Raw genomic sequence first — 72,089 nt, 5'->3', positions numbered from 1 at the left:
AACACTAACCGTACCGATTTCTGGTTAAATGACCGGTTTTAAATACGGTACAAATAGGTATATAAAATTCTCGGTACAGTTAGTGTTAAATATCTACGCTATTCAAATGTAAATGTATGGTTTTGACAATTTCAGCGGTTAATTACCCGGTAAAAAATGCCTTAACGTTTCGTTCTATTACAGAAATGTATTTCGACGTTATTGTAACGAGCCTAACGTGTGACGCACGATGACGATTCCGCCGCAACAATCGTCGCGGTATCGGCCGTGAAAACAATTACAGTCGAAAGCCCGACGGAGGGCCCCCGATAAGAGTTACGATTACGTCGAATCCTTCGTGACAAGTCGCCGGCCATTTTTCAGCGGTTGACTCCGCTTTGACACCACGCCACTCGTCGACCCTTCCCCCCGTGTGACGCGCGTTACAAGAGGGAGCCAGAGGGGTTTACGTAACGACCACCCCATCGATACACGGTACACCGTGTTTGTGTGTATCCAAGGGCCTCCGGTTGGTGGGACGAGGATCGACAGACTGTAGGGGGTTAGGCAGGTCTCTGTTGAAGTCGCAGGAGACAGAAAGAGAAGACGCGTCGACGATAGACCCCTTCCCGTATATACATACATATATATGTATATGTATATGAATACGTGTAGCAAGTCGACGGAGGGGTTGGAGAGATTGGGGGGTTACAATTTCCCATGGATAATGGCACTTTGATTACCCCGTGACGCCGTGCGTCCTGTCAAGTGGCACGCTACCCATAAATGGCCCGCGTGGAAGAAAAAAAGAGGCGAGAAACAAACGACAGAGATGGGGTACAAGAGAGAAAGAGCTTTCTACACAGGGTGTTAAAAAAAAAAAAAAAAAAAAAAAAAAGCAATAATTTTAAGCGTCGACGATATTAGCATAGCGTATCGCGGGGGTGCTCATTAGACGCATGCGACCACGAGGTCACTATTGCGTACGATCTGGATTTCTTTCTACACGCGTCTTATTCGCTCTCTTCATGCGATTTCACGGAACTCCCCCGTAGCCGTAAACCTGCGATTTTTCCGCGGACCGGTAAAAATTCTAACGGTTCGATAAACAATACTTTCCGCGTCTTCGGTGCACAACCATTGGCTCGTGAACACTTCGGTGGCCACCCGGTGTGTACACACAAACACACACGGGGATCAAGTCTAAAATACACTATCCAGTAGAAAGATTTTCACCCCGTGGTGGATCTGGAGTGGTTTCTCCTCCGTGGTCGCTCGACGACACTCGAACATGCAACTGGTAGTAACGTTGGCGATTTCGCTACGGAGCTCGAGTACATCGGCCTTTTGTCGGGGGATTTGACTGTTTCGTCGGGCAGCAACGAGTAGCGAAACGACAATGCGAGCTTGTGCTTTGGAAATTCTAACGGGGGGCCCAGCGCATTGTGGCGATGTGAACGCGGGCTACGTCGAATTCGATTAAATTGCCGCCCGGTCACTCGATCTCGAAGCTTCCGAGGGATCGTTGCGACGAGTGCCGAGCGAATCGGAGGGTTAAACCCTTGGACCGACTATCATCGGGTCATTTTGACCCGAGTTCTCGAGAACTTCATCTAACTTAACAGTAGTTATTAATTGTTTACATTGATTCGAATAAAAGGAAAGTTAATTTACCAAGAAATTTAGAAGGTACGATGCACGATGGTCCAGAAGGACCCACAGATTCGAAGGATTAATCGACATTGGACGAGAAAAATATTTGGTAGAAATCTTGCAATACCCAGATTTACATCTGAAATTCGGGTTAGTTTTTTCTGTCAAGGATCACTCGTGTCAATTATGTCGATTCAAGATGATATTATCTGTTCGGTAATAAGCGTTCCCCGCGTCCCGAAACCCGAGAATACGGATGAAATAACAGTTTTCGTAACGGACAGTCGCGGACGTGATTTCTACCAGTCGAAAGAGTCGGTTCGATTCGGCCAACGGACCAAGGAAGAATCGTGTTGCTGAGAGCCGCGAGAAAATCTCTACGGAACGTCCAGGTGACTCTCTTCCGCGTTCCACGGTAAACTCGATCATTTCCTATTCCGCACCGATTCGTACGCTCGCTCGTGGATCGGGTTCGCTCCCGTGGTATTCGCATTAACGCTGCGCCGCCAGCGAGATTACCTATATAGATCTCGGGCAAGAAACGTTTCACGAGGTGTACAGTCCGTACGCAAACGGGCTCTCTTTCAACGATTGGTATCTGTACCGATTAAAGATTTCACCTGTGAACACTTAATGCGCGCATTAGAACGTTCACAAATCGTTACTACTCTCCCTGGACAGATTCCTGTCGTTCGTTTCTTTTCTGAAATTTTGCCGTAGGATTTCTACTTTTACTTCGGATCCAGACTATCGGAAACTTATGGGAGTTGGTGACCCACCTAAACTGTAGTACCGACACCTTAAAAAGCCTATGATTTTAGCAACCTTTACGTTTTGAGAACGGTGAATCTGCGGTGGGTAGTGACACTAAAATGGAAATGGGGTACACGTAACCCTAGAAAAATGGGTCGCAAAAATAGATTGGATGAAATGTCTACTCCGATACCTCGTCTGTGGCGTAACGTATGGAATCGCCAGTGAAAATGCACAACGCAGCGACGGTAGAGAGTCACGTGTCGTCACGTGTCGTTGAGTACGGTCAAACCCCGATTTACTACGGGGCCCCGTCCACGTGTCCAAATGAGCAACACTTTGAATAATACTCACGTTGCCCGCCGCGCCACACCGCTCCGCGTCGTATCCCAACGGGGCCTCGGCGGTTGTGTGTCTCTACATTCTGTAATGCATAAATCAAGGACCAGCGAATGGCATTCCTCGATCGTGTATTACCGTAACACCTCGCACCCGGTCCCTGTCGAATATTGGATACGCGGGGCGGTTTGAATAGGGCCACGCTCGATCGCGGATCACGTTGCCATCGTCGTCGTCGGGCTCGTTAAATTGGAAAGTACAGACCGATACGGTGTTTATTTCGATCCTGTTCGGTATACTGGTGTTAAATATTCGCGAGGAAATCTAGTCGATATCTCCGGAAAGTATTTGTGTAGATATGCAATATAGTATTGAATGACAAACATCATGTAGAAACCTGAACTAGGTTAATCGGAAACAACAAATCTACTGATAGCATTTATCCCTGCATTGTCCGAAGAATATCACCCTCCTGAACCCTTTTCCCGATAGAGAAAGTGTTTTACTTTACTCATGGAAAACCTATCATCGCAGGTGAATCATCCTCGTACAGATTTTACGATCCAGCATGGAGAAGACCGAGGAAAGGGTGTGTTGTACGGGGTAGTCAAGTAGCAGCGGTGCCATTTGAACGTCGAGTGTTAACTGCCGGATGGTTTACGAGGCGATCGGCGAAGCTCTTATCCGTTAAGTGCGAACACGATGTCACGGGGAGAAACTGAATGATGGTTTAGTAGCTGCAGCCACGACGACGACGACGACGACGTCGGAGGTGGCGTTAATTTTTAAAACACTTCGAAATATCCGCCTCGCGACGGACCAGACAGAAAAGGAAAAAGTCGAGTAAAAATATCCCCTTGACGTGGGTAACAAAAAAAAAAAAAAAATGGCGGAAAGGGTGGTGGTACGCGACGCAGGCGGCCGTTTGGACGTCGACGTCTATTTACAGGAGCGACCGCACGATTGATTCCGATTATTCGTCGGGGTCGCGACGCCAGTAAATAACGGTCGGAATTCGCGAGGACGGAGACAACGGGATGAATTACTACCCACAGAGCTGTCCACAGTCCCCGAAAAATGGCCGACTCCCGATTATCGAGACACTCTGTACAGTAAAACCCCGTACAACACGGTATTCCTATAACGCGAACTGAAAATTTCGCTGCTGCCCCCGTGTAATGTGATTAAAAATTTAAAGTTATTCGATACCCACGTATAACGAAAGAACTTTTTATTGGTCAAAATGTTCCGTATAACGCGGAACGTACCTATCCTATTTCGTTTACTATGTTTAGACTCTAGACCGATCGAAAGTATTCGAACGATTCTGCAAAAAAACATGCGATAGTGGAAAGACGTGTGTCGCGACCGAATGTATTTTTCCATTCTCGTTTTCGCCAATCTATCAGTAATTACCATGCGACGGTCGCCTAAACGAGTTAAGCTTGTGACTAATCGTTCTCTCGTGTCGACTACCAGGCGAAAAGAAAGAAAAAAACAGGAACGGAGATAATAACGTCGCGACTATAAGCGATTTCCAACCGGTCGATCACGAAATAACGAGCGTTTTGCATAAGTTTCGTTATCTGGTGTGTCGCGCGATGCTCAAGGGAAAATCAATCATTCCGTCCGTAGACAGAACGATACTACGATGAAAGTCGCTTCACGAACGGACTTGCTTCCGTTCTCTCGTTAATGTGACCGTTTGAAAAATGACGACGGTACGTCGTTAACCGGCGGAGAACGGTGAAAATTATGAATATCCAGTCGATACGCCGTCGTGGAACGGTTAAACGTGGCGGGAGAATGAATTCGACCGACGCGTTCGGTACCGGTTTCCCATTAGCGAAATAAGTAACCGCGACGCTTTGTGTCGACAATCAACGTCAGTCAGACCCGACTCGACGGACAGCCCCAGGTACGCCGGAAGTCGAACACCAGGTGAACACGAGGTGTATTCGATCGCGTCATTCTCGTACCGAAAGACTGACTCTAACCCACCCTCGTGTACCGTTCACATAGGGAGGATATAGAAGTGATTTACCTAGCCGAGTTTTGCGGCCAAGTAAATCGACGGCCAAATTATTTAATTATACGTCCCCGATTCAGGGTAGCCCACGGACGAACAGAGCCCACCTCTTCATGTCCATTCGCGTAATCGGTTTCGGTCGTTCAGAAGCTAGAGGTTACCGGGCATTAACTTCGAAAAACTTTACGCAGAACCACGGAATTCGACAGTTTATTGCCACTTTATTCCCGCGAAATGACGGTGGAGCGCAATAAACGGGCGGCTGAACGCGTTACGGTTCGTTGCTCGATGATTTCTCTGTTTCTATCCTGGTGTGGGGTAGATGTCCCAATTACTGCAACGTTAAGATTGTAGCGTAACTTAATTTAATCGATTTACGTGTTGTTTAATATAAAAATCGTCATAGTTTGGAATATAATGTTATGTGACACCTGTTTTATTAAAAGAAAAATAATAATTAATTAAAGACTGCAGGCAATCCCAATGTCCTGTAATCGTCATCTCAAAAATTAAAGTAATTCTTATATACTTCAATAATTTATTTTATGGAATAGGTATGGGGTGAACAGTAAAATTATGGATATTTCTTTAGTAGGATTTCGCCATCAGCGGTGCAATGGAAATCGCGAACCGTGTTGTTCGCGATCACTACGTGATAAATCGACAGAATCTCGATTCGGTCCTCGTCCCGCTGTTTCGAATGTTAGAGCGGTAGCGCGGGTGCGAAACCCGATAGCCTGATTTCCGGAAACCGACTCCTGTGGGCCACACCTTACGGGAATCGTCAGAACGTGACTGGTATGGGAACCGAGTTTGGTCAGTCATGATATTCATGGCCTGAGACCAGCTCCGGGGGCCAACGCGGCGGCGACCCGACACAGCCCCTTCCACCCGCGGTTATTTGATCTGAGGACGGGAGAATTTGAATATTTCCGAAAAAGAGATTCATGTATATTTTATTCTCGTTTGCCGGAAGACGAGCACGGGCCAGCCTCGCGAGCGTGGCTGGACGACGCGGGGATACCGGCTCAAAAGGATCATCGACAGGGAGCAACTTGTGAAATCCGTCTGTGTCGCGTCGTCGCTTGGGAACTGGTCGAAAGATCCTCGAAATACCACACGAATAAATAATAAGGTCTTGAGAAAATGAGAACGCGACAATTCCAAATTTGATACGATATTCGATCGTTATTTAATCCACGGAGTAATCGAATAAGCTTTTTGTACCCTTCGGAAAAGAATGTTCTGGGGTCCCTTGAACGTCTTTTTTTCTGGACATCTTCCAAACAAAGTCGAAGAAGATGCAATATAGGTACTCACTTCCTTACGTTTGCATTAAAAAAAATAACTCTCCCATCCCTAAAAATCCTTTCGAAATTTCGACAATGGCGCTAATCTCAACGTAAAATCGTGAAACCGCGAGTCGTCCCGCGTGACGCTGCGCAGGAATCGCGCGCGCGGCTCTCCATATGCTGCGAGCGCATTATCCGCAAATATACGCCTGCACGCGCGTGCACTTCTGCTGCCGCCTCAAGACTTCGTGATCTCGGTCGAACGGGGCCAGCTGGTGTGTGCGCCCTGGGCCCCACGATACTACTGACCGCTGCTCCCGGGCGTCATCTACGTGTGTAGGTTCCTGTGATTTCGTCGATGGAGAACAAGACAAAAAAAAAGCAGCAACACCGAACAGAAAAATAAGGGAGAAAATAGAGCGCGGCGGACTTCCGAGACACATGACGGACGCGAACCGCAACGGCGATTCTGGACGCAACTGTTTTCTTCGGACTCACGCGATCGCGAGCTTGGTCCCCCACTCCTTTCCCCCCTTTTCAAAGGGTTCCCCTCTTTTGAAAACACTGTTCGACCGACAGAACCATCGTGAACAGATTGAGATTAGTTCGTTTATGCGGTATTGAGAGTGCGCCTCTATTCTTCCCCCCAAACCCTCCCTCTTGAATCGTTCGATCTTCACGCTGAAACCTCGAAACGAGAATATTAAATCCGTGCAGTTTCTTTTGAAAAGTTTCGAAGACCGTTTAAAAAGCGTGTCCCGCAACACCGACGATCATCGAGGTTCGTGGTCTGTCTTTGTTCGAGCGAAAACGGAGGCGACGACGGACTCCGAAATATAGAAGAGAACTACAAAATCGCGTATTCTTAAACGAGAATCGGCGATTACGAAGATCATCGTCCGGCTCCTTTCCTTGAAGCGTCACGCGATCGCAGACTACTGTAAATTATTTCCATTCTTTCGTTCTTTACGCGGTAGCAAAAATAGTTTCACACTCGGCGTGTTTAGTTGACCGAAATTTCACGGTCACGAAAGGCGACACGTCGACGGCTGGAATCGCATATTGGGTGGCTGATGAAAGGCGGTTATGATAGGTTCTCGGGCGGGGGGAGATGCCTCTTGTTAGTTTTCTGCGGACTGTATCTGTCGTCTGCAGTCTTTCACGGCACGCCAACTGTGTTTCATTGTTATTCTACTACGAGAAATGATCTCCGCCAGAGGTTCAGGTCTCGCAACTGTCGATTCGTTGCTTCGTTCGCCTTAATGAGTCGATTATCGAACCTGGCAACGGGACACGCGATATTTACCTACACTTTGGACACGCAAACTAAGCGCCACTTCGACCAATTTCGATTAACTTTAATTAATGATTAACTCGATCAACAGTCTAGCTAGCAGTAAAACATTTAACTGTATGTCGTTCACCTATATTCTTGTGACATATTAATTATTTAATGAATAATGCTCGTGTTTATCGAATAATAAAAAATTACTAACTTCATTCGTGGTAAAACTATGTCTTCGATATTTCACTGTGTCACTTGATATTACAGTAAGTACAGAGTATATCGCACGTCGAAGAGATTAGGTTAACACGTCGACTGTCACAGTGAAAAAGGCTGTATGTAATCAGACACACTTTATTCGTTTTTAAGTCATAAAATGTATGCATTTTCCAGCCCCTTTGCAATATACGAGATGGCATTCAAAGTGTCGAGAACGACGTATTTAAAAGTTTTGCTGTTGGCTGTACTGCTGATCGAGTTAATCGTCGATTAAAGTTAATCAAAGTTGGTCGAAGTGGCACCATAGAGAATTCTACAGGAATGAAAATGGCCGAAGCTTAAATTCCATGGACAACTCAGATGGATTTTAAGGCGAGAAATGTCACCGATGTCTCGTCGATCGTACCGGGCTTGTTACTTTGCAATAATTTTCAACCTTGAGGCCGGAAGGTTCCGCAACCTCGTCGTGTGTGTGCGCGGATCACCGTGACGAGGGGGCTCACGGACGATGGGGTTTCCGTATGCGGCGAACGTAGTTGAAATTCATCCCGCGACGCGACGAACGCGGCTCAAAGCGGCTCCGATATCCAACCGCCGCCGCTACCGTCTCTTGCCTGCTCCCACGAAGTCACCGAAGCGCGTTGATTGTTCCTAGTCGCGATTTTAATGCCGTCGATGCTTCAGACGCGCGGAATTATGATTCAGTGCGTCGCGTCGAGCGCGCCTTCCACGACAGGGCGGGCAATTCGGCTTTTTCCGGCGCCCTCGATGCTACATACACTGTCTCCGAAAAGTTTCCGAACGCCATCTACTTTCTCAAATATGCTCCTTAACACCTACACAGGGATATTCTAAAGCAGTTGTTGTAAAATTTAGTTTAACAATTGTTACAAAACCTGATTGTTAAAAAATGGTACCCTACGTTCGTTGTTCCCTGGGTTTTATGATTGTTCACGGTTGTTTAAACAAATTGACCCGTGACATCAATTTTAGAAGTAAATACTAATGTTTAGATAGAAGAATGCTTGAATTTTTCGTTCGTGTAAATTCGTAGCAGCGTGTCTACAAGTTAAATCTCAATTAGTGTAGTTATATGAAGGTGACCTCTTTCGTCCTACTTCGAAGTACATACAATATCTAGGTTTATTCAAAGGCCACTATTAAATTCTTGGAACCAGTACAGGTAGGTAGCGTTTCGAACAACAATCTTCACTGTATATAACACGTATTGTTTGAAAACGTAGAATAAAGTGTTTAACAATAATTCACACACTATTTTTACCACTATTATGTTTAATCTTTTTTTTATGCACACAATAAAATTTACCGATATTTTTCTTAACGAAACGTATCAGTATCTCTCTAGAAATCCGTTGCAATTCGATTTTGCCGTCGAAAGTGCGAAGCTACTCGATGATGGCCATTATAAGACGTCGATTCGCGCGTAGAAGCTCCGTTTCGAGGAAACGAATTACACATCCCGTGGAGGACAACGATTACCGAGGAATGATCTCGAGATTTTCACCGGCGATCATCGTTCACCTTGGATATTTTTTTAGATATCTTCTTCAGAAAGAAATTATTGCGAGGAACGCGGAAAGGCCACGATCGATGTCGCGGCAACGTGTTCAGATTACCGGACGTCGTATGTGTCCGTGAGTGGACAGGGGTGTGAAACCACCCCGGTTTTCTCGACCATGCAAATCCACAGTAGAATGAACGACCGCCACGGAATCTCCATTCCCGACGGATTTACCAAAGCGAATTCGTCCAGTTGCTTTATGCATGTCGTCGTGACCAACCTCATTTCGGGAATAAATCAGCCGGTGTACCTCGGTCGCGACTAGAATTGTTACAGGTGCCACGACACACGGGCAATTGTTCGAATCTAAGATCACGAACACGGCCGGCACATAATAAAGATATTATCGGCGAAACCACCACTTTCCACGTCCTCCACAGATATACACTATCAACCAAAAGTATAGGACCAGGTTGGATAATTAAAGAACGAGAAAAATATTATTCTACAAAGTTTTGATACACGTAATGTACTAAAACCGATTGGAAATGATTTGTATACATACTGATTCCGTAATGTTTATTATATCGTAACAGAACAATGAGTTATTGTTCCCATCAATCACGAACTCTGGTCCTATACTTTTGACAGATAGTGTATGTATGTACTTACATCATATATATACCCTCCATGTGGTCAGGCGATCCGCATACTCAGATACTTTGTGACACATGTGTGAAGTAAAGCTCCACTGGTCTCTCGAAGATTGCGTATAATTGGTTTTTCACTGTTTCCACGAGCAATTTCGTATTCCAACGTGGCCGAGAACTATATACGCGCTGGGCATCACGGAATTCCGATATCCGTCGAGCAATCGGCGTCGCCGCGAGCATCGAATCGAATTAGTATTCGGATATCCCAGACAATCTCGGTTCTAGACTATGCATAGAAACCACCGCACCGCAACGCCCAGGCTGTTGTACGCGTCGTATTTGTACGGGTGTCCAGCGCGTTCAATATTGGCCAGTCACGCGAAATCAAACCACCGTAACTACGAGAGCCGGCACACGTTACACACCCCGCGCGCAGCGCACACCACCTGCCCCGGTAATAACGGCGATAACGCACCATGCCCCGAAATGTTATTAATTTTAATGTTACGCCCGAACGGAACGTCCCGAACTGACTCTGCTCGAGCTCGCCTTGGTAATACGTATGGCTCGGTTCCTCCTTCCCCTTCCACTCCTTGAAGCTTCTTATCGATGTTGTCGGACGTGAATGTTTAACTTTAACAGTGATACACAAAGAAGGTAGGATTTTATACCTGGTAGGGCGGCCTCGCTATTCGACCGAAGAAAGACCTTTCGCTTCTGTTTTCTTTTTTTTTTTTTTCCAATCTTGAGTTCCGACTGAGAACCGAACTGGTCTTAAATTATTACTTTATTTACAAAAACGTTATTTCCTCAACTTTGGTTCCATCGTTCTCCGTCGATTTCGCCAGTCGATCGGAGATTCTATTGTCCGTTCTTTGTTGGCTAATGACGGCTGCGCGCGCGCGGCGCAATCGGCGCAATTACGATTTTCCGCTGGCGAGCCCAGGCATCTATAACCGCGATCGCAAATGATAGGCCGATCAGCGGCTGTGGTTAAGGGTTGGGGATCGTTGCGATATCTTCGCCCGGGGATCAACGGAGGGTATTAATTTTTCACGTGTAGATAACGGCGGAAATCGGAGGGGTCCGGCTTACGCGTCGATCGCTTCTTTCGACGGATCGAGCTCGATTCTGCCGAGATCGTCAAGGAGCAATTTAGGAGATAGCACCTCGAGGGTTAATGGAAACGGGGAACTCGCGGTAGATTTAATCTCACTCCTAGGAAATTGACATTTGATTCCTCGGACGAATAGCGTAGATGCATGAAGAATCGTCGATTATTCCTTCGAACTACCTGTATACTATGTTCGAACGTTCCTCTTGAAGTGCTTTGAAAGTTCCGAAAGAAGAAGCAGGAAGAAGCGTTCCGTCGACGTTGAGAAACGGAGGTCGGGATGATTGTCAAGGATACTGGCCATAGGGGGAGGGGGGGGGGATAGACGAGTGGTATGAGTAATTGGCCGGTTCGTAACGATCGCGAAGTATCGACAGTGACGTTAATGATCGAAGTACATTATCCGGTGGACAGCGCGGCGGCGGCGGCGACGGCGGCGGGAGCGTAGCAATTTCAGGTTGAATTGATAGTCAAGAAGAGCAGGATTTTTATTACGAACGGTAACTGCGAAACGATCGTAATCAGTCGTTGAATGGGGTCCAGGGGTGGCGGTATGTATGTAGCCTATGTATAGATTCTGGTGGAATCCGATCGGCTGGTTAGGGGGGGGGGGGTGCAATCAGGGCCGTGAGCCAACGAGGGTGAAACAGCCATCGGAAACCCGTGGCCCCCCGACGTTGTCGTTAATTTTATAGAGGCGATCGCCCGATGAAAATTTACAAAATTTCATTGCCTCCGCGTTTTAGATACGACGACCCGACGAATCGGTTGTCCCGTCAAATCCGATTCCTACGATCGACCCTGTAAACGGGCGCGCTCGCAGGGCGTGAAACAGAACCGGGTTCACGATACCACTTTGGAATTTCCGAAAACGACTGGACATCACGAATAAGGCCCGTTTCCAGAAACGCGTTCGATAACCGTTCAAGGACATCACGACACTCGTTTCTCGCGTGAATTTCGGGGAAACGAGCTACGATCGTTGTCGCGTGAACAGGTTCGTCGCGGGATCGAGGAAGTAAGTATCGGTTTCGTGGGGTTTCGGACACAGGAAGACGTTTTCGCCCGGGTCGGTAACAAATATTCGAACGATTAAAGGATCGTAAAGCGAGCAGCGGCCAGCCGGTTAAACACGGATATCCTCTTAAAGGAGCGCCCGGTTCGTTCGTCGTGTGGATCTAAATAGAGCCATGATTAGGCCGTGAGATTAAAAGCGATGGTGGGACCGAGAGGCGCGAGCGAATACCCGTTCCCTGTTAAGATAAGAGCACCGGGGGCCGACTCAATACTAATCGCGGGTCCCTTCCATCCCGAAGATAGAGCGTTTTAGGCCCAGACGTTCGTGGGGGACCCCGTCGTTGAACAAACGAAACAAAAAAGCGGGAAATAAGAGAAGGTCCATCGGTCGTCTCGAGTGCGAAAGGATCGATTTACACGGCACACTTTCGACCGTTGTTTCACGGCAATTATCCCCCGTGATTCGATAAAGATTGTTGTATATACGAGCGAGAACGAAGCTTTTCGGGGAACCTCCAGAATGGAGAATTTCACGGGTTCGGATTCGTGGACGGTCTATTATATGGATGTACTTCTATCGTCCTCGGGAAACCGCTCGGAACTCGTAACTCCGTTTCATCTACTGATCTACGGGGACTTTTATCTGCCTTATTCGACGAGTTACGGGACGTCGCGGCACGAATCACCCCGGTGGTTTTCTATTGAAAAACGAGAACAACCCGGCCGGTCGTCGTTCACGCGATTTTCCGATTCCGTAAGGCCACCACTCGACCGCTCTGCCGTGCAACAGAATTTCCCGTATAATAGACGCAACACTCTCGTATGAAAGCGTACATACACAGAGAGAAAGAGAGATAATACCGTGGTGATAAGCCACGCGTAAATATTTGATTCGGCGAGTTGTTCGTTGGATCAGGAGACTCTTTCGTAAGCTCGCGAAATTGTCGCCCCTAGTCCTCGCGAACGACCCTGAAAAGCTCTCTTTAATTTCCGCTATACCTTCTGCTTTCCATCGAAATTTCGCTCTCAACGTGTACCTCGAGGAAACAGGATAGATTTACTATCAAGGGTCGTTCACGAAAACTCGAAGGAAATAATTTTTCGGGGCGAGATCACGAAGAGCCGTTCCTACGGTGGTTTCTTCGTGGACGAAAGAGACAATCGTAGGAGGCAGAGAAATAATATTATGGGGGGGGGGGGGGGGGGGGGGGGGGGGGGGGGACAGGGACAGATAAAAGGACGTGGAACGAACAAAGCGCGATTACCATTTGTCATGCCGGTAAACGATGCGATGGACGAGACCCGTTATAATGTATAAACGCCGCGCCGCGGAGATTACGAAAGTCTGTCGCGGCGATAATGCGTTTCGTGCGACAACGCACGGGAAAGAGAGAGAAATGTTGAGAAGTGTCCGTGTGCAGATAGCTCGAAACCGCAGAAACTTATTATCAGATTCCTACGGTCCGAGAGTTTTCTGTATTCTCTTCTCAGCCGCTTCGTTGAGTTACGACAACCATTTTGCCTTTGAAGTTCCTCCACCTTGTTACTTTTCCTTCCTTCCAATCAATCGATTTTATTCGTCTCGCTATGTTTATGTTTCGACGGGACGAGGATGGAATGGGAAAGAAGAAGGGCGAAACAGGAAAAATTCGTTTATCGAAATCTGTTCTTTCCACAGAGTTCTCGGTGGATATACCGGTGGATGGAGACGTTTAATTTGTGAACAGGTCCCGCTATCGGCCCGTTAACTCGCCTTATAAATTAGCTACAAGACCACGCGGCGAGATAAACCAGTATACGCGTGCTTTCCACCACGGATCGCCCTTTCTTCGAGCCAGGTAAACCGTACACGAAATTAAGATATCCGGCCGAGGGCCGCTAGACTAAATCGTTCCCATTTATATAAGAGCTTGCTCTCGGAGACCTCAGCAACGATTTATGTCCATCTCCTACGTATGGGGTGTCTTACAAATTTTCTTCGCTTCCTGCGCCGTGGATTTCATCATTACTGGATGGGAAACCTGTGTGAATCCTTCGGGGCTACAATCGATTCAAGTCCCGTTAAATTCGAATTTGGCGAAGCCTCAATTACACTTCTATCAAGGTTCATGTATTCCTAGTTGGACATAGATAGGTGATTAAATGTTTTCAGAATCGACCAATTCACGACACAAGGTAACGATAGAGTCCATGTTGCACCAGACTCATACGCTATTCTATATCGAAGTCAGTAATGGTAGATCTTGTTTGCCCGAAGTCGCTACGCCATGCTGGATCGAAATTATGTCGAGCCTGTGCTATGCTAGATCGAAGCTATGCAGGGTGTAATGTTACACCCGGTCGTCGACGGTGCAAAAAATTCCAGGCAAATAGATTGCATCGAGATCTTAATTGCACCAGGTAGTAGCCAGGTATTCGGTAGCGAGGAGGCATGCGCGTGACGCGAAACGTTTGAAACACAAACGCGCGAAAAAACACCAAAGACGGGGGATCTTGGCGATTGCAGTGGGTTCAAGCTGGTGTCCGTCGATTCATCGATGCGTCGTCGTCGATCTGAGATTACGTAAGCGAGTGAGCCGCGAGAAAACACGGCTTCTCGCCTCGAACGACCAAAGGTAATCGAATCTAACTGTCCCGTCTCTTTCTCTCATTACCGTCATTACGTGTCACCGAGCGCGTATCGACGACAACGTAATCACCGGCGATTACCTTCGTCCGCTTTACTGATTTTCATCGAAACCATCTCCGATTCCCTCCCGTCGACCAGCCTCGAGGACGGGAGAGGAAATTCCATCTGATCCGAGGATACGCGACGAGATATATCTACTTAATAAAACAATTACCGTGACACGCTCGAGAGAGCATCTCGCGCGGCAACTTCTCTCCCCGTTCAGCTTGTCGTCCCTCTGTCGCAGGTGAAAAAAAAAAAAAACAGAGGTTTTGATCCTTCCTCACTCTTGGCCTCAAATTTTGTTGTTTTCGGAGTTCGAACTTGCTACATATATTAAATTTTGTTCTAACTTCGATTGTTCGGGGGAAACGTGTACAGAATCGTATAGAAATTATTTTCATTAAATACATGACGTTTCGAGGAACCGATCCAATAAAATTTCCCGAAATCCCTAAGCTTCCTTCGTTATCCGGATCTAACGGAACGCCCAATCGTACCTATTTAGTCACCACGGTGTCGCTAATAAAATTAAATTCCACACCTATACCTAACCACCGCTACCGATCGCGCTGGTTCGCGTCAGCATCCGTAGAATCCAGTCGAGGACGACGATCGGTCATTCGACCGTATTCGGTTCGTCGTGGCCCTTCTTTCCGGCCCCGAAAAGGGACAAGCGGGACAACTCCGGGTCGGGACACCGTAAAGTTTCGTCTTTATTACCGGTACGACGGCGAGGGCGGACGAAAAGGGACGAACCTCAGAGGGGGGACAGGGGGTTAGACGGGGGAATAGAAGGATCGAGGTGCAACAGTCGAGACGGGAGAGAGAGAGAGTGGGGAATGATTGATGCAGCCTGGTTATCGGGGACACGGACCGAAGAAGATAGTCGATCCACGGGTCTCATTACCGCGACACGAGATGCTCATATTATCGTTATTTTTATTAAACACCGCTCGTACATTTTCGCCGGGCAACGACGATAAAATCCCCACCTTTCACGCAGGGAGGAGGGGGGTACGGGGTTGCTGAAACGTTCGATGAAATATTAGTAGTTTTCGATCCCCGGTAACGCTTACTTCTCTCTCAAAGATCGCTGGTCGTTGCGAAATCGATGGGACACATTTAGTATAGATCATCATCCCTCAGCATGACGTGTCGTTTGAGATTCGTTGGAGGGGGAGGAACGATATGCACTTTTACGAGTTATTCTTGGAACCCGAGGAGAAGCAACGGTGAATTTTTGTAGCTGTTTTTATCTTGATTCCCCTGACTTTGTAGCGTACCTTTTCTTGGGAGGGCTTTTTATGTAAGGAATACGTATATTAATATCTCGCCACGATTCGCAAAATTGTTTCGCGTGCGGACAGGGCACGGGTCTGAGCCGAGGAACGATTGTGGAACGGTGATCCCTTAATGGACATATTTAAGCTGGGCGCTCTCGAATCAAAAAAGCAGCCCGGGCACGGCCACGCTCGCTTGCCCCGTAATAATTGACTCGGCAATGCGTATAAACCGCAACATGGCGGCCTCGGACGGATAATTAACTAACAATCAGGCCTCAGGTGGACGTAGGGGGAAGGGGGGGGGGTGGCAGGAAAGAAGATAAAACCCGTGAAGCCGAGCGGCATATGGTACCTTTATGCTTCCTATTTCGCGGTGGTGGTGGCTGGCGATGGGCTCGTGTTCGAAAAAGGCTCGCTCGAAACTGACGATTCATTCGGGATGCTTGACTTCTGTCATGCTTGATCCTCTCGACCGTCCTCCTTCCATCCGGCCCCCTGTCTATCTATCTCTCTCTCTTTCTCTCACTCTCTGTCAACGCTGTCAGTCTATCCGTGTATAGTCTCCCCCGTATCCATACATGTATATATTTTTCATTATTCGTTGCTCGCGTGGCCGTTCGGCCGCGAAAACACGGCACCACAGCCCGTAACCGCAACTTCCTCGATACTTGCCTTTCCATCGGTCTAATGCCTCTCATTGGTGTTCCAGCGATGCGTGATCGCCGGTAGAGCAAGCTAACGACGGTAAAAGTTAAAAGGATTCCCGATGGCCTCTTGGAACCGGTAATGATCGATATCACGGAAACGTCGGAGATTGGATCGAAGGGGAGAAGGGGGATGAACAGCGGAGCGCAGGCTTGGTTTCGACATCGAAAATATAATATTCGATCCAAGTCGACGAAGGGATAATCCCGCTTTTGTTTTCGCACATGTGTCGCGACCCCGAGAAAGGATTCACATGGGAACAAAGATCGGCTAAATCGAACACGTTTATCAAATTTTCATAGGTCGTAGTACCCAGCGATGGCCAAGGGCGGCGGAGACAGGAATATGAAATTTTGCAGATTCACTTTCGGGTATATACACAGTTTTCACCGATAATTCAATATAATAGGAACCACGCGTTCGTTCGTTCGGTTGCTCGCTCGCTCGCACGGTAATTGGTGTTAACGAACACGCTCTGTCATTCACGACAGCGAAAATGACTGCGGCCCGAGAGCGGTGTGTTTCCGGCTCACCGGCGAACTTCCGCGGCAGAACAATGGGAGCGCTTAACGCACCGGCGAAAGTCGTTAGTCAGTGTTATATTCCGCGTCGGTATGCGCGCCATGCTGGCCGAATGCGTTAATCTAATTTTCCGGGGGTCGATTAACGCCCGCCCGTTGAACATGGCCGATCCGCGCCATGTCGTCGCGGTAAAGGGGGGGGGGGAAGTAAAATCGTTCCCAAACATCGTACCAAAACTTCTTTGTTTACAGGAGACCATTAAACGCACAAATTTATCTAGTCTTTTTTTTGTCTCCCATCGATCGTCGATTTGTACGTTCGACATGTATTCGTCAAGCTAGGAAAGTCTGGGTGTGGCTTTGGAGTGGAAGTAAAATCGTTCCCAAACATCGTACCAAAACTTCTTTGTTTACAGGAGACCATTAAACGCACAAATTTATCTAGTTTTTTTTGTCTCCCATCGAGCGTCGATTTGTACGTTCGACATGTATTCGTCAAGCTAGGAAAGTCTGGGTGTGGCTTTGGAATGCGTTTAATCAAAATTTTCTAGGAATCGACCTACCTGTCCACGGTAACGAGAAAACTTTCCTCGGTTTGTATGCGATGCGTCAAGCTACACCATCTGTCCGCTGCGCGTTGTCCGTTCGTATTTCCGAAATTATTCTCGCGGCGTGGTATTTATAAGGTGGGATCGGCCGATTCATCGGTGTTCGTTTACACACTCGTCGTGCTCCACGGGGGTGCCAGGCTTCTTTTACCTTTTATTTTTTTTTTCAACACCGCGTCCGAAAGCGGATCGTGAACAAATTAGCGCTACCGAAAAACGATTTTTCGTCGTCTGCGATGTGGTACACGGTTTCGTTTACACACTCGTCGTGCTCCACGGGGGTGCCAGGCTTCTTTTACCTTTTATTTTTTTTTTTCAACACCGCGTCCGAAAGCGGATCGTGAACAAATTAGCGCTACCGAAAAACGAATTTTCGTCGTCTGCGATGTGGTACACGGACGAAGAAGTTCAAAGAATGTGTGTGTACGTGGACGACGAATCTTTATGCTCTTGGAATCCGGAGGTCAAGCGACGGGTGAAAGAAGCCACGGGCGGTTGGCCAAGAGGCGGAGTAAAAAAAACAATGTCCCCGAAAATTGGACGAAATTAGTGAAAATCCTCGTGGTTATATAGAAGCTGTCCGGGTCGAGGATCCAATTACACGTGGCTCCATTCACGTGGATCTTTCGGGTGGCTCTCTTGCCCCGTGGGCAACCAGTCTCACGAAATCTCTTTTTAATGGCCGAGCACCGCGTACGACTTGCGCGCTCTCCTGAATCCCATCTTTCCTTCTCCCTCTCGAAGCGGTCGCGTCACATCCGGCACGATTCACGAGAAAATCAACATGTCTCCTGCGATTTTTATGAAGATATTTCGCTGCCGTTCGTAATATGTATCTCTAAATGTTCCATGTGTGTACAGTGGTGTGAGAAAGTTTCCGAACAGACGGATTTTTCACATTGTTTGCCAATTAAAAGATAAAAAGAATGCCTGCTGCTGCCTGTTAATATTACAAAAAAATTTTGCATGCAACCCTGTATGTATATCTATACACCGATTGGTTGAGTATCCTTCGACCAGAATGTAACGGAAAAATGATCAAGAAAAGCGAGACCGTTGCATTAACGAAACGATTATCAGGCGAAACGCACGTGTTTAATGGAAAACTCTCTCGAGTGGCGAAACGACGCGTTTAAAAAACGATTTGCGGTCCGGCGAGCCTGTGATTTTAGTCGATAAATTAACGGGGCCGCTGTCAGGAGCTGAGCTGGTGATTACCGTTGGTGTTCGGTGCTCGCGCGCGCGCACGCTTTGCACTTTACCAATTTCCTCGATTACCGGCATGAAAAGCCGGTTAAGTGGCCGCCCATTGGCCTCTAACCGGAAGATTCTGGCCTGCGGTCTCGGGACCCCTGCTGAATTACCCGTCCCGATCGTCCTCAATTTTCCTCGCCTCGCCACGAAATGTCTTGGGGAACAACAGTAATTTCGGTGACGAAACACCTTCTATGGAACCACCTTTAAGGTTAAAGTATCCCACCCGGGCCATCGATCGTTCCTAACAGGTGCAACACTCACGACCGAGATTTCTAAAATGGAATCTAAATAGAATGGTTTTTTCAAGCTTTTCTGGTAGGTATCGCGGTGTTTCAATAAAAACAGTTGTAAATATATTATCTAACACGATGTCTGCCGCGTCACTTGAATTCAGGTGGCACGTAAAATTCCCAATGGGTCGCATCACCTGTACATTGGTGACAGTCATATTCATTAGACACAAATGTCAGATTATTATTTTATCCTAAGCTCGTATACAACTGGTAAAGACAAATAAATATTTCAACTAGTGGCGCCAAAAATATAAACCATGTGACGAATATACTCGTAACGTTTACGATCGTCAGTGGTTTAATATCATCTGTATTAACATAGTTTATAGTTCTCCCCTCGAAGCTGGAAACGATCTGAAACGATTCCATCGTTCTACTTCCACTATCTTCTCTCTATACATATACACATACAATTCAACATCGAAGGAAAATTGATATCGAGAGGGAAAACACTCAACCCGCACGCAATTACAAATAACAAATCCGTGGCGGGCGTTAATGAGCGTCACCGGAAACTCGCGCGTAGTACACACACAGAAAGAGGGTACTGGAGTAGTAGGAAGGGGAAATAGAGAAAGACAGAGAGGTCTTCTCCTGTCGGTGGTACCCAGCTTCCGGTCTGCTTGGGGGCCACGCCGCGAAGGGGACAGAATGTGCACCGGTGGTGCGGGCCGCGATAAAATCGTCTAATTGTTTCGCTAAGCGTATGTGAATGTCCCAACACGCGCGCCGCGGTGCGCAACACGCACATAAAGCGAACAGCGAGGTGGGCTCGATTGTGTTTCGTGCGGCACGTACATACAACACGAAACGTATTTTTCTCTCTCAGCTCTTTTTCATTTTTTCCGCCTGCCTCCCCCTCCAGCCCCTTCTCCCTTCCCCTCCGCCATCCTTCGCGACAACAAAGAAATCGTAGCGCGGTGTCACGCGGTGAGCAATCGCGCGACCGACCCGGCAAAAATGTAAATTTTCTCGGGGCCCCGAGCGAGCGAACCAACGAGTGAGCTCGACCGCGAGAAATCGTCGGTTTCCGCGACGGTGGCGATGGCAAACTGCTCTCCACGTTGCGTTTCACTACTGACGGAGAATTAGTTCGCTCCGTGGACCGTAATACGTGTGTACGTATCGCAATTAAGTAGGCAACTATGTAATACGCCGCGACGGTATATACATAGATAAGAGGCGAGAGAGGCTCACGCGTTTCACGGCCATGCGATGTTGTGCCACCGGTTACAAAACGCGAGGCACCCTCTCTTAATGAAGATAATGTCGGTGGCCCCGCGGGTAATTGCCTATTTTATATTGGATCGCGTGCGATATCTGATCCGGGGCGGAGTGTCTATGTATGTATACAAGGCGAAGTCAGAAGTAAAATGTTACCTTTTTCTGTTCTGAAAGAGTGCCCCCGGATAGAGACACAGAAACACGGGCAAGATCGCGCGCGGGTTAATTACTGTAAATCGGACGTTATTAATCAAGCCTGTGTGTACGTGGCCCGCAGCCCTCTTTCGATGAGAATAATCGCCGATATAATGAGCAGGGTGCAGCAAAGTGTGAAGTTCGGGTGGAACTGCTCGCAAGGCATAGTAACGCCGGGGATATTATGTTATATGTATGTACGTTGTTTAGTTATGATTGCCGGTGTTACGAGAAACGTCGAGGAATAGGATAGATACGGTCGCTTTTGGAAATCGAAACGGAGAGTTTCTGAAGGATAAATCAGATAGAGGCGAATGGTAAGAGGGTGGCGACTCAACGGAGAAAGGGCCACGAACATAATTAGAAGTTGTACCTCCTTCGTGGCTGCGATAAGACACGGTCATTATTTCCGTGTTTAGATAGCCGGAGCCGGATGGGACGGTGCCCGTGGGATCGGTGTGCTCAGTCCAGAGGACACACAGAAATGCATACGTATACGTATATACGCCTCGGCCACGGCTGGCGTCCATACGAAAAATGATTCTTGAAACACACACCGATTTCGATGGACGAATTACACATAGGTAATGCATACATACGATGACGTAAGAGAGTTGAACGAAGCTTTTAGGGACGACGGATCATTTCTATGTGTCGAAGATCGAGGGACTGGTAACAGAAGAAGCAGCGTGTTCCTCGATCATTAACCGAGGAAATAAAACAGAAAACGATTTCTGCAACTTAGACGCATCATTATCCAGGGTCGATTCGTCTGGTCGTTCAAGGAACATATTGCACGTTCGTAGAATCGGAGGGAATCGATCGCGTCACGAGTCGGATACCGATCATTTCGAGGACTCTCGTTTCCCTTTTTTCTTTTCTTTTTGTTTTTTTTGCCATCGTGTCCTGAACAGACTCAGTCCGATTTGATTGCATTTGAGACCGTTGGCGGACCCAAGGGGAAGCACGGTTCCCATGCGAGATATAGAGGCGGCGTGGGTTATTATAAAAATTAAACGACGTTCATTCGATTGATTATCGAAATTACACGTATCATCGGGCAGGACTCGCGAGAGTTCCTGGCTGGCTCCTCTCGACGACAGGCGTTTCAAGGGGGTGGGGATACACGAAGAGAAAAGGAGAAGAAGGGAGATACGCGAGAACGGAGAATCGTAATTGTACGCGACTGCGCACGGACGAGCGCCGAGATACGACTGGGTCCCCTTAATAAGTCGTTTTCAAGAGATAATCCGCGGCGGGTGTGTCATTTCATTTCATCGTAATTTCGACGTCGATCGGACCCGCGGAATGCCGCGTAGATGAACGCCCCTCTACGTCATTGTGTATCTAATAGACCCTTGGTCGCGAATATGTATCCATGTATATGTATATATTCGCGTTCGTCTCTATTTCTATCATTTCTTTCCCGTTTCTTCTTCTCCTCGAGCAGCGTTTCTCAAAGTCTCGTTCCCCGAACGAACATTCTCGAGGCGTAACAGTGTCCATGGTAATAATTAAACATTGATCAATCGGGGATACGGAGATTCTAGACCACGATAGATCATCGACGCCCGTTCGGAACACCGTTTCGCCACGGTTAGATCGCTATCAGCGGGATATTCGAAATCCGCAGTGGAGAGGACAGACACGGGGGGAATTTGAGAAACGCTGCTGGTCCTCTAGGATGGTTCGTTTTTCCACTCGTTCCCCTCGCCCCCCCGGGGGGCGACGAGATTACACTCATTCAGAGATTTTGGGGGCCCCCGGTCCTTTCAGTCCTCCTACGGTCTGTTTTTTCTCTCCTTGTTCGGTGAATGGGGGGGCCGTGTGGTTTCTCCGGTTGGATTTCCGTTCCTCCTCCCGTCGTCGTGGCCGATCGAAGGCATCGCTCGTGCCCCCGGGGAGTCTTTCATTCACTTCGTCCGACGGAGAGAACGTCGTGCCTGGTCACGAGCATCGTGCGAAGGAGGGGGGTGAAGGGCGACGAAACAGAGAAAAGAACCTGGTGGCCACCGTTGCACCACCGAAATTAGCTCGTCGTGTATATCTACCTGTTCTTCTCGAGCGTCGAAGAGAGATCCCCCGATGTCCCTGCTTCGCGTGGGACGACGATTCCGGGATTTTACCTGGCGCCAGGCGATTTCACCCCCGGATACGTCCCGGCGGAGGGAAACACAACCCGTGGACCCTTAATTGACGCGACACACACAGTCGAAAACAGAACAGGGGGGAGAATATCGAATTCCAGAGAGTGTCGGGGCACAGTGTGGACGTGTGTCTGTGGCGTTTTATCGATCGTAAAACCACGGTCGTGTAAAACGACGGTGAATCGTCGGATGAGCGACAACGGAATCGATTAAGTTGTCCTCGCCGAACACTTCGAGTGGAGGGAGGAATATAAAGTCGATTCTGGTGATCGTAGACGGATTCTTGTGGCACATATGTACGTTTTCTAATTACTCGGTCCATAAACCGGACAAATTATTATCCACGCACGCGCGTTGGGTACATCGAACGAACATCCATTACCGAGGTCGCCCTCCCCCCTCCCTATCCCCCCCTCGTAATAACATGTCGTCCAGGAGGATGGATTGTGTGGCCAGTCTCGGATAAAAGGGAACGGCTTTCGGGTATACCTACGGCTTCTCGCGGGCCAGAGGAATAAGAGGAGAGGATGGAACGATACGGACCGGAGAGAAGGCTGCACACACGCTCGCTTGGGAGAGATAAAGTAACCGAGCTTTTCTGCGGGGCACCGCGGTGGGCAGAGATAGAGAGGAAGAGGAGAAGATAGAACGTGGGGTGAAGAAGAGGAGGGGGGGGGGGAGAACGATTCAAATTAAATGCCGTTGAAACAAAAAATGATCGTGTAATGACAGCACCGGGGCCCCCTCACCGGTGGCTCTCCCCGGCTATCTTTGAGCGTACGGACGGAGAGGGAAGGGAGACCGTGTGATTACCCATCGACCAATAGCCGTGCTCAGAGCGGCCATCATGGTCCATGGAAGACGTGCAATCACGCGCGGTTCACCCAGCATCTTTCCTCGCGAGAACCCAGGATGGTTTCGTCGTCTCCTGGAGGCACGCGTGATACAACCTCCGTCGATTCCTCCTGGCTAACGATGGATCGCTGCTCGAGACCCGGGATCGGTATTGTTTGGATCAATGACCAAACGCAGACCACATATTCGGGAACGCTTTCTTTCGAATGTTTTTAACCCTTTCACTGCGAACCACTCGGAAGCAAAAAGCTTGCTGTGCACGATGTTGGAATGATCGTCGTTGGCAATTTAACCCTTTAACGCCCCGACCCTTAATTCGATGTTCCAAAATTATGAGACTGATATATATGTTGTATGTATCTTGTTTTTGTTTATTTTTTGAGGGAATACTTGCATTTCTCAAGCGAAAACGTTGAGATCTACTTCACATTGGGGAAACTACGGATCCATGTTGAGAAAGTTAACTCTGTGTATCTTCTCGTATTCGTAAATTAAAAGGCGATCGAATTTGACGCACTTTTAAAATGAATGTTTCACCGGTACACGACTGAAATACGATGAATGCAAAGTAATGGCAGATTTGATAACGATCGTCTCCAAATTTCTTGTTACAACAAATAAGAAATTTCTAAAAGCGTTGTTCACAGTGAAAGTATTAATAGTCGCCTTTTCTGTCGCCGGAAATACGTTGGAATTGGCGAGATTCGAACAACTACGACGTTTTCGGTAAGGTGTAACGCGGTTGCGCCAAAGTAAAACTAGATAATGGCCGCTTTCACGTACCGCAGCCTCGCACGGTGCTTCGGCGAACGTATGTAATTTAACAAGTACGCCTTATCCGACGGTGCATCGTTGATGAGCAGTGAGCCCTATAACGTTAATTATTTTCACGGTTCTCAACCCGTCTTTTCGTGGCCCGTAACAGGCGCAACGGTATATATCCATCGGAACCCATACGTTCGCCGGTAATTAGCGTTGCTCGCGCGTTACACGGAGTCGAAAACGGTCTTCTATCGTTCGCGTTAAACGCTGGAACAATCAGCAAACCTGAACTGCGCGCGATTCGAAACGGTATCGAGTAGTACTCGTTTATTTATTCAGCTACAATATAGAGCAACGCATACAGTCTAGATTGAAGAAATTCCATGGAACAAATGTGTCTGAACTCGATTAAATACGTATAATACTTATTACGATCACCGACGAACAGCGAAGAAACGTTCGTGATGAAAAATCAAAACCGCTCGAAAAAACACGGCAACGGTGTCTCAATCAACAGCACCAATTAATGTCTAATTAATTCGCTGAAAGTACAACCATGAAACTCCTCGTATTTACATGATACATCGGCGCAAAACCACGCGATTTTGCCCGCACCACTGAGAAACCCGGCAATTTATGAGCGCGTATTTTTTCTCTCTTAACGATAACACTTACGGCCGTGTGTAATTGCATCCTGTGCGCTTAAGGCCTGTCCACACGCGCGCAGGACACGAACCGCGTACGGGGCTCTGGGCCCGATCTCACGCGGGCTGCGTTGGTATCATTCGGAACGCGTGTTTACGGCCGCAAAATACGCGCCCATTCGCTTCCCCTGTGTCCTATCCCTCTCCCACCTTTCGTATCCACGAATCATCGCCGACGATTTCACCTATGCCGTTCGTGTGAAACGCGGATAATGACGAGCAACGTCGATGCCTGGGGGATAGCCGGCGCTTAATAACTCGTTAATTATCGTTTTAGGAAATCCGCGGCGGCGTCGACGGCGGCAACGCGCACCATCGTCGGAGCCGTCCAATTACTTTACGTAACTCCCTGCCGCGTTCATTTCTCCGCTCTGGTCGCGGTAATTGGTTTAATTGCGTTTCGCAAACGCGCGAATGAGAGAGAGAGAAAAGACAGAAGAAGAAGGAAACCGCGCGCCAGCGGCCCACGGAGATTAGAAAGAGCTGTGGCGGAACACAACCGTGCAAAAACAGAGACTTTTATTGTCGAGGTGTTGTCCGAAGACATACACACGACGGGGGGAGGAGGTGGTACCCTCTTCCATCCTCGGCACACGAGAAGAAAAAGAGGTTCGCTCGAGAGTGCCTAGGAAACCGTTCGGTTCTTAGAGGGGGTGGGGGTTTGAATAAACTGGAGCTCTACCGAACCTGATAATAATTAACGGATTACCGTAGTCTGCTTCCGGTGAACGGGTTCGAGGGGCCCTCCTCCTCAGTTTGAACGTACGTTTGGCCGTGATCAATTAAAAAGTCGAGCGGCGGAAAAACTTTCTCCGTTCCGCCGCCTTTGATTTCACCTGCGGAACCGAGGATCCACCCGAAAATAGTTGATGGTTGCGAAAAACAGAATGAACGTAAGAGGATCGCGGAGGGGAGAGAAAAACTGACCTATTTAATATTTTGTACGTAATGTCGAAGGATGAATCGCATTCGCGTGGAGCGTGGAAACGAAACGGGAACCCTTAATGCCAATTAAGAACGCAGCGTTTAATCGCGATTCGTAGACCTTCTTCCTCTCCGACGTCAGTATAGACACGCGATTTCTACGCGCGGTAGGTATGGAAACATTGTTGCGTTCCAGTATGTGTATATTTTTTCTTTTTCTCTTTCTCTCTCCTTTCGACGAACCGGTGAAACCGCTTCCTGCAAGATGGTAATCTCGAGTGAGCTTTAGGTTACCATCAAGAAGTCCTTGGAGGAACAGTTTCTGTCCCCGCGAACGCACGTGATCGTTTTTAATTTGAGCATCGCTCGTCGCGTGTGGTATCCGTCAGAAAGTCGCGAATCAATTCGAGGAATGCTGTTGCGAGAAATACATTTCGATTGTCATGCTCGACGGAATGTGAAAGCATAATCGATGCCTCGAAATCGGGATGGGGGAGGAGGAAGAAACTCGATGGAAATTGCTACGTTTTACGAAGTCGATGCAACTTTGGTTTGAAATGCTTCAATCTTTGTGTATAATGCATGATATGTACTTGACTAATACACTCGACCGGTCGAAAGTTTCGACGATCGCGATTACCCACGGCGTGTTCTTTGAAAAAAAGAGAGAGAAAAAAAGAAACTTCCTCGTGAATTCGTCGGTAATTGGCCGCACCGAGTGCACAGAAATCCCTTGGCCTCGTTTTAAGTCGCGCGAAACACGTCAACCGAGCCTCGTAAGTGCCTGCTGCATTGTTTCGTATTTCCTTTTTTTTTTATTCGTCGATCCATATTCATGGTTTTCGCGCCGAAGGGAGGGCGCGGAACAAAAGCAAGTGTACGGACAACAAACAAATTAACAACAGCCTGAACGCGTATGATTACCCGCGGCACCGCCAGATAACGATCGCGCGCGTTTAGCAACGAAAATCGCGGGCTCGATGCGAAATGTTTCGTTTCTTTCGTTTTTTTCACGATCAGCCTAGCGCATAACGAACCACAGGTACCTACGTAGCTTCCTGACATCACGCTAATTCGCTGCCATTACGGTGATTTATATTATATGAAATTGCTCCTTGCGCCGCCACCAACCGCGGATTCAATTCTACGCTATCGCGCGTTCAGCAAACCATGAACGCACGAACGCTCGATAACGACATCGAGCTACCGAGCGAGTCGACGGAAGACTGCGACAAAATTATACTATTGCTGATGTCGTCGGTTGTAACGAGTTAGCGTCACGCGGTTCTATCGGTTTAGACGTCGTGACAAACTTTAAACTCGACAGATGTAGTACGGAAACTGCCCAGTGCACTTTTTTTCTTCTTTCTTCGCCTCCAGTACCACGTGTCGACAGAACACTGTGATGAAATTTCTCTTCTGTTACTGAACGAGTTGGTATCATATAAATTCGAAGTGTATTACAGAAACTGTCCTCGAGCACTATTTTCCTTCTGTCATCGTCTCTGGATCCACGATCTTTCGAAACAAATATATGTATATATTATTTTTCTTGTTCCATTTTCCGATCCTCTCTCGGTCGCAGGTAAGACAAGAAGGGAGATAACTACGTTAGCGGAAGTTCGGTGACGTTCTTTCCGGTCGCCGGACAATGCTGGTACGAAGGAAGTAATTCGCGGAGAGGATTCTTAGCCCGTGGCTTCGTTTCACAGACGAACTCGACTTGTTCGCGGCGGTTTGGTACTGTGCGCGTAGGAGCATTGTCTTGACAACTTAGCGGTTATTTTACACGCTGTTAGCTCGGTAAGCTAGCCGTGAGTTTACCGCTGTCTCTATGCTAATGAGGAGCCGCTTCCAAAGACGGACGAAGACTGGAATCGTCGTGGCCGCCAGGTTGGGTGAAGAGCAATGTTGCCTTGGAGAACTTCTCTCTCTCTCTCCCTCGAGTTAATAGAGAAACTTCCACAGCGTAACTTCGTCCAAGAGGGAGGACACCCTTGGTGGAAATGTATGCGTGTCACTTTGTCTCGCCAGTCTCGCCTGTTTTCCCGCCGTCTGACGCGAATTCGGTTAAAGACGGAAATTTAATATAAGGCATCCCCGCCTCGAGGCGGTTCTCTCGCGGACCGATGACGCTCTTAACGTTTTGTCGGACAAAAACAAAAAATAAAAGAAACTTCTTGATGATCGATTCTTCATTTTTAAGGTACGTGTGCGTCGAAAACAGTTTTGTGTCGGTTGTAAATATTTATTTTAATGGAACAGTCTAACCCATAGATCCAAGGGAAGCACAAAGATCCTCAGACAAGCCCTCCCCCGTCCTCTCCCTCGGGCCAAGTACTCGTTTTGTCACGAGTTACACCGGATAAGTACGAGCAAGTTTCTATATTAGTTTAGTTGCCCGAGATTGCACGGCTCGCCGTTACGAGCGCCGAGTCGCATACCTATAAGGTTTCGCGGATTCTCCACGGTACAAAGGCAACTTTAATTGCCACAGTAATAATACACCCGCGGGTGTTTCGCCTTTGCTGATGTTGTCGCAAGCTCGTGATCGTAATATCTACGTTTTCCATTTAATTTTTAAACCGACCCTTGGACAACCTCCTGCAAATCGTGTGTTCCGCCGTTTTCTCACCAGCGGCGAATTCCTCGTCGATCCTCCAGTCGATCTCGTCCCAATTTCTCTTCTCGCGTTGCGAGGAAAATGGGCGTTCGACCGATTAACCACCGGAAAATCACCGGTTACGTTTCCATCGCGCTGTATTCTAACCGTTGTTCGGCCCGTGTGTTTAATTTCGCGCTTTCCAACAAACCCGCGCGCATCACGGATAGGAGACCGACTGGTGTACGTGCCTAGATTCGCGGGTCGATCCCGTGGCATTGACTCGCACGACCCCGAGCATTACAGTAATGGTCGTAACCGCCTTAAAAAGTGGTCTCGGGGCGCCATCCGCTGGCCGTAACATGCAAATTGCACGGTTTGCCCGCGATCCGACAGGGAATCCCCGGGCCCACGTCGATTGGCCCCGGCTACACCGGTGCGCACCACTCTCAGTCCCGTATATATACTTTGCTGCCACGGGGCGAACGGGCAACCGGTGAAATCGGGGAAAAAGAGTTACACGGAACGATCCTCCGTGAAACCGTAAGGAAATTGTACGATCGTGTACTAGGAAGCGATCCTCCGTTTCGTGGAACGTATACTCGTTGCCCGTCCGTTGTTACACCCACGAGAATTATTCAGCATCGTGAATCCAATATTCCATTCGGGCGCGATGAAGATATTACACGCACGAACCACGGCTGTGTTTGGCACTCTACCGATTGTGCTAGACCTAGGATGGAGATTACGATGATCCTTTGGAAAGACGAGACTTGGGTCCGAAAGTATTCGTCTTCAATCAATCTGATCATTATACACGGTGATTCTGTCGCCTTCATCAAGTCTGATCGTTATACAGGGTGAATATGCCGGATGCCCCATAAAGAGTGACCGTTGATATTGATATTATGATCTAATGATTCGTCTACACTGCGACATCAAAGGACTCTGGGTGTCATCGACGGCTATTGTCACGAAGTTGGCTATGTGTTGCAAATATCCGTGAAATAAACTCTTGATTAGGTGCAATATGCAGGAGAGAAAGGATCGACCGAACGGTATAAGGTAAATAAATATGGTTGTCACTATACTCTACCACTTATAGCGCAGTTAGATAGATTGAATTTCGACGTGGATTATATCCACGAGCGAACGAACCGAGCGGTTGTAAGGCATCCGGAAAAAATGTCGATTCCATCGTTTGTCGTCTCGGTTCGCGACCCCGAAAGGGAGGGGTGGGCGGGCAAGCGGCGATAGACAGTGCGGGGGTGAAAAAAAAAAAACGGCGAGACGCGACAAGTAACAAATAATCTTCGTCGCTTGCCTGCCCCTGGTTGATCCTTTGTTTCGAAATTTCCCGAACGATGGATGCCCGTGAAAGTGTTTCATCGGCACGGTCGAGCAACGGAAGTGCGTGTTCCGCGTGTCCCGCGGGATCAATGGATTCGCGGGCCGTAGGAAACAAAGGGGCTCGGACGGAGATAGAGCAGAAAGGGAAACGAAGAAACAAGAGAGAAAGAGAGGGCGTTGGACAGGGAAGTGAGTGGAGTACGGAGAGACAGAAAGGGCGACAGAGAGACCGAATAAACGGGAGTAGATCTGTCGTGGCGATAGGTGGTCCGCGCCCGGTGGCCGGGGACCCATGAAAAATAACGAAAATTTAGTCGAGGGCCGGGGCGCAAAGCGATTAAGTCCATTATACAGTTTTATCAGCATGAGAAAGATCTAATAGGCGGCGTACCTTCCCCTCCCCACACCTCCCCTTTTGGTTCAGGCCTTACGGCTCGCTAATTCTCGCCCTACCCCCCTCTTCCACCCCGTTCGCGTGTGTACGTGCAAAGGAACCCCCTCGATGTGTCATACGCGCCACTTGTATTACCCGCGCCTCCTCGTTCTATCGAATGTTGCACGACGACGGGTTCGAGGCGAGCCTGTGGAACACCATAGGCGTCGATTTCAAAGAGATCGACAGACCGCCCCTGGCGTGAATTAGCGTGGGCGTGTACGACTCCTTTCCTCGATTTCTCGTAACGGCCGATCGCTATCTTTCTTGTGTCAATATCCATTATATGTATACACTCACAGGTACTAGATGCTTTGTAGATCGAGTGGGCTGGTGATCGATGCTTCGTTTACATGTTTCTAATATCACCGATGTGAAATCACTCTGAGTGTATCCACGTACGAATAGTGAGTTAAACGTATAGTAGGTTAATTTGAATATTGGCGCGCTGAGGATTATTGGGCTTGGTTTTCGGGTGTCAATTTTTCACGAACAATCCGCACCGTCCACGCCAATGCAACTGGCGTGCACACAACACACAAAAGATTATAAGAGTGGTGAATATGTATGTGCGTGTGTATGTGTAACAGGCGGAACACACGGTACAACTAACGAGAGCCCGAGCCCTCTCAACCCTCGACGCTCGAAACACCTGCAGGAAATCACAACCCCCGAATGCAAATATTATCTTAATTGCTATAGAAAAGTACCGCCATTACCTGGAAACGCTTTTTTCTTTCGGCTTTGTGGCCGACGGTAGCACTAACGAGCGCAACGCGGGTCGAGATTGCGACCGTAGGGGGTTGAGTAGCCACCCCCTACAAAAACCTGACCGGACAATGCGCTATCCTCGAAATGATGACTCGGTGGAAAGAACGTGTGAAACGTTAATAATAAATTTCTCTGATCGACGTGCTCGAAAGAGCCGGAAGGTCGGGAATAAAACGAACTCAATAATCCAGTAATGGTAGAAACAAGGAGGGAGGGGGAGGAAAAATGTACGGAAAGCTGGAAAAATTCTGTCCGTCTCTGAAATTCGAAGTGTCGGGTGCAAAGTGGCTGTTATAATGGTTCCGTGGTTATCACGCTTGATATCAATGCAAATTGCCCTTAATGGAAGCTCTTAGACGAAACCGAATACCACGGAGCTCGGCAGTTTGTCAGTCCTCTTTAATCGTTCCGTTGACGATCGCACGCGGACAAGATTGCGTTCACGACGGAAAATTCTCGAATCCCATTGCGCTTGTTCAAAAATCCATTAGAATATATATTAAAATAAAGAAACGGGAGATGTTCTTTTCAATCGATATCGAAGGGGATACTCGAAAGGGTCGTGGATGAATTCGTTTACGCCATACTCACGATGAACGGAGTCGTCGATTTGGCAACGGTCTTTGGGCAACTTCCGCCGCCGCGTATCCTGTCGATAGGTACTTAACAGCCCGCTCGTCTTACGTCGCTTTTAATTAATTTCTCATGCATATACCCGCGGTCCGTGGAAACTCGGATAGCTTGCGCGAGATCCGTGAATAATGAGTCGGCGCGAAGGAGGTTATGAAATCGGTGGCAACATTTATTCGCTCGTCAACCTTCCTTTCCCCTTTTGTTGCTTCGTTCGATCGACAGGATCCATGGAAATACAGCAGCGTTCGTCTACCGATCGAAAATACGATAATCTATTTAATAGAAACTCGTTGGAAGAGAAAATCTTCCGGAAAAACAAACCTTGTGGGTATCCGTCGATTCCCGCGAGGTCCGCCGAAACCGATACGAACGGGTGAAATTTACATCGGCCATGGTGTTTCAGACGACGTAACGTCGGGTACTTCCACCTTCGATTAACCCCCGCTGCGACGAATATACGTCTCCGGTTTCCCTCTACGCTTCTCGTGCGCCAAATTTCCGCTATCGCGCCCACGAGAACGCATTACGATCTTAATGAGCACTTAGCATAACAAACGTAAGATCGGATCGGGTTGCCAGGCCGGCGCGCGGTTGAAGCGCGAGCGAAGGCGCGCGTGCACGCGCCCGCGAGACCGTGCTAAAGGGCTCTCGTGGAGGGGAGGGAGAAAAAGGCGATGGAAAAAAGGTGGACGAGAGGAAAGAAAGCGAGATAACAGAACGGAGTGGGTAACCAGGGGCGCGAGGAGGGAAAAACAGAGAGGGAGAAGAAACGATGACCAAAAGTGAAGGAAAGAGGAAGATAGACTCCTTCGAAGGTGGAGAGCCTTTGGTTTTCGCCGCGATGCGCATGCGAGCGCCTCCGACTTATGGAAGTTTAGCCGTTAACTTAACCGGCGTTTACCTTAATCTAAGATCAGCTCTGGCCTGCCGCGTGCACCGCGGCACGGTATAATGTATGGCCGTATGAATATGCATTGGACACGGTACGGGGTCTACCACCGACGCGAACGCGTGTACGTGCATACGGTGCGCCACGTAGCCCGCAACGCTCGCGTTTACCTATGCAACCGTTTGTTCGTTGGTTCGTTCGGTACGTATGTATGTTTGAATCCGCGAGGTTCGTTCACGCGTGTGTGTGTTTGCTCACGCTCGTTTCGCCGGCCGTGCGCAGCCGATCTGCGCGCGTTCATCGGGCCTTCGGGTTGGCCGTCGTGCACCGTCGGGCTCGTGAGAACCGACTAAACGCGAACGCACACCGGCAAATCCCCTGTTTTGTACCTGGCATTCAGCCGAGATCGAGATGAAAAAAATCGTGGACATGTTCGAGGGTAATTAACGCTTCGCTAGGGAGGGGGTTTTTGTGTTAAAACAGGGTTAAAATCAGAATTCACCGTACGTTTATTTCGAGTGTTTTCACGCGATCCACGGTCGGTCTTTCCGCCCGTTGTTACACGCTTCCCTAAACGTTCCCCTCTCGTCGCGACCGGTTCATACTATCGCATAATTCACCACGGAGACAGGATTTTGATTTTTCAACGAACAGGACCGCGTGGCTTGGTCGCAGCGTGCGACGGGAGAAGAGAACCGCGCGTAGGCAGACTCGGGTCGCGCAGGTTGCACGCGCGGAAACGCTGTTAGCCCGCGTGGGAGTAATTTGTGAGCTCGCGAGTTGCGTTTCGTGCGTGCCGGCCCCGATACCCGGGGCCCTCGCCGCGCCACGGTGGGAGCAAGTGGACGGTGGATCCTTATCGGGCCGAATTTTACGAGGGTTTTAAAGGATCGTTAATTTTCGGACGTTTATCGCGCCTCTGCCCGCCGCGGACCTAACGTCGGTTCTTCTCGCGGGGGCCGGCAGCTGTTCTCCGAGAGGGCCCCGAAATCCAGTCGGATCTCGAGCATCGATCCTCCGTGGCCGTTCACGATGCCTCCAGAGAGAGAAGGAGAGAGAAAAAAGGAAATTCGAAGTCTCCAGATATCCGTAAGGTACGTATACCTACACCTATACATATACGCCTTGGCTTCGAACAGAAACGCGACCTTTCGTGACGCGATTTGCCGGAAGCCTGGCGAGAGCTTTACGAAATTTACTCCGTCGTAAAGCCAGCTTTACGAGCGATTTGTAACAATTTTTTTCAAAGAGTTTTCCCTTTTACTGCCGTACGTAAAGCGTACGTGAAACATCCCGGGAATTAGGTTATTGGGGTGGTTTGTTTTATTGCTCGAGGAGGAGTGGGGTGGGGGCAACATTTGAAAGTTCTCGTCACGAGCATTGGAACTGTTCTTTTTCTTTTTCCTAATTCAGAACGTATGGAATAAACTATGTTAATGCGTAGTGTTGGTTTCGCGAGACCGTTTAATCGGCGAGAACCTTCGAAGAACATTTTGGGAATTGTTCTGAATTGAGCTAGAACGGGGACCGGTCATGGAATTCATGAGGGTTAATCGGGAGTTGATGGAAACAATTTCAAGGCTTTTAACTTTTCACTTCTTCCGACCCGAGCGCCGAGGCTCTCATGTATATTTAATAACCGACACCTGGATGCACTGGGTCTACGCTGTATATGCAACATGTGCGTCCATATTAATTCGCTCAAGTTAACGAAAACAAAAATGAGAAATTTCATTTTTCTTTTTCAATATTCAAATCCGCGAAAGAAGAATAAATCCTCCGTGGAATTCCGTCGAACAACGACAAAGACGAAACTGTCCCGTCGCACACATTCTCCTCGAGCATTTCTCGTTTCGTCGCCGTTCTCCGCCACCACGATGCACGAGTGACTAATTCCCGTGTTCCTTCAACGAGCCGCCTACAAGCGAATGCTACGTTCCAGGTGCGCCGTGGCAGAAATTATAATCAGGCGGCGTGCATTACATATATACGCGCGAGTTCCGGAAAAGGGCAGCACGAGCGTAGGTGCAAACGAAGGGTGGAAAACTAAGCAGCCGAGCTGGTTAACTCGCGTTGCCTGCTCGAGGTTTAAATCGTGTCACGGTTTGATAGTCTCATTACAGGCTCCGTTAACCTGTTTTTCCATCGGACCAAGACCATTCTGTTTTCATGAGAGAAGGGGGGGGGGGGGGGGGGGGGGGGGGGAGGTGGAGGAAAATGAACGTTTGAGATACGTGACTTCTGTTTTTTCTTTTCTACCCTGGGAATGGTCGCCGTTTAATGGCACGCGTCACGCAGCGTGGATAGCGCGAATAGTTGCGCGCTCGTGACAATGGTAGTGGGTGGTGCCCTCGAGAGGTACTAAACGGGTTCACCATTGGAATTTCACAAACTGCTCGTTTGGTGAAACAAGTTTCGCCTTTTCTTTCCATAACTGATCTCTGATCCTGGGAGTATCTTAAAATTCCTCGCGAATTATCGACCGGTATAATCAATTCTCACGTCGTGCAACTCGAACAGGGCCACACATAAATGACCAGTTTCGAGAGCGAACATTCAGCCCGTGTTAAGCATACATTATTGTCGCTTTGCGACAAAACGAGAAAAAAGGATTGTCTTGCGTTAGCGCCATATGGGCTGGCCGTGTAAATACGAGAGGGCACCGCCTATCGGTATACCCTGGGCTCCCTTAATTAAATGATGTCGCTACCCCTAATTTCAAATAATTCCTCCGTTTCGGCCCACTGCCGCGTGGCTAATTCGATTCGTGCACGGTGCCGACTGATAGCGGAATAATTATTCCTTTATGGCCGGAACGGCGATCGGCGCGGCGCGACATTGTTTCGTAAGCGTGAACGTGTTACCGCCGCCGCGGGCGATTTCGAAAAATGGACACAAAGAGAGAGAGAGAGAGAGAGAGAGAGAGAAAGGGAGGACTGAGTCGTTGTTTCCAGAACAGCCGGCACGGAGCTGGGTCGATTCACGGGGAATCCGCCGGAAGCCGGGAGAGAAACACCTTCGACACACCAGATGGTCGTTAGAATTCGATTCAGTGAGTGCGTTGCTGGCGAAATTTTTGGTGGAAAGTCGGCTCTTTCGAATGCATCCGAATCACCGTGTTCTCGTGAAATTCTGGCTCGATTTGAATGATCGTATTGAAACGAATAGAGAGATGCAATAAGTAGAAACGTCCGTCATAGTACGGCTATAGAAACGCGCTCGAATTGTCCACTGACGTGTCTGACCAAAGTCTCGCTGGTACATTCTACTGATCTATACCGTCCAGCAGGATGGGACAAATTCCTTAATTAGATGAAGGGAATGACGAATAAAAGAGAAAAATGGCATTTCGCTATTTTCAATCGATTAAACGTGTATATTCTGTATTTTTGTGATAAGATTTCTTCTTGAATAGACCCTTCACACATAATTATTTTATGTGAGAATGACGATCTTAGATACTGCTGATTTTTACTATGCATCATTGTGCCCAAATCTGCCGTCCAGTGGGCACAGTTTCATGGTCGTTAAACGGTTAACAAGATTAAATAATTGTTCGCCAAGTGTCTACTCATTAAAGAAGAAATATAATCTTGTTATAAATATTGGAATTTCTACGTTCAGTTGATCGAAAATAACGAAACACTGTTTTTTCTTCTATTTGTTATTCGAAACTCTTTATCCAGATAACGAAGTCAACGACAATGACTACCGTTCGAGAAACATACTAGAAATTTATCGTATCTAGAACTAGAAATTTCTCCGACCCGTATGGAACACTTACCAATCAATGATTTCGATTAAATTAAACAGTATCTACATCTGGGGGTAAAGCGATATTACATTCGGTTCGCACAATTCTACACGACACTGTTGTCCATTCGGTATTCGATCGTTAGTATACGCCGGGCGGAAGTTTAGCCGAACATTTTAGGAACAGGCTACGTAGTCGACCCGTTCAATTCGCGCGATAGAAGCACGGAGTTTAGGAGACCACCCTTCGGCTTCGATGGCTCTTCAACCCCTTCCAGGTGGTCGCGTCGGGCCTCTCCTACCGCTCGACTGCTCCGTGAACCGATCTCGGGCACGGACACACAGAGGAGAGGAACGAGAGCAGCCAGAAACAAGTCGAAGTGGGAGATCCCCCGTATCAATCTCTCCCCTGTCCTTCTCCTCCTTGCAACCCCCTCCCCCTCTCTGCCACTGGTGATCAACCCCCTCTCCTCTTCGTCGAGACGAGCCCCACCAACGTTCGCCGGAGGGGTCCCCTACCCAGCGCTATAATGAAAGATATTAACTACAATTTTATATCGAATTACCGCTGAAACACATTTCAAATTAGTTGGGCGTAGCCGCGCCACGAAGCGAAGGCGCCGTGGTCTCGGCGTGTCGGATTGGCCGGCTAGTTAGCGCCGCTCACGTGGATTGGTCGGCATTCAGAAGTGGAGGGGAACGGACAGGGCGTGCCGTAACGCCGATATGGCCGCCCAGGAGGGAGCGGAGGCGCCTGACGTTCGTTCAGTGCGAGGAGATCAGTCGAGGCAACCCGATGCACACGCACGCCTCGCCAAGAGTACGTTCCTGACGTCTGCCACAATCGGACGTGCACTCTCTCTCTCTCCCTCCCTTGCTCTATCACGGATCGTATTACAAAGTTTCCCGCGAGTTTCGAGGGCTAGCCCGTGTGTGCCCATTGTGGATCGTCTTCGTCGACCAGACGAATCGGTCGGTCGTGCGCGAGAATCACTAATCGAAGGTTTCGCTGGCAGGTGTCATTACCGTCGAAGGGTGACACGGGAAAATCGTTCAAGGACACACTCTTCTTCACGCCAGGATCAAAATCGTGGAATCGCGTTCGCGGAAATTGTCGCGTGTTTCCAAGGAATAGAAGATCGTAAGGACTAAAGTGGACCTCGAGAAGTTGTACGTGTGAGGAGTGATACGAATAAAGGACACCTGGATGTTTCGGTGAGCGGTGTGAGGCCCACGTACCGGAGAGTTTGATAAACCGGTTCGGGTGACTGTCCATTAATCGCCAGCGGCGCGATCCCTGGCGCGATCGTGGCCGGTCGAATATATCGAGAAAGTGTGTGTGTCTGTGTCTTTATCGAGAGGCTCCGTGGGTTGGCACCTCGAGGCTGCGCTGGTTCCTTGGCTCGATCGTGGTTTCTCGTTCACGGACCACGGTCGTCATAAGAGCGATTAACCCAGGGGGTGGGCTCGAAACGGCAACTTACAGCCTGGCGTGACATCGAGCCTTTAACAGCCATCGCGGGATTGTTTCGCGTGTAACACACTCCGGGTTCGGGCCGCGCATTATCATCGCGGGTGGAAAAAGCGAGAGGGAACCGTCTGCTGAGCATCGGTTGTCGCTAAGAAAAAAGGAGAGGAAAAAAAGTAATCCGTAATTAAACGGCCGCGGAAAGGGAGAAAAAGGAAAGCGGAAATGGCCGACGGACTGGCTGTTACGCGTGGCAATTATGTTAAGTGGCCAATTAGCAATTAACCAAGGAGACCAACGAAGCGGCCCCTTAATTGCGGCCGGGACGAAGAAGACGAGGAGGAAGAAGGTGCCGGCGGAGGCGGAGCGAACCAAAGGAATCGCAAGGTGCATCGTCGCGACCATCTCACGCGCCATTTCCTCGCGATTCACGCGTCGAAATCGACCGGAGGATTTTCGGCGAGCCCGATAGGATTTGCCCGTTGCAAGCCGACCACACGGAGGACACGCGAAAACGAAGGAAGCCTTTTCGAACCCGATTATTCCCGAGCGAACGGAACGTTCGATCCATAGGAATGTTGGTAACGTCACGGGGACAGACACCGATGGAGAGGGCACCGTGGCACGGGAACACAGGACCCGATACGTGCAACAGTGAAGTGTAGTTGCCGTTGAGAGGTTTCGGTGACAAAAAAAAGAAAGAACAAGCAAAAAGAAAATAACGAGTTACTGACCCCGAAACGCGACGCCGTCACCGTCGACAAGATTCTGTCTCCCAGGTACAGGGCGAGTCCTGGGGTGGCGACAGAGGCACCTGCAGGTGCCCGTAGCCCGAGGGAACCACCTACGTGTACCGTGATGACGGTCCATCATCATCAGAACCACCACGTGGCTGCTCTGAGCGGCGTCACCGTGGCCAATAACGGTGGTCTGAATCTGAGCAGGATGTCCGGCCTCGAGGCGCACAGGCTGGAGAACATCGTCGAGAGGAACGGGGTCAGCGTGGAACGTTTGTCGAACGGTCTCGACGGCAGGAACAACAATCACGGGAATAACAATGGTTTGGAGCGGGGCGACGCCGCGACCACGATGCCGCAGAGATCGCGATTCATGATCACCGATATACTTAGCGGGGCGTCGAGCAAGATGAACCATCAGGCAGCCGGTATGCAGACGCAGGAACCACCCGGGAGCCCGCCGTCGACGCCCAGGGATCTGAGCGTCAGGCATCAGTCCAGGACATCCTTGAACAACAGCAACCTCGACGAGGATAGCGACGCGAGTCATCACGACGGCGCTTCCGTTACTTCTAATGGTAAGCGGTCAATTATGTTTCTTATCGCGGTCTCTCGTCGCCGGGCCGAGTGGGTAAATATTTCCGCGAAACCAGTCAGCGATTAAGTCGTTACCATGTAATGGGATGTATACATATGTATATAGGTATATTTGTATATCAGGCTGGCGACCGAGATTCGAGTATTCGTCGCGTACAAGAGGCAAACGATCGTCGACGGTTTGTTAATTGTACGCGTCAGAAGAAGCAGAACGAGACAAGGAATCAGGGGGTAGGGGGAAGGAAGAAGGAGACGCGAAATTAATTTAGCCAAGTCGGTTTGTTCAACCTGGCCGCTCCCGCGTGGACTTTCACGGAGGTGTCAAGGACATTTATGGGGCGGACCATCCCGACCGGATGTTCCACTCGGACCGGGATCGTGTCGGGGCCGGGACCCGTCGGTGGTTGCGAGCGACGAAACGCGACGCGTATAGTACGTACCTACGAGAGGGGCCGGGTACGAGGATCAGATATTTCCCGAGAGATAAAAGATCCTCTTTTCTCTCTGCCGGGCAGCCCCTCCTCTGTCCCGACATCGTTTAGGAATTCTAATGGTCTCAAATCGGGCCTACGCCGCTCGAACGCTTTAATTATGTTACCCTCATTTGTTTCATTCAACTTCTCTACCTGAAACGGCTGTCCTTCTCTCTCTTCTCTGCCAGGGACGATCGCTATCGAACATGGTTCACAATGTATTCTCGATTAATTTGTCTTGCCGCGTACGATTACCCGTTCCCAATATTCTATGACCGTCGAAAAGATTCGCCGATCGTGAAATACACTATCGGCTGAAAGTATGGGACCACAGTATATGATTAATGGAACGGTAACTCGTTATTCGGTTACGATATAATAAAAGTTACGGAATCAGTACTTGTGCAAAATCGTTTGCAATCAATTATAGCACATTGCAATTTATCACATCTTTGTAGAATATTATTTTTTTTCTGTCGTTAATTATCAGACCTGGTCCCATACCTTTGGTCGGTAGTTACCTCTGTATGGAATCACATTCTTGTTTTTCGAACAAGAGCAACGACGGTATACGAGTGTCGATGCCTTGCAGGTTATCCATTAATTTTTTTCCTTTCGACCTATCGCGACGTTTAACCCGTTGCCTTTCCATTAAATGACCGATCCTCGCGACTGTCGACCCTTAACGACGCTGATCCAACCAGCCGTAATCGTCCTGTGATCGATTCTTAGCTTTCGAAATCTCGATAGAACGGCGTGCGCGCGCGGTTTTTAACGATCCGGCGATTCTTCGTTTTCGGCGTGTCCCCTAATTAGAGGGCCACCGTGTGGTTTCTTGGAGCTAATGGAATCCTGAGCAACGATTACCGCGGAGCGGTCAGAGCGGATCGTTTCGACACTTCCGTCGATTATATTTCACTGGTCCCCCTCCTCTTTCCCAATGTTTATAGATTTTTCGTTGTTTTTGTTTCCGTCTAATTCGTTCTGTGAAATTACACACGGTGGTATCTCGTTCCATCGTTATTGTTTGTCCAAACAACGAGTCGCGCGGAAACGGGACTTCGTCCCTCATCGTGTTATTGGACACTTTAAACGAGTGTCGGTGATTAAATGTTGCCGCGGCCGATGTTCGTCGAGTTACGATCATCGGCGAGGAAAAAACGGTAATTACAGCCATTTGTCAGTTTCCAGCTGCCTCGGCCGAGAGGAGGGCCTCCATTGACAAGAGAGGCATCGGGTCGAGAGTACAGCTAATACCAATCATCTCGAAACAATTTCCGTCAATTTACAACTCGCCGGTGGTTTTTTTTTCTCTCCATCTCCTCCCCTCCACCTCTACCCCGGCGCACCGCTCGTCGTTCCCGTTTCTACGTGCCCCGGCGCGTCGATCGACGTTCCACGGCGCTTTCCTTCGAGGCTAAGTTCATACGCTTACATCGTAATCGGCTTATTTCCCACAAAAAGTACATTAAGAACAATTACGCGCATGACTACGGCTACGTGATTAGAGACACGGTCCCGGAGCACTAATACCGCTTCTGATTGTGAGAACCGAGAAGAGACCAGGCAACGTACAAAAACTCGAAGGAATCTGTTATCCCTCATCCATCGAACAATTACTTTCTTTGGGAAAGTCCACCACCGGAGGCCGATTCTTTTTCTAATAATAGGGGGAGGGGAGCTGGAATTCCGTGGAATCATGATACTCCGTTCGGTACGCTAGGAAGAAACAGGTTCTTCTTCTTTACTTTTTTTTTTTATAATAATCGATCAAATAGACACTGCACGCCTGTGATTTTTGTCTCTTAACTTTGATCGGGACTTCATACCATCGAGATCTTGACGAGAACGTTCTATCCGTTGCTCGTTCGTCAATAAACCTTGATTACAATGTATCTAACAAGTTGTCACTTGGAAAATCGCGAGAGTCACGATACGGTGATCAATAATATCGGTGGCGAAACGAAAACAGTTTACGATAATACGACTCGAGCAGTCCATCGGTTCTTGTCCCGATGGCGATCCAGCCGTGATTTAAAAGCCTGGAATATTCTTGCGAGAATAAAAACAAAAAAAACTAAACTATACGCGTCGCGATAAACCAGGCAAATGTCGATGGTTTTCCCTCGGAGCAACTTGTGCTCGACAGCGTTATCGGTCGCGGTTAACCTCACGCGGACTAATCGTCGTCGTCGGACGCCAGCTAAAGAATTAATGAAGCCCAATTAGAAGGAGTAACGGGCGTTGTAATTGCCGACGAACACGCTTTACGGATGATTGAACCGGTGATTATACACGATCCATCCTCTCGATCTATCAAACGCTTTCGACGCTGAACATCGTTTCTTTTGATACCGTTCCGTGGCCGCCGATCAGCGGAGTTTCGTTTTTTTTTATCCACGCACACGGGGTTGACGCGATCTCTCGCTCTACAAAACGTCGCTTCGATAATTATTTCTCGGCAGGGTGATGCTACTCACGGGGACAGGATGTTTATCGACGGTTGTTTTCCCGTTTTCTCTCTGTCCACGGGAAAACACGTCCGCGACTGTTTGAATACGGACGTCGAGCATGGAGGAATCGCTTTAATGTTCGGAATAAACGCGCGTTATCGCGACGTCGACATCCCCGTTGCGGTTTCGTGTTCACGTACCTATATACATATCTAATCTCGCGGGAGTAATTGTCGGTGTCCCGCGTGCACACACGTTGTCCACCTTGCTCGTTCAATCCAATAAAGAATTAATGAAAGCCAATTAGGAGGAGTATAACGCCGATGTAATTGCCGTCGGACACGCTCGCTAGCGCGCCCGCGCGCCACCCGACAATTCTCCCGCGATCAATCGTAGATTTTCATACGACCCCGCGGTTCGCCTACCCCCACGTCGAGCACGACAACGAACAACAGAATCGTACGAGGATTTGAAAAGAATATTTCATACCGTGGACAACCAACCTTTCCTCGTAACTTAGGAAAAAAGGGTAAAGTGTCATTCCTAAACGGGTCGATTCGAGGCGTATTCGATGATTGTCCAACGGTATACCGGTGTCAACGTTCCAAAGGGAAAAAAAATGCCTGGAATACCCGGAATCTCGGCCGCGGCGTCGAACACGGAGAGAAGTTTTTCGGGGCGCGTGTACAAATCGTTTGTAATCCGCTTATGAAGCCAACATTCGTCCTCCACCGAACCCGCCATTGTTGGCGTGTGGGCTCTCAGTGGATGATTCTAGGGGGCGAAGGGTGAGAGAGGGGGATTCACCCGTAGCCAGTTTCACGGCCTTTAGCACGGCGGAGATCCCGACTTTTCGCGCACGACTAATCCGAGAACCGGAAATGATTGGCAACCGTTTAGATCTCGGCGAGGATTAGGAATTCTATAAGAGAGCCCACGGCCGTACCGCCGCCGAGACGAAAGCGACTTCGACTTTTAGCGGTGCTCTTCTCCCCCCTTCTTTTTTTCTCTCTCTTTCTCTCTCCCTGTGCTCGCGCATGCCGAAGGTATGAGTACCTACACCTTGACAAACGAGAACCGGCTGTCAGCGTTTTGACGAGACTATCTGCCCAGGATTAATCCGGTGCTCTCTCCGGATCATCGGGAGCCAGCGCGTCGTCCTGTATGGCGCGACGTCAAAGGGAATCGCGGGCCACCGAAACGGGTATTCTTCGAGGAGAAATGTTCGAAGGGTGTAACGTACATCGAGGAACGTTGCACGCTTGGGAAGGAAATATGTACGATTTGGTATCGCGCGTATCTATATCCCGAGTAACGTTCCGTTTCAATCGGAAGCCCCGTTTTTCGATGATCAACGAAGCACCCCTAGTCGTCGTTTACGAATCGATAGCACACGATTTACGGTTCACCCGTGTGTCGTCGTGGTTGTCACGTAACGAACATCGGGATCAATCCTATTGTTCTTCAAATAGCTGGTGTGTAAAGGTGTGTACGAGGCCGAATCCATCAGGATTTCCCTAAACATTTCTATACATATACACGTCGAGCATTCGAACGACAGTAGCGCGCGCGTCGCGGTGGGTCTGTCGTTGGGATTCGCGCGGTTGCTTCTCCACTGTTTTCTCTTTCTCTCTCTCACGCTTTTAACGAGATTCACGAACGGGAATCCTCTTAGCCGGCTCGTCCCGGCGTTGACAGTGCTGACCTCGCTTTGCACCCACCCTTAAAATGGTAACTTCCACTGTTGTTTATCGCATTCGCAGTCCACGGATCGTAAAGTGGTCGTCCAGACGGTGTACGTATAACCTAACAAGCGAATCATCCGTGAAGAGAACGCGGATCGATCTACGTGCTCGAGTTCCACGGGAGATAATATTGGATATCGAAAGAGGATACCGTACCAGGTAGAACAGAATGGTGCGTTATAAAACGACAATGTCTCTCGATTGTCGACGAAAGATTGCTACGTTTGTTTTTATATTTTTTTATTTCTTTCGTTTCACTGGAAACTTTAACGACTCTCGGATACCTACGCGATCGCACACGCGTATCCCGAAGCGAAGTTAATCGGGTCAGGGGTGCATGGTATTGTTTCAGGTATGGCTGACTATCCGCGAACGCTGGAATAATTAATCATGCACGGTTAATCTAACATCGGGCCGCTTTGTAAACACTGTGGACGGTTTGCACGTGTGTCGGGACTTAGACGAACGATAATACACCACGATTGTGTGCCCACTCTAATGATCCAGTCGTTTATTGTGGATACCGCGCGTAAATCTCACGGACGTTTCACGGCCGGTAATGTGAAGCAAACAAAACCGATTTCACCGGTTCCGCGCTGGATTATCTAATAGATTCATGGAACTGGTCGGCGAATTAACGGATCTCGACGTTCCCATCTACCTTGTCGATAAATATATCGGGTATCATTTCGAACGATCAATGTCCCGATTCTACAAGCTATACCAATTCGAATCTCGCGCTGCGGACGAAGCAAGAAAAAAAAAGAAAAGAAAAAGAACAGAAACCCCATTCGTCCCTGTCACCGCAGTTAATCGTCGCTGCCACCTTTCGTTTGCCGAAATTCCCTTCCACGTAATAGCGGCCAATGCAGTCGCAATTAACACGCGAGCATAGTCACGAACCCCCCGAGCCACCCACACGAACACCAGAGGGGGGAACCGTGTACAAGCGTTTGAGAAACAGGCACAAGAAGGTGGACACGTGTATACGAACCGTCCCACCCCCCTGGAGCCCACCGTTGACGACTGCTTGGAGGCCACTTGGCGAGTCGCTAACACGACTTTTGCGTGACCAGGCCGGCCTTGATGTCAGAAGGGCCGACTTTCGGTGTTGCTAGACCAGGCCACGGGAGTCCATGCGCTGGCAGTACCTTCCATCGACTGTACTATTTTCAATTCTGTCCATTAACGGTGGCCTAATCCTCGAGAACAATTTTTAGGAAATGGTCAAGAAAAACAAAAATGTATGCAATTGTTGTATGCGTAAGGATCTATGGCGATTCACAGACACGATTAAGATAAAGACGATGGAACGTTCTTGTAGAAGATCAGGGGCTCTTATTGGTTTTCAGTCAACGCACCGGACAACATTCGCTTTGCCAATATGTACAAAGTAAATCCGATTTGAAGTTGAAGCAGCAAGTCTAGACCACTTCCCGAGTCGGCTACTCGCAATTAGGGTAAGCTAGCTCTCGTTGTCGTACGCTCCCCTAGTCCACCCCGTGCGGGGTGTGTGTGTGTGTCCTCGTTTCACCCTCTGTCTTGTTCCAACCTTTTCACTGTCAACAACCCCGTCGAGGGCCGTCTCTTCTCGCGATCGAATTAATCCCCCTCAATTCGTGATTGGAGGAAGGGGGATGGATTGTTCTCGATGATTTCCTGTTTCGGTTATTCGCGATTTCGGTGATTTTCCCGATTACAGGTACGTCAACGGGAACGAAAATATCTGCGGTCGCGCGGAACCGTGTAAAACCTACACCGTGTCCCAGCTAATTACACTCGGGACCGATCGCACCGGGGCACAAGTGGCCGTATATATACCTATTCACCGGCCACGCGGAATGCACCCGTGAAATTCGAGAAACGCGCCTCGTTATGCACCCCGCGGAAACCTTAGGCACCGATAATTCGATCTGACAGTAACTCCCGATTGCGTTTTTCCCTATAATGTTTCCACGGTGCGCGACAGATCATTGTACAGGCCGACACTCGACACCACTCTGCGCGCATGTATGTGTGTCCTTATTCCGCCATCGTGATCCTTAAAAATGACCGCGAACATTTTCAGAAATCGAACCGAAACGAACTATTCTAGGTTCTGAAAGCTTATTTTCAAGTCGTCGAGAGTGGTCTCTCGATGATATTCAGACGACAGGTTTTGTCCCCCTTGAAAGTGTCGATATGCAAAGAACCATCGGTGTGACCTGTATACGTTGTACGCTAGACACTAATTTGACATCATCGTTTCGGTTGAGTTTGTTTTCGAAACTCTCGCCGGCAGTTTGTTCTCCCTCCCTACCCCCCGGGGTGACTGCAAATAGAGTGGGCAGGCAATAAAACGTTAGCCCTATAACATTATCCCCCCTCGGTGTACTCTGCCCCCGAAAAGGTGGCGACACGGTAACACAATACAGAAGAGGGGTCAGATTCCTACCCCTTGACGGGGACCGCCGCCGCCCTTCTGCCACAATGCAGAGAGGGGTGCGTGCACACGGCGGCGAACTATGAAAGGATAGCCCCGTACGACATGGGGCCAAGCTGGTAGGTGTGACTGGAATTGGAAAAAGTAAATTCCTTCGCATCCTGAACGATTTTGACCTTTTCTCTACCCTCTTTTCGATATACATCGATATTATAATAGACTCACTGGAATATTAGAAATAAAGGGAATGTAATAATCATAGTTAGGGGTATGCTACTTACAGTTTCTTGTATTTTATTAACACTCGAACTATCGACGACAAACGCGTATCTATTTCGATCGGTCGACAGAACGTGACAAACTTTTAAAAATTTACAAATTTATAAATTAACTAGACGAATTTCATATCGTAATAAAAGTTGCGAAAGATCTGAGAAAATGTATTGTCGTAACATTTTAATCATCGTTATAAGAGTGTACTGAGAAGTCATATTACCGACGGAAGAGGTATTTTGTAGAAACAAAATATACTCGCAAGAGACGATCGTTTATATAACCGAGAGACCCTGGGGTTGATCGTGAACCGTTCAATCGAGGTCCTACTGTATATTCGAAGCGTCACTTTATCGGTACAATCGCCCTCGCTTCCGCAGCTGTGCGAGAACAAATTGAAAAAGAAAAACATACACTAGTCTTTCGATCAGACCGCAATGGTGCACGATTACGTCAGTGGTAGCCTCGAGTCAGCCGGACAGATCGTAAAAAACTTGGATATAATAAAAAGTTTTGCAAACAGTTGCCTCGCGTTGCTTTATGACCGACGCAACCGGGCAGAAATGGGTGGAAAGGAGCAGGGTAGGAAACGTGGGGGGTAGGTGGAGCGGGCAGCGGTGGCAGAAGGGTGAAAAGTCCGTGTCGGTTCCTCCACCATTGTGTGTCTCCCCGGTTGAGTCGCGATTTTCATTTGCTTATTGCTTTGTTTCGCCGCGCTGGCACACCGGCTAACCGCCCCCCTACCCTCTGTGCAGGTGTGTGTTTTTACCCGCAAAGCTGGCGCAATGCCGTTAACATTCCACGGAATGTAGATGTAAAAAAGAAAGCCTCACGTAACAATCCGCAATAAAAAGCGCGGAGGCGCGCGGGAGGCTGCACGATCGCGGTCGGCGGTTCCTCGATGGGAACGGGCACGAAGCGTCTGCGTCGTCGGATTTCCGATTTCTTAATTTCCCCCTTTGAAAAACTCTTTGTTCGACGGTCCTCTATCTATCTTCCCCTTCATTTTCTGTCTCTCGTCTATGAATTTCAAGATTAAACGTGAGAGGACGGGAAGCACGATTTCTTCTCGATGTCGTTACACGAGGGGTACGTTGCAAAGCGTCCGTCTCGAAACGATCGTTCGACGCTGATACGTATTTCTCTTGTTTTTCATTCTCTCCGCCAGATGAAAATGTAACCTGGAATGCTTGGGAACGCACAGTTTACGACTGTTAATTGACGCCTCCTGAACCGCGACTGGTATAGATCGTGGACAGGATAAGTTTTGACATACCCCCGTCGTCGTTCCTAATTACAGAGCTGTTGTAACCCCCGTACGAATAATAATCCTTGGCGACTACGTATATACGTAGTCGTATAAACGATTAAAATTTTACAGAATCCATGGTGCAACTATCCGATTCCGTATCTCGGAGCTGCAATTTTGATTTTAATCAGGTATTCCAGTGGAACGATGAAAATACGCGTGGTTGCTCTCGGCCAGGACGTGCAAGAGGTCCTTCGAGTGTAGCGTTCAGGTCCCCCTTGCTGTAATCGCTTGTACATCCTGCAGGTGTCGCGTTTCGTTGTAAAACAGGCAACGTTTGGCGTGAACCCCAGTCGAAGACGATACCTGCCCGGTCCGGGTGACGTGGTTACGTCCATGGTTGGCACTAATTGCGGCAGCGAATAATTGCTCGATAAACATCCTGTTAATCTCACTTTTATGTTCCATACATTGTACCGCGTCGTTGCCTCGTAGCACGCGAGGCCCTCGTTTTCCGTCTCTCTCTCTCTCTCTCTCTCTCTCTCTCTCTCTCTCTCTCTCTCTCTCTCTCTCTCTCCCTCTCTCTCTCTCTCTCTCTCTCTCTCTCTCTCTCTCTCTCTCTCTCTCTCTTTCTAGCTCGTGACGTGAAACACGACAATTTTCATTGGTGCATACACTCCGTGTATCCGGTGTCTGACGTCGTATTTCTGACGACTATTGTAACAATTACCCGTACGGACGTAATTAAAGAAACGCAACTTCGTCGTACAATCCTCTCTACCCTTCCTTCCTTTCGACCATCGGGTTCGTTAAAATGCTCGGCTCTCGTTAAAATTTTGAAAAAGAATCCTCGCGAATAAACGCGATTCTATCTCGTGGGCCGGAATTATTATGGATCGTTCTTGGAGTAAGTTCGCGGGCTGACCGATTTCTTCGGTGGAGAAGCTGCGCGCAAGAAGAGGAAAGTTCGGTCGAGGCCGCCGTATGTCTCGTGGCAACCGTATGATGTACGATGTTTGTTCGGAAAGTATCTCGGTCGAGACCGAAAGAAAAACTGGATGAAACTCCGTGGCATTATGTAATGGAAACAGGTGGCGAAGTTGAAAGAATAATGTCTGGTGACCAGAAGAAAAAAAGGAAGCGTAGGTACCTCGAGAGATGCTTTCAGGAATCCTCTTCTGGATAGGTTCGTGGAAGTGTTCTCGCGTGTCGCGAAGACTCGTGATTCATTCCACAAAGCATGTTAATTCCAGCGAGCATTTTTCTCCTCTAAACTCGTGTACTGTTTCGATTCCATCGCGGATCACACATCGCGGAAACCGTTTTCCCCGAATCCTCCCTTTTCAGAAGCATCGGCTCCCATTACACGTCGAGGCAAAGTGAAACACACAAAGCGTGGGGGGAGGAGGAGACGGTCTCGTAAATACGCCGCGCGCGAGCTCACGGATAAAGCTTCGAACCGGGTGGTACGTGCTGTGCAAGTAAGCGCTGGAAGAAACCTAGAAAACGTACTTTTCCACGGGAAGAGAGGGAAATAAGAAGACGAAGGAAAAGGAAAAAAAAAGGTAGCACCGAGGGAAGACGACTGTTTCGCGATGGTTCTCGAGTTACTTGAAACTCTCTGCGGGTGGGGATGTCGGGGGGTGGGTGGGGGGCGGTGGAAAAAGTTCCAGTCCAACGTCTTGGAAGTGTCTAAAAAAGAGAAACTCCGTCGGTTGAGACCCGGGACTCTAAGTGTATCACATAGTAAATTTAGTTTTCCAACCTCCGTTTCCACCGCGCCCCAGGCCCCCCACCCACCTTTTTCTCCCTCCCTCGTGGCTCGACCTCCAGCCTCGAGAGTCGACGCTGTCTGCGATGAAATTCCTTCCCCGTGCCTTTCCTGAGGGATCGTCGGCCATCTTTGCCAATATGGCGGACCCAGGTCCTGGATCCGTTCGAGCGAATCTGGCCGATCAAACGGAGGCTAAGAGCCACGCTTTCGTTCGAGTTAACTCAATCCTACTGGGCTCTCTACCACCCACCACCCCCAACCACTCCCCAGACCTACCCGTTGTGCTATCTCCCTCAGGTTTCTATCTTCTCGCACACCTACTCCGTCTTTTTCTAGACTTTCCGCGTCGTTCTCCCCTGCTGTATCCCTCCAGGTTCGGTCCGCGCCACCCACGGACCGTTCCAATCGATGAGCTCGCGACAACGGCCCTTTAGATACTTTTAGAAGCCCGCAGAGCATCTCCTTCCTCCTCCAAAGGGGGTTGCCACCCCTGATCGGTCCCCTGACGGGATTGCCTTGAGCCGAAAGAATCTTTTGCTGTTTCATCGGGGGGGTGGGGGAAGAGACACTCTCTATCCGCTTGAATTTCACCTGAAATAAGGTACAGGTACGTGTACCTACTCGATTTTCATCCCAAGTTCTCGGTCGGTGGAATACATACTAGCAATCCGTTTCGAACTCTTAACTATGGCGATAGAATAACATTACAACGGGATTCGAATACGTTACGAAATTTCCACGTGGATTTGAATACCTTTCGATCGTCCACCGTAGACCGTGTGAATGATTTTTCTCTGGGTAGATGTTTCCAGGGGCTAGAAAATTGCGTTTCTACGAGCCACCGCCCGGGCCGCGATGGAAGAAATAAAAGGAGCGGCGTTAACGAGATTCGAGGGGGATGAACCGGGGACACGGGCCGTGGATTGGCGTGCGTACGTGAGTGTCCCAGCGTCAGATTTGATCCGGGTAGAACCAGTGTACGTTTGTGTGTGTGCCTCCGCGTGTGTATGCGTGGCGGCGAGGAGAAGCGCAACTTGCCGACGTGTATATCGGGTGTAATCGGTTTCCTCGGGGAATCCCACCCTCTCCGTGGGTGCCGGCGAACATGGGGGGGTATAATTTGCGGCGTCTCGACGCGGCTGCGTGGTCCAATCCGCGATACCAGCCAATCGGCTCACGGCTGCGCGATGCTCCGACTGAGAACAAAAGGATCTCCGCCGATAGAGAGGCGGCCGCGATATCGTCCATGCGGGGACCAGCAAAAACCCAGAGGCACCCGCGCGCCGGCATCGATTACTTCCCCCCTACGGGGCGCAATAAAGCCTCTCTCTTCTCCGACGAAACTTCGTCCTCCTCCCCCATCCCTCACCCCCGCCCATTCCCGAAACTTGCATGGAGAATCTCTGTGTTTACTGTTCGCCGTTAGGGAAGGAGGCTATTGGTTGACCTCCAAGGGTCGTATGCAGGGTGTATCACGGAATACAAAGCACTGCTAATCCGATCTCTCTTTAACTCCCGTGCCCGTCCCAGTTTCATCGGGTATTTTAACCGATTTAAATGATGAAAGTAGTTACAGTCTCTGGAAGACTCGATCGTTCTCGTAGACGTTGGAGAATGACTCGAGGACCTTTCATGAAGTCGTGTAATAAAGAACATTGCTCGGATTTCCAAACGAGAATTTAAAACGAATGTTCACCGGCTTTTCCAGGCGGCAAAGAGGACGACCCGAAGAGCTCCTCGTCCAGCACGCTGAGCTCCGCGCAGAGCAAGAAACAACGCAAGGCCAGGACCGCGTTCACGGATCATCAGCTGCAAACGTTGGAGAAGAGTTTCGAGCGACAGAAGTATCTGAGCGTGCAGGACAGGATGGAATTGGCGTCGAAGCTGCAGCTGACCGACACCCAAGTCAAGACGTGGTACCAGAACAGAAGGTAGGATTAAAAATCGCGTGGAAATTTATGATATAGATACACACCCACGGTTCGACGGATTACGGCTGTCCCACGGTGACAATAGGGGGACGGTGGATAATCCCGAAGAATAATAAACAACCCCCTCGCGACAGACGAGACGACACCCAAGACACATTAATAGGTTTCTCGAGACAGACGACGCCGGTCGAAGAATACACTCGTCGAACAGGTTGCGTGTATAAACAGACTCGAAGTCGAAGTACAAATTGTTTAACCCTTTCGTTGCGACAAATTCAAACGTAATCGACGTGTGGCGTATAGTCAAACTTTTCGTTAGTGACAACTGGACTGCGGATATTTATACAAATATCAATTTTAGGGGACTGATTTAGAAAAATTGCGAATCTAATAGAGTGTTTGTTTCGATAAGACTTCTTTGGGATTCATCAGAAAATAATAAACTTGGTAAATTTTATAAAATGTCCACCGCTACTCTGTTTTAAACGACGGTGTATGCGATAATTGCATAAAATCTGAAAATTCACGCGGTGATCGGTAATTGCAACAGTGTGCTTTTATAAATCATGCCAATACCAAGCGCGTTTGTGGTTTGAACGCCTGCAGGCTCCAACAGCGTACTCCGAGCAAAATTTCAGAATGTTTATAGGCGGCAACAGCAGCGAAAGGGTTAACAGCGATCGGGTAAACGCCGAGTCGGACTTCTTCGTGCTTGAATGGGTCCCCGAAAAAATGAGGGGAAGCACAAATAAGTGGGCGAAGCAAAAACCATTGTTCCGGCCATTTAATAAAGCCCGTCCCGTGAGAGTCTCTGAAAAGAAACGTTGTCTGGTTGCTGCTTACAAAAGAACGCGCGAATCACCGTGTTCCCGGGCGACGCATCGCCCCTGATAAATGAAAACCGGGGGTCTTTTGAATGGAGAGGAACTGAAGATTGACTCTGTAAACGCCGCGGCTTGAAAGGAACGATAAGAAACCGATCGTGAAAAAGAGGGCTGATCGATCGGACGGGGCCGTCGGTCGACATTTTCGTTACTTTGTGCATGTCAATCCGCGCGCGCGCGCGCGCGCAGGGAGATGGCTCCTCGTCATGGACGCGGAGAATCGTGGGCCGGGGCCTCGGTCTTTCGTGACGGCGCGTAACGAATCCGTAAATGGAAATCGCGGTGGCCAACAAAGGCGCTGTTTACGTGGTTAAACGCAAGAGGATCACCACAGACCTGGTTCTCCTCGGACCGGAGTATCTCGAGAGTCATGTAACCTCTTCGGGGCTTGGGTCTTCGGGCGCAAACATCGGTAATCGCGGTAGCGTGAACGATCGTTTAAAAAACCGAGAGCCAGGCCCAGTAGGTTTTTGTTCGTGACCGTTCATTTTTACACGTAACGGAATTTTTGCACTGTCTCGAACTGGAATTCAGATTTTGGCAACTCGGAATGTTGGATTGCACTTGGTTTCATTCAAGACTGATAAAGGATTGGAAATTCGTTTCTTTTTTAAATACGGGGTCATGATCGAGCCTTTTAATCTCGATGAGCAAAAGAGGGATTAGGTTAGACGGTGGTAGAGTCGATTTCAGGGATCCTCAGCGGCATCCTTTGTGCCCGAAGAGGTTTCTACCGAGTCATTCAGTGGCGCCTTGCAATTCCGTTCCTGTCGATACCTCGTGTCCACCTATATTTCCCTCGATCATCACGCTTGTTAGTCACGAGGATCCTGATGGTTGGGATCCACCGAGGAAAATTAAAATCGCGCACAGAGGATTCTCTTTTCGGCAACGCTTCGCCACGCTCTAGTCTACAAAGAACGTTCCTCTGTCCTAGGGTGTAACATTTCACTCTACAGCTTCTTTGGTCCCGTTAGCGACCCCCCTCCCTATAGCATCTCGCGGGATCTTCAACGATAGAACGAGAATTTCTAATCAAAAGGTGATTCAATTAACATTAGACTGTGTCGAGCCTTGCATTTTAATCCTCGGCCATTGAAATACCTTACAGTTAGGCAACGCTACCCCTTTACCATCAAATCATCGTGGACACTGCAAAGACCTGGGACAGGCAGTCTCATAGAAAATATAAATTTCAAAAGAATATTCAAGCACAGAGCTCGAGAGAGCGAAGACGGCGAGGAAATTAGTTTCTCGATGCTACAAACGGGTCCGAGAGAGAGAGAGAGAGTGGGCTGGTTGTGTCCGCCGGAAGACGGTTCATTTTCCACGCTGGAATTTCCGTCGAATTTTCGTGAAACGACCCATCCGCCACGGGGAACGGCTTCACGCCAATTTTCAACCCCGTCTTTAAACCGGCTTCAACGTTCTTAGGGTGATTAGCCCCGTTCCCGGAACACCCGCGACTCCGGTGACTACGCGACTTTCACGGCCGTTTCAGTTTGGACAAGCGGCCGATCAAAGAAAGGCGAATCGTTAATGAGGATCTGGAGGGGGGGGGCGGGGGAGACCATAGTGGATGCGCCACCGTATAGGCATGGCCGGAGAACGGAAACAGGGGAACCAGAGGAGGGCAAGAGACCCGTTCCCGCCTAAAACCGTGCCATTAGACTGTCAATTACGTGGCGAGCGAACGGTCGTAATGACAGACGCCGACGTTGTCAGCCGGTTGCAACCCCGGCGGAGAGGACCGTGCGGCTGCATTTCGGTGGCTCGATTTTTCAGGTCTAATTGCAGACGCTGCTCGTTTCGCTGCCGTACCCGCCGCCGTTTCACGCTTTTATCGGCCGGGCTAGTTCGTGATTCGCCGTCACACACGCGAGTGAAACGATCGATCCATGTGATCACGCTATATCGCGTTCACCGGGTAGGCAGTAGAACCAGGGAACCGACCAAGGGTCGAACCGGATTAATCAGAGTCGACTACGATGGGACAAACGACCAAGAGGTGTGTGTATACGCGTGCCATGATTATCGCCGGTTTCGGACCCAGGGATATACCAGAAAGGACCCGGCTAAAGAGACCGCAAAAACCCCCGGGAAAATTAGTGACGCTCCTGTCCGTCGGGTTCTTAAGTGCCCGCTTAAACTTTTGTTGCTCCGTACACGGTGATGCTGCTGCTACTGTGGCTGCTGCTGCAGTGACTAGGCGCCTTTTGCGCGGAGGCGCCGACCACACCTCGGGCGCCACGCCGACGGATTTCGTGTCCTTTTTCTCCGAGAATCCACCCCTCTCCCCACTGGAGGAGAATCACGCTGTTTCACCGGGGACGAACGGTTATAAACCTTCCCCCTCCGATGCGTGTCATTAATTCCTCGTTACGTTTTCCCACCCCTACCCCCATACCGTGAAAGTTAAGTACCGCGATTAAGACCACTTATTCATCAACATGGAAAAATTTCCATCGAACTCGAAAAGCCGCGAACGACGAAATATCGGCGGAATCGATCCGGTTAACGAGGCTATCCACGTGGGTAAACGTAGAAAAGGAAAAACCGGATGGAAAGGGAGCCCCCCCCAGGTAATGAACGCCTCCAGTGGATCGGTGTTTAGACGCCTGCTCGGAATAACCGTTTAACGCCGCGCGAACTTCAAGTCACGGTGATTTTCTTTCGCGGCCGTAAAACGTGCTTTCCTCGGAATCGATCCACGGCTAGGAAAATTACGCGTGTTCGAACCGCGATTTAAAATCTTCCGGACGGTTTTTCCACGTAGTTGCCGCCCCCGGTTGGACGAAGCGTGCGCTAGGACTCGGTTATTTCGCAGTCATTAGGCTTACGTTACGTTGCCCCGCGAGCAGGTCGTCCCTACTTACCTACAGGCTAATTGCGTACACGACCGTGGTGTCCAGAGAGGATTAGGGAGAGAGACAGGTATCGCCTAAGCGTGTGCCACACGCTCTCAGTCTTTAGACTCAGCGTATGTATACTTACACAGACGGATTCTAATGAAACGTGGCGCTCGCGCGGTCGTGTGCTCGTTTATGTAATTCGTGATGGGCTTATCCGTACGGACACGTTAGATTTATGCGTTCCGTGGCGGATTTATCGCCGCCACCCCGGCGCGCACGCGGGGGAAACCTTAGCACCGCAATTAGCTCGAATATCCACGGCCTTAACCCCCCCCCCCCCATCCGTACGACATGTATTTCGCGGACGTCATTTTATTCGGTTAATGAAATTTCCAAGCTAAAAACGTAGAAAAACGATCGATGTATCCTCATAGTAGACTGAACGAACGATAAGGCATTACAGTAAATGTTCGATTAACGCCCAAAAGTTATCGTAGAAATTGTGTCAATTCGTGAATTACATTTCGGACCGAGCCTCCAGTGTTGAACCCTCTTACCAGTGGAGACGAAGCAAAAGTGCATTTCACGTAGAGATCTCTCCGAGCAGTTATCGAGAATTTACTGTAACTGGTAAGGTTGGCGGAGTAACGAGAAGGTTAATTGTTCGCGAATGAAACTGAATGAAATCGACAGGGTAGGGGGAAACCGAGTCATCGTTGAAAATGGAATGGCTTGGAGGGGATGATATTGTGTAAGAAGCAGTGTGCTCGATTGCGAGAAGGGAGATCGGAGCACCGCGACGTAGAGGCAAAAGGGGGAGGAGCAGCCGCTCTCTCGGTAGCGATTTCAAAAAACGTAAGTCGAGCTCTGGAAAGCAGCATCGAGCTACCGCATAATACTCTAGAATTACGAGTCACGTCCCGGGGGCAGGATTCTCTCGCACGCACACGTTGAATACTCCGGTGGAAGTGCTTATGGGATGAGGACGCTGGGGCGCGTACACATGGAGGACGCGACTCGCATGATGACAGTCGTGAAAAAAACAGAGGCGTAAATGCTCGGGGGTATCGTCGAACGAAGAGAATAATTAATCCTTCGTTGTTGCCCTACGATTAATAAATAAGGAAAGATACGTTAAGTCTCGTTTAAACGAAACCACCAATATGGAGTAATGATCGCGAGCAAAATGAAGAGTTTCGCGCTCGTTACACGGTATCATCAACTCTACGTACCTACGCTCGAATACTTTACTACAAGACAATCTAAAAGCGATAAGTCGTAGACCCGGATGATTAACTCTAGAGGATTACACGCGTAACGAGTCTCCGCGTGGCGACGCCGTCGAGAGATAGCTTGCCGTTAACGCACAGGGATGAGCAAAGAAGTTAATGGTCAAAGAGAGTTCTCGTTCTGTCGCAAAAGGCGTTCCACGCGCATTGTTACGTTGCCTATTTTCCTTAATTACAGAATTAATTGTCGAAGACAGCCCGAGATAATCCGTGGAGAAAGTACTCGTAAATATAGCAATTACGACGGCGCGGTGGATTGAAGTTACACTTCCCGTAGTGGCGAACGCGAGGAAGAACCGAGCTACTACGCTCGGAAAGGCGATCTGTTAATTAGAGCCTCGCGCGTGCAAAACATTTCCATTGAAACAGTAAATTAGGTGCAAATTTTACCGCGGGATCGAGGAAAAGAAACTGTCGGGAGAAATGCAGAAAAGAAACCGCCGGTTTTTCCTTATACCCCCCTCCCCCTTGTTTTTCGCCGGTTTTTGCGGCGGTGGCGACGCCGTGCACAATATGGCGACATCGCTAACACGTTGTGCGCGATACGTCGGAATCGTGAGAATCCCGGGCCCCGTTGTTTCTTGAGGCTTCTCGACACCAGCCGGAAGAACACACGAGCTTCCCACGCCTCTAGTAAACCGCTTTATAACGGATCGTCTTGATTTCTCGGCTAGTCAAACGCGCTCGTTTCGACGAAGGATCTTTTTCCCCTGTTCAACGTTCACCAACCTGCCCCTCCTCACTCTCTCTCTCTCTCTCTCTCATTCTTTTCTCCATGGTCACCTCGTCCCGCCTCATCGTAGCAGCCGCTCTTTCTCCCCAGGTCGTCCGCGACGTGATTCGAGAAAAATTCGTGTCACGAAACCTTCTCGGTGCCGGTGATCTCGTGTTACGATTTCAAGTACACGCCGTCGCGGAATTTCACGAAATAGCTAGAAAAACGAGGCTAATCGGCAGTCCCGCGATAACCGGCCCCCAGGAGGGTCGGCGAGGGGATTGTTCGCGGCGTATAACGATCTATTTGCATGCGCTTTTGTCGGCCCATAATGCGCCCTGTAATACACGAGAGCGTTCGGTTTTCCCGTCTAAAAATACGAACTAGCGCGGTAATTTCGCCTCGTGAAAGCGGTGGGCTCGAATCGCGATTTTCTCGGCTCGTTACCCGCCACCCTCCATGGATCACAATTTTCGTAGATTTGTTTATCTTTAACGGGCGTGTGCAGAGCCGTGGTTCGCGGAACCAGGTTAAAATCACGGGGAACTGTTATGTAAATTCGTCTCTGGCCGGCCTGAAATACTTTCCGCGGCTTCTTTCACCTTCTTCCCCTGTGTAGAACTTTCTCTATTTCGAATGGTTACTTTCCATTTATGTTCTTCGTTTCGTTTGTTTTAATTCCGGTGCGCTCACTGTTTTGTGTCGTGCCCTGTGCACTCCGAGAACTGGTCCCGTTTGTAATGGTAGTAATTGTTGGAGCAGGGTAAGAAAAGAACATAGGGCAACGGTTCAATAAGTTCACGTATGATACAGTACTTTGGAACTCGTTTTATCGACACGTGTTATTGATACGGCTGTCTTTTTACGACTGTACCGTATATCACATTTGAATTTCACGATTACAGTTAATTTTGCGGTTGGATTCTACATTGCCGACATTAATAGTAATATACGGCTGGGTGATACGCAGCCAGTCAGCCAGTCGGTCGCACAGACACCGATCCCGTGGAACATGTGTCCCAGTCGTGGAGTCAGTGAGGCGAGTAATAATTTAAAAATATGTCGCCCTATTCACCGCTACTTTTTCTCTGTCTCTGTCGCCATTATTATCGCGACCGAGGCTCTGGCAGCTTGGGTGCATTAGTGTCGCGCGGGGCTTGGTAACCGCAAAACCACCGACCAGTCTCAACGACCATTATAAATGCATTAACTCTCTCTCTCTCTTTCTCTCCCTCCCCTCGTCGATGTTGTCTGTCCTCCCCCTTTCAACCACGCATCGGTCGCGTAATTTTCATTCTTTTTCTTGCGTATCCTTCGTTGATTTAAGTAAACTGCGTCCCATAACTCAGGCCCCGGTTAAACGCTCGACATTGTCGGGGGACGGAAGGTTTCGTTCAAGAAACTCACCGAAGAATTCACGACAACAAGAGCAAGAGAGATAGATAAAGGCTTCGATCAAGGTAAATCTCACCGAGAGTCACGCGGAACAACAACAGTCCCCCTCCCCCTTGGCCACCCGTTCCATCGTCTCTGAAAAGTCGACGATCATTAAGCACCCGATGGAAGCGATCGTTACAGTTTCTTAACACTTCTCTGCCCCTCTACATCCCCCTTTTCACCCTTGGTTGTATTCGAGCAAGATCGAAGCAGCCCTCGGGTACCTCTCGAGAACGATAAATCAATGACTCTTGCTCTTTCCGCCACTACTTCCGACCCCTTGCGTTCTCTTCTTGCTCTCTCTCTCTCTCTTTTTCTCGCAATTTCTCCCTTCAGCGGTTATTCAATGCCGATACAAAGAGCCGGCAGGGCAATTAAGGGTGTTTTAGAGTGGCTGCACTCGAAAATGACCGGCGCGACCCCTAGTCGACGGTGGGGGTATTAAAAAACATTACTCATCACATAATCGCACGAGTGGTTTTCATTGCAACTTGTCGTTTCCCGTCCTCTCATCCTTTCCCTGTCACTCTCTCCCTCTCTATCACTCTCCACCGTGTCTCGTTCTCTTGTGACTGTGCATCGGCCGGGTCTCCTTTTCTCCGGCGTGCCAGCAGAAAAATGAGAAATGATCGTGGCTCGATTCACAGGGCCCCTGTTTAAAATTCATGAACGATTTTACTGCTACCCCACTCCCCACCTCTATCGTCGACCGTCACAAAAGCCCGAGAGCAGGGGGGCATATCGCGAGAGAGTGGCCCACATTTTCGACGATCCGCACCGTTACCGTGCGAGAGAGAGACAACTGAAGAGGTAGGAAGGGGGGTGGGGATATGCACCCCCTGAAATATATTAATTGTCGAATTTTCCGTGCGAGTTGCATATCCGTTAGAGCCGCTTTGTCCCTTGCCAGCCACGGATCTCCTGATTATTAATTACCTGACAACGAACTCCATCCCCCCCTCTCAACCCCTCTCGTCCACCGTCCAGTGAAATTCGCGGCGGCCTCGTTTCGAAGGGTTATAGTCACGGATTTTTTTTTTTCATTTTAATTTTTCATCCCACGCTGCCGGTTTTTATGGAAAAACGTAACGAATGTCCCTGCAAGCGGTCGACGGGGACACTCGCTCGTTAATTATCGTCCCGAATTCCACGAAACGAGCACGGAGGGGGGATCGTCGGCCTTTTAATCGAGAGAGGGTGGCCGTGTAGCCGCGGAGCTGATTTATCATCGGGATAATCGCGACGTTTGACGACGGCCAGTCGACAGGCTCGGTTGGCCGATATTTTATTGGCGATTTCGCCCTGTGCCAGCTCGTCGCCCTTATCGGAATTTTCTAATTACTCCGCCGCCGGTTAATTATCGCACGGGCGAATCGAGTGATTGGTCGATCGATTTATTCGGACCGTGAAGCCCGATTAAACGGGGATCGTTTACGCGTATAACCGGCGTTAATTACAGGAGCTTCGACCGCAATCCAAAAATTATTTCTTCGTCGAGTCCGCCAAAGGCCACACGATATCGGGCTTTTTCTTTCCCTTTTCCACGTTTCCTTTTTCTCTTCTGTTTTCTATCCACGATTTACTGTTCCATCCGCGGACAATAAAGCGTAACATTACGTTTACAGTAATAACAAACGCGTAATGCTCTGTAACTCGAGCGAGAGAACTAAATCACAACGTGTCGCTTTGAAACATCAGACTGGCAATTCTCCTCTCCGCTCTTGAATAATTGCACGCCGCGCAACCAGTTGCGTAATTGATCCAATTGAAATACCATTATCATCCTGCTCTATCTCTCTTGCAGCCTTCTCTCCGTGTAATCGGAATTTCCACGGAGAATCTAGGGTTCGAGAGATTCGTTCTCTTGAAATGCGACGAATAACGAAACTTTTCCGGGAGCTGTTGCTTTCTGATCAATTGGAGACGCGCACAGTGCAAAATTCGTTATTATTTCTCATCGACTGGTCGATTTCCTTCTCCTTTATATTCGACTCTCAAAGTTGTCTCCGGCCCTGCCATTGGTCGATACCAGACCCCGAAACGGCATATCTCACGCGCGTCTAAGGGCGACTTCGCGTTCCCAGGCGAGACGTAGGAAGCGGCGCGCGTGGCATGATACGCGATGATTAGGCAGCGAAACTCCACGGGCTATTTGTTAGTATAATAAGCCCTCCGACAGTGTGGCCAACGTAACCACTTGCCGGCACGCCACTCCGTTTTAACGTAATTGTCCCAGATCGAGATTTACATACGTAAACGGAGATTGGAGAGAGAGTGAGAGAAAGACCGGGTGAAGTCGAGGATATTCCGGGAAATTGCAGGGAGCCATGAACAGTTTTTTGGTTTGACCCTGAATACCGTTGGAATTTTCACGACAATCGGATGCGAATAACGACTGCTAACGTTTAGGTGGACAGACTAGAAAGAGTATTTTTTCGCAGCATGCCCCTGAACGATATACAGTAAATCCTCTATGAGCGTTCGAAGGCTTCTCAGCACTGATAGTGATCAAGCTTGAAGTTCTGAAGTCAATGATATTTGTTTCAGCCGCATATGGTCATTAATTTATGAAATATTTCAAGTTCGATGTCGTGGAGCCTTCGAACACTCATCGAGGATTTCCTGTATAATACATCAATACGTCTTAACGATTCACGCTATATCGTCATTCTGTATGATCTTTTACACCGAACCAAGTAGAATCGAAGCAAGATTGATAAATTCTTTTCCCCCGTTGATTTTTCCAGAACGAAATGGAAGAGACAGACGATCGTTGGGTTTGAGATGATGGCCGAGAACAATTTCGCGGTGGCGGCGTTCCAGCAGCTGTACGGAAGCGCCGCGGCCGCGGTACCAGCGCATCCTGCCGCGGGACGATACTGGCCGTACCCGAGTGCCCACGCGTTACCAACCAACGGACTGTTCTATCAGCAAACATCGGCGGCGGTTACACTACAGAAACCTTTGCCGTACCGTCTCTATCCACCGACGATGATACTTGCACCGGGACCCAGCAATCCGCTGGGCTCTTTGACGGCTAGCTCAAGTTTGTCGAATCTGAGCAATTATTACAGAGACAGTCCGGAGATGGGCGACGGACGGGAGAGGGAGACGATGGAACGTTCCTCGAGGCAAAGGGACCGAAGCAAAAGTCCAGCGTTGCGGGACAGATCGCCGTTGCGAAAGGACGAAAGACTGTACGCGCCCACGATGGTTCAAGCGGGTTCGAGCAACAATCTAGGCACTCTCACAGCTAGCTCCAGTTTATCGAACTTGAGCAACTATTACAGAGACAGCCCGGAAGTGGCGGACGGCCGGGAACGAGAGAACAGAGCAGCCACGAGACAAAGGGACCGAAGCAAGAGTCCCGTTTTAAGGGATAGATCCCCTCCAATGCGCAAGGACGATAGACTCTATCCACCCACGATGCTCCAACCGGGACCCAGTAACACCATAGGATCGCTCGCGTCGAATCTGAGCAACTATTACCGAGACTGCTCGGATATAATCGACGGAAGGGAGAGGGAGACTATCAGCAAGGTCAGACAGAGGGACAGGAGCAACAGTCGCGATGGATCGCCGTTGCGGAGGGAGGACAGCCCTCAGAGTATAAGAGCGGACAGCGACGAGGAAAGTATACACGATATCTAGGACAGAGATGTCCAGGGATCTGTAGAGCGCTGTAACGTCGTGGTCGACGACGTTTCAATTTCGACTCGGGAGTTCGAATAATGTGTCCGAGACAGTAGAACGGGAAACCCTCGTGACGCGTATTCGGAATCCTTCCATAACGGAGCAAAGCTAGACGGTTTAGAATCGTCGTTTCATCGAGCAGTTTAGAGTCCAGTGTCCTGGAGTCAAGGTACGATTTCGAAGCAGAAGAACCTTGTCGGAGTCATTCCCGATTGTTGCGTATGTTACTAAACCGGCCGATTTCACGAGGTGGAACTGGAGAGGAAGTGACACGGCAAACGGGACATCCGGAGTTTCCCAGATAATGAGAATGCGCGAAGAGGAAGCGCCGTGCGGTTAACCAGAGCTCTCCGTGATTCGAACGTTTAGTGAACCATGCGCGGCGGCACGATGTATGCGATTAAACAGGAAGATAAAATAACTCCCACCAGTCCCGGAGAGGATCATCGGAGGCACCAAGTGACTCTATCGATTCGGAGCCAGAGAAAGGAGAAAAAAAGATCGAACACAACCGGAAGGGGATTTGTTCGCCGCCACGGATCAGGAATCGCGTGCGGACGGGTGAACAGTGAGATTTCGATCGGTAAAAGGTCGTCACTTTCCACGGTGTAAATAAAAAAAGAAAAAAAAAAAAGAAATTGTTCGCCCGTGTTCGAGGGGGGAAACGTAAACCATAGGTTAGAGAGCTAGACGCTCTAGACCTGGAATCGAGGACGGTTATACGGTCGCGCCAGGATACGAGCCAATCGCGTACGAACGCGAATATACAATTAATATGACATTAGGGGGGACCTGCCTGCGGGGGAACGAAATCTAAAATGACACGAAATTACCGCGCAGGGTCGCCCGTTCAAAAGAAAAAGAAACGTTGGAAAAGAGGGGACACGATGGGCGAGACAGCTCTCGATCCCTGGCGAGCGGGCCCCTGAACTATTCAAATGGTCGAGCGTATCTCGTTGGTCCCCGACGTAACCGACAGTTTGCTCGATCTTCCGAGTGAAATACGCGAAGAAATTGACCGATCGCCTGTTGTAAATACGATACACGACTTTTCAGCCACGCGATTCGTCGCGGTCAGTGTCGACACAATCGTACTTTCACGTTCGAACGATGGAATTGTAAATAGCTACCGCGTGGTGATGCGTTTGGAGTTATGCGCGCGTTCGGTTGGCGGAGATCGCGATCGTTCGATCGGTCACACGTTTTTGAAACGTGAGGCCAACCGATAACGAGATATTTCGAAGTATTTTTCAGATTCCAGTATACGTAGAGGAACGCGGGGTGAAACAAACGTGTACTCGTGTCGTTTCGAACATCTCGATTGTTCTTCAGATGAGAAACCCATCGGGGGTGCCACACACCGCGTGAACACGTCGCTCCGCGTTCGGCGATGAAATACCAGTATTATGAATGTATAAATATTAGGCTGTAACGACGGAAAATGCAGGTGTACGAGGCAAATGAAAAAAAAAAACAAAAAAGATGGAAACATTTAGAGAAACGGTACGACGACGACAACGACGACGACGGCTTTTGTTGTAAAATCCGTCGGAGACGCGATCGGGTCTCACGGTATTGTGTCGTGCGACTTAACGTTTTAAGTTAAATTGCAGCAACAGGTTACACAGTATAAAACCATGCTTTGTAAAATAATGTCTGTATAGCGAGAATTATTATATGGAAAATATATTATACGAAATTTAAGGAGGGCCGCTTTTCTTTCTTGCGCCACGTGTGTTTTCTGCTTCTTCTTATTCTTTATTAATTAACAGACCCATCCTGTTTCGCGTAATAAGTTCGTTAGTATTCAACGACGGTAATTGACGCGATCGCGATAAGCAATGTGGCAAGAAACATTCTGACTGCTTGTCCGCGCGCGAACTACTCGTAACAAGGAAGATTTACCGAATTTCATTACACACATACACACACGACCCATTATCTTTCCCGTCCGGACATTAAAGTTTAATTGAATACCACGAATTAGCACTTTCTTCGCGGCCGATGTTAATAACGAACCGGAAACCGTTCGTAGATTGCGATCAGAAAATTATTTCGTTATTCGCAAATGAAGAGAGAAGCTGTCCGTCCCTCCTTCCCCACCGTCCACGTGAAAACTCGACGATCGAGATAGCTTCTACCGAAGAAAACCGGATCTACTCGTTCACCCATCGATCCCCCCTGTCTCGTGAATAATGCTTGCAGTACAGATTGGCCTTTAAACGGACTCGAAGCAGCCGCGGGACAATTTTCACGCGACGATGCATACTGCAAGACTTTTACGATCGGGTTAATGTCTGTGCAGGGATCCAGTCTACACACGGTGTTTCTCTATTTGCATTTCTATTCATTCACGTGAACAAACGCTACAACGAACCATTATGAATATCTAGAATAGTTGTTACTTTTCATGGTTCGTAGGTTACCAAAGATTCGAAACGTCAATATCGGAAATTTTCTTCGCAAAATTTCTTTTCCCAACTTAATATCACAGCGATGATTCAATAAAGTTTCATTCCTGGTTCACATGAAGGAATCCCAAACGGTTGTCACGAATCGCGTCCGGCTGTCTCCCGTTCTCCGTTAACCGACGAATATTCGGTGACGCGGCGGCGGGGTGTAATTTGCGACTTCGTCGAAGGTAAAACCCGAGGAGCGTGACAGCGTGCACGGGCCTTAATCGCGTTTGCTTATTTCCGGCGTTGGTCAGCCGACGGTCTGCAATTATGTAGGAGCGAGAGCGCGAGCGCTAACTGCCGCGCAAGGGCTTATTTTATTCCTATTAGGGTAAAACGGGTAGCTAAAGGGGAGGGTGGAGAGGGCCAGGGGGAAAGAGGACGCGAAGCGGCGATGCGAGGCGAGGCGCGTTCTCCTGTATCCCCAATTACGTGAAATTAATTTCGGCCCCCATTAGCGGTCGGCCACTGGCACCGTGTTAACGATTTTTCTCAGCAGCGGCCTCTCTCTATCGGCCCGCTTAAACGTATCGAACGAAAAATATTACCAAAGCCTGTGTAAACATTCTGTTCTCTCCTCTGCTCCAAAAAAGTTCCACAGACGATGCGATTTATCGTACGACAAGTTGTAAAACAAATTGCATAGGAAGATGCACAGACAGAAGTACGAAAAATCGTATCGATTATGGGCCTTTGCGATTTTTTTTGAGAAAACTATTGATAACATCAGAATAAACGCTTTTGAAATATAAAAAACCATGCTTAAATTATACTCTTCGACAATGTAACCATTGCGGGCGTGTGTAATGTAATGTATTTGTCACGGTTATCAGAGTGCAACAAATTTTTTATTTTTCCAACCCGTTACACGAGAACCCCCCTTTATTCGTTGAATTAAATGCGAGAGAGCACCGTTCCTGTCGTTGTCTGTGACCGGCGTTAAAATAATTCCGAACCCGGCAGCAAACGTGTTAAATGTTGCTCGACAATGTACACACGTTACTCGACGATGGTTTTCTCGCACGGAAACGAACAACCGCGAGTAGATTCCGTCGCGATAGAGACGGCCGCGGTTAACGATCTTTCGGTGAAAGGAACCGGGAGAGGAAAGTGAGAAATATTTATTGTCCCGGTGGCCCGTTGTTCTTTCTTACTTTCTATGGAAGTTTATAAGCGTGCGCGCGAGCGTTTCGAACGAGCGTCACTTCCGTGGGACAAACGACGGTGGTGGGATCGCTAAATAATATCGCGGGCTCTTTAACGTACAGCATAACGGACCTCGTAAAATCTTTCAGAAACGACTAACGCGCGCTTTGCATAATTGCAGACCCTACACTGAGGCTCCGTGAAACGGATGGCGCTTATTAGGGCAGAAAACTGGAGGGTAGGAAATCACAGTTTTCGTTTTTTTTTTCGAATTGCCCGCGAGTGTTCCACGCGAAAGGGTTTTGCGTTTCCCGAAGAAGAGGCTGCTGTCGCGCGCGCGCACGCCCGATGGAAACCAAAGAAGACGGTGGGGAACAAGGGACCGTCCGGCCGAGAGGATGTGGTTAACCCCACGGTCAAATCGTGCTTTTGCCGGGCTTCTGCATCCTGAACCATGGCGACAAAAGAGAGTCACCGGAACAGAAATACGCGCAGGGCTGTGTACACGTATACATACATATATGTGTATACATATACTAGCCTGCCCCCCGCATCCTGTACCGAACAATTCTCGTGACCCCTGTCCGCGTTTGCGAATTCACTTTCCTGCCAGTCTCCGTAATCGACCAATATACTGTACGTCGTTGGAACGTCTTAATTATCCATCAGTTCATCGACGTATCGTGTCCCGACGAAAATAGCTTCCGAACGAGGATAAGAGAAAAGCACGCCGCGCCTGAAAAGACCTGGTTCAATCGATTATCATCAACGTCCCGCTATCTTAGGATTGACAATTTACTCAGCCGGGTAATCGAGAGACTCGCGACACCTACTTAATATTAATAACGCGTCTCCCCCCTCCCTATCCGCCCCTGGAACCATACACACGCAAGCAGAACGGCAATTAACGGTGTGCGTATGTAGGTACCTATGTTTTTTTTAAATAAAATGCAAATAACCGGTAGTCAGGGTCCACGTAGTTGATAATCGGCACCCAGGCGAATAAAGTTATTTCGGGGACAACGGTCCGCGTGCTGGTTCCGCTTGTACGCGAAGGGAACGCTGGAGAAGAAACCCAGGAGGGACAGGGGGAGTCACGTGAGGGAAAAAGGGGTTACGGCGACAAGCGATGCGGGGAGAAAAAGAGGATCGAGGTGAGTAACAGCGTATAATGTGTCCAAAATGCACCTGCCTCTCTTTCGTGGCTCGCTATCTTCCCATCGACTGGTCGCAAGAAAAGGAGCTAGACTTCGGAGTTAGTCGATGTTATCTCGCCCCGAGACCAGCGAACCACTTATATCGTTAATTGCTCCCACTTCCGGCCTCTCTCTCTCGCTTCTTCTTTCAACGTCTCTTCCGCCCTCGTTTCTCTTCAGACCTAAACCCCTCCCACCATTCTACTCTTGCTCTTTCTATCTGTTCCCTTCCACACGCGGTTTTATCAGCCAGGACCTGATGCGTGCGCGTACCCAAGAGCACGCATTATGCCTCCGTAACGCTAGCACGGAAGCTCTGTGCCCTTTTACGCGGCCCTCGCGCGTAAACGGAATGTTTAAACAGCTTACGGACAATGTAGTGCGATCGCCTGACTCGAAATTGTTTATTCGCAACGCGACTGCTACCGGGAAATCGCTCACGGGGGTATGTAATTGGTCGGTACAATAGGAAAATTCGCGTAACATTATTGCATGCAAATGTACCCGAGCGTACGCGCTCGGAAACAGTGGGATATATACTCGGGGTAATTAATTGAAGAATATCAAATGAACTTCTTTTGCACGGCCTCGAGGGGCAAGCCTCGAGTGTATAATCAGTATGGAGCGATGACGATTAACCGTAATTTATGCCGGATTTTACGAGGGAACGTTAAACAGTTAACAAATTGGCAGGAAAGTTTTCATTATAACCGACAGATCTCGAGGGAGCGGCAAATGTGCACGCTCTCAACAGCCGTAACGGGGCCGCTTCACATGGGCAATTTTGCGTAGAAAAGTATCGAACGTGTTCTCCAAAAAAAAAAAAAAAAGAAGAAGAAGAAACGTTCACTTTACGAATGCTCGGAAATTTTCAGGCAATTTGTCCTCGTGTCTTCCCTTGCGACCGGTCGGAGCTGCGACAATTTTATTTACACACGCACACAGAGAGAGAGCCCCGGGTAGGTAAAAAGATTCCACGGACAGGTGTGACACGCCAGGCGCTAAAGCGGTTCCGAGAGGACGATACGCTTTGCTCGCGAAACGATTCACGCCGCGTAATCGTTTGCATTCCTCGTGGCGCGGCGTGTTAACGATCTTCTTCTTCTTCTTCTTCTTCTTATTCTGCTTCTTCGTCTTTCGTTCTTCTTCTGCTTCCCGCGCCACGAAGAGATTCGTCGAAGAAGATTAAGACGAAACCAGTCCGTCGAGCTGGCGTGACGGGAGACGCGCGGAACGGGGAGAAGAAAAAAGTAACCGACGGGGGATCACGGGGCGTAATCGCGGCGCGCACGGTGCGAACAGCTACTCGCGTAAACGCGCGTGCGTGCACCGAAAAATCGACGGGAACCACCTATTTCGTGGATGTTCGCCGAAATCGAGGGCAATGTCGAACACGGGCCAGGAAATTGCCGAGCAATTGGTCGCCGTCGCGACCATTCTCGAGACACTCCGAGGGCCCGTGTTAACCCGTTCACGGCTATCGGCAGATGTATCGAGGCAATATTATTATTCACGATGTTTCGAATAATTCCCCCTCGAATGATGTGTATATTAATTCGTATCAAATTAGCCGGCGAATCAGCCGTCGGAAGTTCAACCGGTTAATACCAATTTCGAAAAACAAACGATGTTCTTTTCTCTCCTTATTTTATTCACAGGATCAGAATTCTTCGATCACGTTGTAAATTGTTTCTAATTACAGGGAATACGATTGGCTCTCGAGCGGTTATGTAAATAAAACTTCACTAATTACCGTGTTTCCCGTTTGAAAGTGAAACCCCCTGGGCCCGTCGTAACTCACATCCCACGACGGGGAAGGGTACGGATAAATTATGAAATTTAGAAGTATCCTTCGAGATACTTATCGTTAATCGAGAATTTTTAATTGCACACACGCGTTTCGGGTCGATACGCGTCGCTTGCAGGTGTACACGGTGTATATGTACACACATACACAATGGAATCGACGGTGGTTCGTCATTATCGAGTGCACCGTACATTATCGGGGCCCGTCAATCCGCCCGGATGAGTGAGATTTGTCGCCTCGAATCATTGCGCATTCGACGACAAATCATTCCCCGGCCGATTATACACGATTCCGTTCAGCGATCCAATAATTTAGTTCCAGGCAGCTTTCCCTCGTTAAACGCGAACGAAACGAGAGAGAAAAAAAAAACACCCTCAAGCGAACCCGAAGCAATTAAGTCGTTAACCAAGAGAACGGATAAGTGTGAGGTGTGTGCGTTGTTAATCGATGGTAATTTTTAATGTCCACCTTAAAGAAAAACCCTGGGTCGAGTCTAGATTTTCCGTTATCCCACGACGTAGGAAAAAAAAACCGAAACAGCAAATTGCTTTTCCCTCCTGAGTATTATCAGGGCGAACGATCCGCTCGCCCTCGGTCACTTCAGATTTTCTGAACGCGGACGTTGTACGAGTGGTGCGCGCCCCCTCCCGTTCTCCACCTCGCGCGCGTAGATCGCGTGTAACAAAAAAATAATTCATCCTCCACTTCGGGAATTATCGAAACACACGTCTCCTGCCTCCTCGAGCAGCCACTTTAACACGCGCTGTATCTGATGCGGTCGCATTAAGGTTAATGAATGATCGTGGTACCGTCCGATCGCGATAACCGGGCCGAATGTTTAGCCAACAGTTTTCTCAGCGTTACTCGGGCCACCCTCCTGCCCTCGAATAATTTACGCGTGTAAAAGCGCGTGGCCACGCGACGACGTCGACGAAGACGGGCCGAAATAGACGCACATCAACGCCCACCATGCCGGAACCGTAGCACATGGTAGCGGCGGGGAAAAATTTAAATATTCTAATTAAAAGAAGGAACCACCGCCCCGTGATCGAGATGAAGCTCGAGCTTCCTCCGGTGGTCAACGAGCGTTTCGGTGGGCGAGCTTCGAGCGAGCATATGGTCGGACAATTACCACGCAAACTCCGAAAAAAAAAAACGCACACTCACACACAGCGGGGAGAACAACGTCCCGGCGCTTATCTTTCACCTCGATCCCAAGCATTTTTCGGGACCGTTCGTCGGTCGGTTGGAATCGTTCCTTCGAAGACACCGAGCGCTCACGAGCAAGGTCCTCCTTTTCCTTGTAACGTACTTTTCAGGAGAATGGGGCAGCGAGCTTTCGAGTTCCTACCCCCGGAGAGAAAGTATTGTTTTACAGGGATACCATTCGAAGCGATTTCTCGTGTCCGTTCCGGCTGTTTCTTGGAAAAAAATATCACGACGAGTATATTGTTTAATTTGATCTACTATTCCTGGTATATATTTATTTAATATTACACAGGGTGGACCACGAAACGCGATCAGCTTAGATTATTAGTCATCAGTACAGACGTCATAAATAGAACTAAGCAGTGCAGTTGATGGACACATAATTGTAAACATCGTTTTATTCAATATTTCTTTGGTTTAGATGAAAACAAAATATTCGATTAACTTCGAAAAATTAAACTTTCGATTGTTATATCAAACTTTCAACCTTCTTGGTTCAATTTCCGTGGAATGAATCGAATCCGTGAAATCTGACGGGGCAGAGGTTCGATTCGAGATTCGGGGGGTGGTGGGTGAGTAATGCTCGCGGCAACCGTTCGGCAGTCAGCACCGAAGACAGAATCATTACTTAACTGGATACACTGTGCGTGGTGGGTAGGAACTATAAGTACACACCGGACGGCCAGTTTACGTGCGTAAAGCCGTGGTCTCCAGCGGCGGTAAATTGATAAAGTGGGTGACAAGTCGTTAAATCACCGCCGGTGTACGGTCATCGAGATGCGATTGCATGTGCAGTCGCACTCTCGCGTGTGCCCGCGCGCGCGCGGCCCGCTGCAGCCGGCGAGAGATCGAAGGAGGGAATGCTGAAAGGAGAAAGCTAGAGGGAGATGGAAATAGAAAAGGATAGAACGATAGAGAGAAAGAGAAAGAGAGAGAAGGGATGGAGATAAAAGCAACGGCGGAGAGGAGAAAAGAGGAAACGGAGAATCAGATTTAGCAATCGACGATATATTTTAACTATCAACATTTTTGTAAGTTATCGTTTTAGCGCGCTGAGAACATTTGCATACGCGTACGTGAACATTCCCTCGTTATCGAAGTCTCGTTATTTGAAAATAAACGGTCTCGGTTTGGAAACGTTTCGAGTCATTTCGAAGGTACACATACACGTGTATAACTGTGAGTCGAGACGGTTCTTAGTCGGAACGGAGTTTATTTAAGCCTACGAAAGGGGGCAAAGTGATGTGTGGCAGGTGGAATTCAGTGAGAACCGGCGAGAACTCGGATTGTTTACCTGCCGACCCTGCGGATGTCGCGTTCGGTATTAGCCCGCGTTGCTGACCGTATTTTCCACGATCCCTCTCGCTCCAGAAACACCTCGGTGCAATCAAATACGAGATTCCATCCCCCTTCCGACCTTCCGCACCTTTGTATATTCGTCCGAATCCATCGAGAACCACCATTAACGTAGGTGCTCAATATAAACGCTTTTCTTTTCTTTCCCATAATTTACCGAGCCTGGGAATTTCTAGAACAGATTTCGTTTGTGGCTTTCTTTATTCTCCTTTCAAACGACTTCATCTTTCATTTTTTTGGGAAAGAACAGCTCGCGAGGCAACTCCAGGACGGGGGCATTTGAAGAAATTAGCAGGTGTGTCGCTTAAAAGCCGGGCACACACAGCTGCCCATGGGTGAAGACGTGGCCAATTTTTTTTGTCTCGCTCCTGCCCACGTTCCGGGACGACCAATGGAAACGGATTCTTCCTTTTCGAATTAACGAACAATTACTATCATCTTACCGGATGACTCGGCAAACGGATTCAAGTTCGTGATATTATCCACCGAAAC

At 48.9% G+C, this 72,089-nt stretch overlaps 1 protein-coding gene across 1 annotated transcript; it reads left to right on the top strand.

The window, feature by feature from the left end:
• The first annotated feature begins 38,761 nt into the window (after positions 1-38,761).
• On the top strand, positions 38,762-62,487 carry LOC107189615 (homeobox protein B-H2). Its single transcript, XM_015578182.1, has 3 exons — positions 38,762-39,218; positions 51,335-51,557; positions 61,482-62,487. The coding sequence occupies exons 1-3, from the start codon at positions 38,762-38,764 to the stop codon at positions 62,383-62,385; spliced, it is 1,584 nt and encodes a 527-aa protein (XP_015433668.1). The 3' UTR covers positions 62,386-62,487.
• Positions 62,488-72,089: the final 9,602 nt, after the last annotated feature.

This window comes from Dufourea novaeangliae, unplaced genomic scaffold (assembly GCF_001272555.1).
Source record: "Dufourea novaeangliae isolate 0120121106 unplaced genomic scaffold, ASM127255v1 scaffold165, whole genome shotgun sequence".
Lineage (NCBI taxonomy): Eukaryota > Metazoa > Arthropoda > Insecta > Hymenoptera > Halictidae > Dufourea > Dufourea novaeangliae.
The sequence above is the reverse complement of the archived record's forward strand: the minus strand, read 5'-3'. Positions and strand labels throughout refer to the sequence as shown.

Coding starts and splice junctions, on each gene's coding strand:
- LOC107189615 (XM_015578182.1), top strand. CDS start 38,762: ATGACGGTCCATCATCATCAGAACCACCACGTGGCTGCTCTGAGCGGC. Junction 39,219..51,334: donor CGCTTCCGTTACTTCTAATG/GTAAGCGGTCAA, acceptor CGGCTTTTCCAG/GCGGCAAAGAGGACGACCCG. Junction 51,558..61,481: donor ACGTGGTACCAGAACAGAAG/GTAGGATTAAAA, acceptor TGATTTTTCCAG/AACGAAATGGAAGAGACAGA.